This window comes from Canis aureus, chromosome 10, assembly GCF_053574225.1.
Source record: "Canis aureus isolate CA01 chromosome 10, VMU_Caureus_v.1.0, whole genome shotgun sequence".
In the NCBI taxonomy this organism is placed as follows: domain Eukaryota; kingdom Metazoa; phylum Chordata; class Mammalia; order Carnivora; family Canidae; genus Canis; species Canis aureus.
The window spans coordinates 60769165-60841253 of NC_135620.1; the positions used below are offsets into that span (position 1 = coordinate 60769165).

At 34.8% G+C, this 72089-nt stretch overlaps 1 long non-coding RNA gene and 1 other non-coding gene across 3 annotated transcripts; both read left to right on the forward strand.

Annotated features, from left to right (window-relative positions):
- Positions 1-12898: 12898 nt before the first annotated feature.
- LOC144321766 (uncharacterized) lies at positions 12899-47020 on the forward strand. Of its 2 annotated transcripts, none has more exons than XR_013387294.1 (3): positions 12899-13015; positions 13706-13805; positions 46697-47020. It is a non-coding gene; the product is annotated as an uncharacterized LOC144321766 (long non-coding RNA). The 2 variants fall into 2 exon arrangements; XR_013387293.1 differs by lacking the exon at positions 46697-47020 and adding an exon at positions 17364-17772.
- A 12767-nt stretch (positions 47021-59787) lies between these two features.
- Positions 59788-59971, forward strand: LOC144322862 (U2 spliceosomal RNA). The gene has a single exon (XR_013388473.1). It is a non-coding gene; the product is annotated as a U2 spliceosomal RNA (small nuclear RNA).
- Positions 59972-72089: the final 12118 nt, after the last annotated feature.

Below are 72089 nucleotides of genomic sequence, written 5' to 3' on the forward strand. Positions count from 1 at the left end.
CCGGGGGCTCGGGGGCGGCACCGCGGAGGGGGCTGCGGGGCGGGAGCAGCTCGGGGGGGTCGGGGGAGGCTCCGCGGAGGGGGCTGCGCCGCAGGGAGCGCGAATCCACCAGCGCAGGCCCCAGAGCACAGGGCGCCGGGACACAGCCCAGGATCCGGCCTCCCCCGGGACAGGCAGAGGCCGGGAGGGCCCAGGACCGCAAGGACGCTCCTGCCCAGAGCTGAGCAGATCAGCGGCCCCGCCCCGGAGCCTCCAGGCCCTGCAGACGGAGAGCTCCGGAGTTACTGCGGGGGCTGATCCAGGTTTCCAGAGCTGGCCCCGCCACTGGGGCTGTTCCTCCTGGGGCCTCACGGGGTAAACAACCCCCACCGAGCCCTGCACCAGGCAGGGGCACAGCAGCTCCCCCAACTGCTAACACCTGAAAATCAGCACAACAGGCCCCACCCCCAGAAGACCAGCGAGACGGACAAGTTCCAGGGGAAGTCAATGGACTTAAAGTACACAGAATCAGAAGATACTCCCCCGTGGTTCTTTTTGTTTTGTTTTGTTTTGTTTTGCTTTTTGATTTGTTTCCTTCCCCCACCCTTTTTTTCCCTTTCTTTCTCTTTTTCTTTTTTTCTTCCTTTTTTCTTTTTCTCTTTTCTTTCCTTCTTTCTCTCTCTTTTTCTCCTTTTCCCAATACAACGTGCTTTTGGCCACTCTGCACTGAGCAAAATGACTAGAAGGAAAACCTCACCTCAAAAGAAAGAATCAGAAACAGTCCTCTCTCCCACAGAGTTACAAAATCTGGATTACAATTCAACGTCAGAAAGCCAGTTCAGAAGCACTATTATACAGCTACTGGTGGCTCTAGAAAAAAGCATAAAGGACTCAAGAGACTTCATGACTGCAGAATTTAGATCCAATCAGGCAGAAATTAAAAATCAATTGAATGAGATGCAATCCAAACTAGAAGTCCTAACGACGAGGGTTAACGAGGTGGAAGAACGACTGAGTGACATAGAAGACAAGTTGATGGCAAAGAGGGAAACTGAGGAAAAAAGAGACAAACAATTAAAAGACCATGAAGACAGATTAAGGGAAATAAACGACAGCCTGAGGAAGAAAAACCTACGTTTAATTGGGGTTCCTGAGGGCGCCGAAAGGGCCAGAGGGCCAGAATATGTATTTGAACAAATCCTAGCTGAAAACTTTCCTAATCTGGGAAGGGAAACAGGCATTCAGATCCAGGAAATAGAGAGATCCCCCCCTAAATCAATAAAAACCGTTCAACACCTCGACATTTAATAGTGAAGCTTGCAAATTCCAAAGATAAAGAGAATATCCTTAAAGCAGCAAGAGACAAGAAATCCCTGATTTTATGGGGAGGGGTATTAGGGTAACAGCAGACCTCTCCACAGAGACCTGGCAGGCCAGAAAGGGCTGGCAGGATATATTCAGGGTCCTAAATGAGAAGAACATGCAACCAAGAATACTTTATCCAGCAAAGCTCTCATTCAAAATGGAAGGAGAGATAAAGAGCTTCCAAGACAGGCAGGAACTGAAAGAATATGTGACCTCCAAACCAGCTCTGCAAGAAATTTTAAGGGGGACTCTTAAAATTCCCCTTTAAGAAGAAGTTCGGTGGAACAATCCACAAAAACAAGGACTGAATAGATATCATGATTACACTAAACTCATATCTGTCAATAGTAACTCTGAACGTGAACGGGCTTAATGACCCCATCAAAAGGCGCAGGGTTTCAGACTGGATAAAAAAGCAGGACCCATCTATTTGCTGTCTACAAGAGACTCATTTTAGACAGAAGGACACCTACAACCTGAAAATAAAAGGTTGGAGAACAATTTACCATTCAAATGGTCCTCAAAAGAAAGCAGGGGTAACCATCTTTCTATCAGATAAACTAAAATTTACCCCGAAGACTGTAGTGAGAGATGAAGAGTATGAGATAATGTCATACTTAAAGGATCTATCCAACAAGAGGACTTAACAATCCTCAATATATATGCCCCGAATGTGGGAGCTGCCAAATATTTAAACTAATTAATAACCAAAGCGAAGAAATACTTAGATAATAATACACTTATACTTGGTGACTTCAATCTAGCTCTTTCTACCCTCGATATCTTCTAAGCACAATATCTCCAAATAAACGAGAGCTTTAAATGATACACTGGACCAGATGGATTTCACAGATATCTACAGAACTTTACATCCAAACTCAACTGAATACACATTCTTCTCAAGTGCACATGGAACTTCCTCCAGAATAGACCACATACTGGGTCACAAATCGGGTCTGAACTGATACCAAAAGATTGGGATTATCCCTTGCATATTCTCAGACCATAATGCCTTGAAATTAGAACTAAATCACAACAAGAAGTTTGGAAGGACCTCAAACACGTGGAGGTTAAGGGCCGTCATGCTAAAAGATGAAAGGGTCAACCAGGAAATTAAGGAAGAATTAAAAAGATTCATGGAAACTAATGAGAATGAAGATACAACCGTTCAAAATCTTTGGGATGCAGCAAAAGCAGTCCTAAGGGGGAAATACATCGCAATACGAGCATCCATTCAAAAACTGGAAAGAACTCAAATACAAAAGCTAACCTTACACACAAAGGAGCTAGAGAAAAAACAGCAGATAGATCCTACACCCAGCAGAAGAAAAGAGTTAATAAAATTCGAGCAGAACTCAACCAAATCGAGACCAGAAGAACTGTGGAACAGATCAACAGAACCAGGAGTTGGTTGTTTGAAAGAATTAATAAGATAGATAAACCATTAGCCAACCTTAATAAAAAGAAGAGAGAGAAGACTCAAATTAATAAAATCATGAATGAGAAAGGAGAGATCACTACCAACACCAAGGAAATACAAACGATTTTAAAAACATATTATGAACAACTATACGCCAATAAATTAGGCAATTTAGAAGAAATGGATGCATTCCTGGAAAACCACAAACTACCAAAACTGGAACAGGAAGAAATAGAAAACCTGATAACCAGGGAGGAAATTGAAGCAGTCATCAAAAACCTCCCAAGACACAAGAGTCCGGGGCCAGATGGCTTCCCAGGGGAATTCTATCAAACGTTTAAAGAAGAAACCATACCTATTCTCCTAAAGCTGTTTGGAAAGATAGAAAGAGATGGAGTACTTCCAAATTCGTTCTATGAGGCCAGCATCACCTTAATTCCAAAACCAGACAAAAACCCCACCAAAAAGGAGAATTACAGACCAATATCCCTGATGAACATGGATGCAAAAATTCTCAACAAGATACTGGCCAATAGGATCCAACAGTACATTAAGAAAACTATTCACCGTGACCAAGTAGGATTTATCCCCGGGACACAAGGCTGGTTCAATACTCGTAAAACAATCAATGTGATTCATCATATCAGCAAGAGAAAAACCAAGAACCATATGATCCTCTCATTAGATGCAGAGAAAGCATTTGACAAAATACAGCATCGATTCCTGATCAAAACTCTTCAGAGTGTAGCGATAGAGGCAACTTTCCTCGACATCTTAAAAGCCATCTACGAAAAGCCCACAGCAAATATCCTTCTCAATGGGGAAGCACTGGGAGCCATTCCCCTAAGATCAGGAACACGACAGGGATGTCCACTCTCACCACTACTATTCAACATAGTACTGGAAGTCCTAGCCTCAGCAATCAGACAACAAAAAGACATTAAAGGCATTCACATTGGCAAAGAAAAAGTCAAACTCTCCCTCTTTGCCAATGACATGATACTCTACATAGAAAACCCAAAAACCTCCACCCCAAGATTGCTAGAACTCATACAGCAATTTGGTAGCATGGCAGGATACAAAATCAATGCCCCAAAATCAATGGCATTTCTATACATGAACAATGAGACTGAAGAAAGAGAAATTAAGGAGTCAATCCCATTTACAATGGCACCCAAAAGCATAAGATACCTAGGAATAGACCTAACCAAAGATGTAAAGGATCTATACCCTCAAAACTATAGAACACTTCTGAAAGAAATGGAGGAAGACACAAAGAGATGGAAAAATATTCCATGCTCATGGATTGGCAGAATTAATATTGTGAAAATGTCAATGTTACCCAGGGCAATTTACACGTTTAATGCAATCCCTATCAAAATACCATGGACTTTCTTCAGAGAGTTAGAACAAAATTATTTTAAGATTTGTGTGGAATCAGAAAAGATCCCGAATAGCCTGGGAATTTTAAAAAAGAAAACCATATCTGGGGGCATCACAATGCCAGATTTCAGGTTGTACTACAAAGCTGTGGTCATCAAGACAGTGTGGTACTGGCACAAAAACCGACACATAGGTCAGTGGAACTGAACAGAGAACCCAGAAGTGGACCCTCAACTTTATGGTCAACTAATATTCGATAAAGGAGGAAAGACTATTCATTGGAAGAAAGACAGTCTCTTCAATAAATGGTGCTGGGAAAATTGGACATCCACATGCAGAAGAATGAAACTAGACCACTCTCTTTCACCATACACAAAGATAAACTCAAAATGGATGAAAGATCTAAATGTGAGACAAGATTCCATCAAAATCCTAGAGAAGAACACAGGCAACACCCTTTTTGAACTTGGCCACAGTAACTTCTTGCAAGATACATCCATGAAGGCAAAATAAACAAAAGCAAAAATGAACTATTAGAACTTCATCAAGATAAGAAGCTTTTTGCACAGCGAAGGATACAGTCAACAAAACTCAAAGACAACCTACAGAATGGGAGAAGATATTTGCAAATGACGTATCAGATAAAGGGATAGTTTCTAAGATCTATAAAGAACTTCTTAAACTCAACAGCAAAGAAACAAACAATCCGATCATGAAATGGGCCAAAGACATGAAGAGAAATATCACAGAGGAAGACATAGACATGGCCAACATGCACATGAGAAAATGCTCTGCATCACTTGCCATCAGGGAAATACAAATCAAAACCACAATGAGATACCACCTCACACCAGTGAGAATGGGGAAAATTAACAAGGCAGGAAACCACAAATGTTGGAGAGGATGCGGAGAAAAGGGAACCCTCTTACACTGTTGGTGGGAATGTGAACTGGTGCAGCCACTCTGGAAAACTGTGTGGAGGTTCCTCAAAGAATTAAAAATAGACCTGCCCTACGACCCAGCAATTGCACTGTTGGGGATTTACCCCAAAGATTCAGATGCAATGAAACGCCGGGACACCTGCACCCCGATGTTTATGGCAGCAATGGCCACAATAGCCCAACTGTGGAAGGAGCCTCGGTGTCCATAGAAAGATGAATGGATAAAGAAGATGTGGTTTATGTATACAATGGAATATTACTCAGCCATTAGAAATGACAAATACCGACCATTTGCTTCAACATGGATGGAACTGGAGGGTATTATGCTGAGTGAAGTAAGTCAATCGGAGAAGGACAAGCATTGTATGTTCTCATTCATTTGGGGAATATAATAACAGTGAAAGGGAATATAAGGGAAGGGCGAAGAAAAAGACTCCTAACTCGGGGAAACGAACTAGGGGTGGCGGAAGGGGAGGAGGGTGGGGGGGTGGGGGTGAATGGGTGACGGGCACTGAGGGGGGCACTTGATGGGATGAGCACTGGGTGTTATTCTGTATGTTGGTAAATTGAACACCAATAAAAATTAATTTATTTAAAAAAAAAGAATAAGAGTGGTCATTCTTTGGAAGCATATAAACCTTGAGTCTACTTGAGTGATGGATAGGAAATCTACACAGTTAGAGAAATCATTCAGGTAAGGGGTAAAAGAAATAGAGAGGAAAATCAAAAGGTGGTGCAGTCATTTTTTTTTTTTAAGATTTTATTTATTCATGATAGAGAGAGAGAGAGAGGCAGAGACACAGGCAGAGGGAGAAGCAGGCTCCATGCAGGGAGCCCGACGTGGGTCCCGGATCGACAGGATCACGCCCTGGGCCAAAGGCAGGTGCTAAACCGCTGAGCCACCCAGGGATCCCCAGGTGGTGCAGTCATTAATAAATGGTTTGCAGAGGGCTGGGAGAGTGACTGGGAGTTCACTAGAGCAGAGATGAAGCAGATGAATAGTTGTATAACTTAATAGCTTTGATGTAAAATAGTGAAAGTTAGATAAGATAACACAGGCTTGGAAGGAAACTGGAAGGCTCAGAATCCTAAAGTCCTTTTCTGTATCTGCAGGACATCGGATGCTCTGATACGTTGAAAATGACCTTTGCAGAAACAGAGGTCTAAGCAAGAGGATGCAAGATTTAGCTAGGTAAGAGTCAGTAATGTTCCATGGAAATTTTGAAGATGTAGTAGTTCTAGAAGGATCAATAAAAAGTTTTTATTTTATTTTTATTTTATTTTTTTTAATTTTTATTTATTTATGATAGTCACACAGAGAGAGAGAGAGAGGCAGAGACATAGGCAGAGGGAGAAGCAGGCTCCATGCACCGGGAGCCCGATGTGGGATTCGATCCCGGGTCTCCAGGATCGCGCCCTGGGCCAAAGGCAGGCGCTAAACCGCTGCGCCACCCAGGGATCCCAATAAAAAGTTTTTAAAGAAATGGTAAATTTTTGTAAAAGAAAAGTAAAGAGATTAGTGATAGGATATAAAACTTAGAAGAAGAAAGCCTATGTTTTTACATTTATAAAAGATGTCTAGGAAATCAGAGATTGTGGAATTACCTGATTTCAAATATTATATATCTTGAGAGTGATGTTTTGAATGTGATTCTATTCTAATTGTTTAGGCCAGAGGATTTATTTCTGTAGTTTATCTTTCCTTTTTTGGAAAATAACGATCCCACCTGTGGGAGAATGCAATCTCTTTTGATGGAAGAGGTGCATTATAGGATAAAAGGCCTTCATAGTAAATTCTTTCAAAGATATTATGAACAAAAAGAATGAAAAAAAAGTGACAACAATGGTAGGTGCTAGTCACTGGATATTATGTCTCAAGTAAGAGGCATTTAAAACATTATGTCATTCTTGAGATAATATGTGCATGGTAGGAATATTATCTATAATTTGTAGTTGAAGGTACTGAGACCAAGAACATTTGTGACATGCCAAAGGCCACACACCTAATAAACTCATAATTTTCACCAAATGTCCTCTCAAATCCCTTGAAGTGTCACAGTTTGGGCCACTGTCTTTACAGACATTTTCATGTCTGGATTTGAGTGGCTTATTTTTCAGGGCTTGTCTCAGTTTAGAATGTACCTCGCATGAACTTGATTGACAACTGAGTGTACCTGACTTGAATCATAGAAGATAGGGAAGGCCCCATTGGCAACATAAGCATGGTGTCTCGGATGGGCAAATCCTTAGATGCTGTCTTCTGCAAAGCAGACCTTACTATCATAATTTTAGTAGCGCTTATTATTCCCATTGTTTTCTCAATGGTGGTAATGAATTGGAGCCAGTCACACATATCATTTTCATAGCCTGTGAACACTCACAGGCTCATGGGATTGTGAGAATTATGTCGGGTTAAGGAAACTAAACAAAGCCAAAAAGGATGAACCAACATTATTTTAAGGAAATGGATTTATTTACTCAACAATTATGCTATCAAATTCTATTAATGGATTTATTTACTCAACAATTATGCTATCAAATTCTATTAAATATGATTTTATGGAAATAAGTTTGTGACCCCAATTATGGATAGATGAGGAAATTCTTTTATGGTTGATGTCTTATTGAAAGATACAAACTTTCTTCTCTTTACTTGTGCCAAGTATAACTGGGATTATTGTTTCTTTGCCTGTCCCAAAGGAGATGGAGATTTCACCTCTTTATTTCACTTTTTTTTTAAAGAAGATTTATTTATTTCAGAGAGAGAGCAAAGGAGCAGGAGTGGCAGGTGAGAAGGAGAGAGAATCTCAAGCAGACTATACGCTGAGCACAGAGTCCACACAAGGCTTGATCCCATGGTTATGAGATCACAACCCTGAAATCACAGCCTGAGCTGAAACCAAGAGTCGGATGCTTAACCCACTGTACCACCCAGATGCCCCTCACCTCCTTATTTTCTGTGTCAAGATCATCTCTGTTTACAAGATTGACAATGTTTCATAAATGGAAAAATGATGCATTTCTGATTTATTCACATCGTACTGTGTGTACATTAGTGTTAAATTTCCCAGCACTTTAATCAATAGTTTTGTTTTCTGTTTTAGAAACACAAGTCATTTGGGTGAGCTACAATCATTTTATGTGTTTGATACTTTTCTTTCCTCAAATGTTATTTGTTGTTGATCAATAGGACTACTTACTTTACACATGTTTGTCTAGTGACTCAAAAGGAAGTTCCTAATAAAAGCAAAGGACCCACAAATCGTATTGTAAACGAATGAAGAAGTAGAATTCTGATAAGTAAAATGGCATTGAAAATGGGGCATCCATATTCATTACTCCTAGGAGAAACTATTCTATAAATGACAGAATGGTAAGTAAAAATTGGCTAGAACAAAATGTCATAAAAGAGCTGCTTGGTATTGTCAGAAGCAGTTATTTTTATTGATGACCTGCCACCTGTCAGCAACTTCAATATGTTTGATTAAATTTACATTGATATAATGAATGGCTGCCCTTAAACCTTGGCCTTTCCGTCATAAGTTACAAGGTAGGGATTAGGACATGAGAAAATGGAAGTAATATTATAGCTGTGCATATGATGGCAGAATTAACAGATTGCCAGAAACATGTTAAGTTGCCTTAAAAAATTCACATGAAGTGAACTCATCAGCCTGACCTCACAATGGGACAATTTTAGGATAGGACTAGACTATTATACCATCAACTATATATGGTGAGGAATATGTTCTCAAATGTCTGACGCTTCTTAACACATTTTCTTCTTAAAAATGAAAGTTGGGAATACCGACTCAGGTGCAGTTTTACTGGAATTTTTATGGAGAATACTATATGCTGAAATGGAGTGCAAAGCAACAAAAACAAATCAGCTAAAAACACTTACAGGTCAAAAACTAACATAAAGACCACAAATACACAGCCGACGACCACTTAGCAAGTTAGCATTGATACATACCGGGAAAGAATTAATTTGATTTCTTTTATGTAAAATGGAGGAGGGAGCCATCAACATAATTATGATATATACTAACTGAATTTTATAAGAATTCAAGTTGTAATTAATGAGAAAGATTTCTGTAATTTGTTAAGTGTTATAAAAGCAATTAAGCATATAAAATGAGATTTTGAACAGGGTTGCAATCTCTCTTGAGAATCATGTCATTTTCTTCTCCCTATAAAAATGTGATATTCAATTGCTGAACAATATGGTATTTTTTATATGTTTCTGTTATTAATCATAGTGAAAAAATGTCTTAAAAAAGTAGGTAGTATCTTTATTTATTTTTAAAAAACCCTTTCTCCTTCCTTTCTTTCTTTCCTTCCTTTTTCTTTCTTTCTTTCTTTCTTTCTTTCTTTCTTTCTTTCTTTCTTTCTTTCTTTCTTTCTTTCTTCTTTCTTTCTTTCTTCTCTTTCTTTCTTTCTTTCTTTCTTCTTCTTTCTTTCTTTTCTTTCTTTCTTTTCTTTCTTTCTTTCTTTCTTATTTTCTTTCTTTCTTTCTTTCTTTCTTTCTTTCTTTCTTTCTTTCTTTCTTCTTTCTTTCTTTCTCTTTCTTTCTTTCTTTCCTTTCTTTCCTTTCTTTCTTTTTTCTTTTTAGCTCTACTCCCAGTGTGGGCCTTGAACTCACAACCCTGAGATCAAGGGTTGCATGCTCTACCAACTGAGGTAAGCAGTATTTTAAAAATTCCCTTGCGAAATATCTGACATCATATATAAGTGCTGTAAATTACATAAGATCGATTTTTCTAAAGAACAGTTATTTCCTACAAATCTTAATTTTTTTCTCTTTATCATGCAATCATTATGTGAGGTCATTAATTCACAAATGCTCTGATTTGCTAGATTGCTTGAAGCTAGACTAGAAAACTAAAGCCAGAAGCTGACCTGTTCACTTCCATGTTGGGACCGTTCGTCTTCAGTTTGACTGTAATCTCAGAGAAAGAATATTAGCCAAAGTAGATTCAATTGGTGAAAATTTAAATATTGATCAAAACAGTGATTGTCCTTATATAAACCATTTAACTTTCATCAAAGTGATACAGAGATAGGTCAAAATATTAGATAAACAGAACAATTTCAGAAAGTTCTGAAGATGCAAGTATTCATTCCTCATATATTTACCTGGCTAAATTCCCTCATTTTCTTTCATTCTCTGCTCAAATGCAATCTTGTCTTTGACATTGTTTACCCTTAAAATTGCTTTACTCATCATCATGTATTTGTTTGTTGATTCTCTCCAAATAAGAATGTATATTCCAAAAAGGCACAGACTTTGCCTATTGAGTTCACTGCTTTTCCCCATTACCTAGAATAGCACTAGGCAAATAGCAAGGCTCTACTAACATTTGTTCAATGAAAGAAGGAATGAATAAATGAATTTTAATAATATTTCCTGTTCTCAACTATCATACATAACTTCTTTTGCCAGCCTTTCCTTTTTATTTCCCTGATATTTTTGCACAGAACACATCCCATTTACTCACCAAATAGTGTTAAGTTTTTCCCAATGAACTATTATGTTTCATAGTCATATTTAGAACAGATAAAAGCCAGACTGTGTGGAATGAGTGAGATCACTTAATTGTTTTTACAATGACTTCAACCTCAAAGATAACTGTGAATGAAGGAAGACCTTGAAAACAACATTAGGGATTACAAGGGGTTCAGTATAATCTTCGAGGGGCAGCTGGGTGGCTCAGTCAGTTAAGTGTCTGCCTTCAGCGCAGGTCATGATCCCAGGATCCTGGGATCCAGTCCCGCTTTGGGCTCCCTGATCAGTGGAGCACCTGCTTCTCCCTCTCCTACTCCCCCTGCTTGTGCTCTTTCTCTTTCAAATAAATAAATAAATACAAAATCTTAAATTTATATATATTTAAGATATATAATATCTTACCATATTAAGATTAATATAATCTTGATATATAGATTATATATATTAATATATATTCTTCATTGTTTATCATTACTTCACTAGTTGCCTTCTTATAATGTGCAAAAATAACAAAAAATATATCTTGAAACACAGTGATGATAATCCTATAGATGATTAATATTATAGTATAACATTAAACTTTTTTTAATGTGGCAAGGACACTTAATGTGAGACCCATCCTCCTGAAAAAAAATTTTTTTTTTCCTCCTGAAAAATTTTAAGTGTATAATAAAGTATTATTGGGCAGCCCCGGTGGCTCAGCGGTTTAGCGCCACCTGCAGCTCAGGGCGTGATCCTGGAGACCCGGAATCCAGTCCCACGTCAGACTCCCTGCATGGAGCCTGCTTCTCCCTCTGCCTGTCTCTGCCTCTCTCTCTCTCTCCTCTCTGTGTATTCTCATGAATAAATAAATAAATAAATAATCTTTTAAAAAATTTAAATTATTATTAACTATAGACACAATATTGTAGGGCAGTTCACTAGCAATTATTAATCTTGAATGACTGAAACTTTATACCCATTTAACAGCAACTCCCCATTTCCTTCCTCATCTAAGCCCTAGCAATCACCATTCTACTTCTGATTCTAAGATACATGAACTGTTTTAGATATATCATATAAGTGGAATCATGCTATATTTGTCCTTCTGTGGGTTGTTCATTTCACTTAGCATAATTTCCTCTAGGTTCATTTATGTTGTCCCATATGGCAAGGATTTCCTGCCTTTTTAAAGCTGAATAATATTCCATTGTACGTATATACCATATTTTCTTTATCCATTCATCTGTCAGTGGAGATTTAGGTTGTTTCCTTATCCTGGCTATAATGAATAACATTGCAAGAGTGAAAATATCTCTTCAAGATCCTGACTTCAATTATTTTGTATATATATATTTCTGGGTTACATGCTAACTCTATTTTTAATTTTCTGAGAAATCTACATACGATTTTTTATAGTAGCTACACCATTTTTTTTACATTCCCACCAATAGTACAAAAGGGTTTCTTTTTTTTTTTTTTACATCCTCTCTAACACTTGTTATTTTATTTCTATAATTGCCTTAACAGGTTTGAGGTGGTATTTCACTGTATTTTTTAAAAAGTTTTATTTATTAATTTGACAGAGAGAGAGAGAGAGAGAAAGCACGAACAGGCAGAGTGGCGGGCAGAGGGAGAGAGAGAAGCTGAGCAGAGAGCCTGATGTGGGGCTCAATCCCTAGACCCTGGAATCATGAACTGAGCTGAAGGCAGATGCTTAACTGAATGAGACGCCCAAGCCCCCCTCACTGTGGTTTTGATTTGTACTTTCCTGATAATTAGTGATGTGAGCACCTTTCCATGTACCTGTTGACCATTTGGATATCTTCTTTGGAAGAGTATCTGTTCAAGTCCTTTGCCCATTTAACTTTTTTTTTTTTCTGCTGTTGAGTTATATGAGTTCATTTTATATTTTGGATATTAATTCCTTATCAGATATATGTGCTGCAAACATAGTTTATTGTTCATGTATAGAAATACAATTGATTTTTGTATGTTGATTTTGTGTCTTATAACTTTACTGAATTATTTTATTAGTCCTTTTTATGATTTTCTACATATAAGTTCATGCCATTTGCCAACAGAAATAATTTTACTTCTTCTTTTATGATTCGGATGCCTTTTATTTCTTTTTCTTGTCCAATTGCTCTGGCTAGAACCTTCAGTACTGTGTTAAACAGAAGTTACACATGTGATTATCTTTGCCTTGTTTTGATTTTAGAGAAAAATATTTCAGTTTTTCACTATTGATTATGATGTAAGTTCTGAGTTTTCCATATGTAGTCTTTATTATGTCAGTCCATCCTGTTCTGTTTTTTTTCACACCACCAGTTGGATGCCATTTGTCCATCCCACTAAGAGATTGCTATAGGTGTCAACAAGTTTTTGGAATGGAAGGTGCTGGTGCCACCCACTGCAGTTATAGTCTTCCTGGTATGGGTAAGAGGACTAAATCATATCATAGTCAAATTGTCTGATAGCTAAAAGCAGACCCAGCAGTCAGTTAAATTAATGGATTTGCAATAGTTTGGGAGAGCCACAATAGGGCGTTTTCATTCAAGAGGAAGGCTCCAGAAGCTCTTCTAAAGATAAAGATCATTATTTTTTTTCTCCCTTGTCTTCTAGAATCTGATGTGTTCTTTCTCCAAGTGACAGAGATATTGCTCTCCCTCCACTACCAAACTATTCCATTAATTATCTACCTTTTTTTCAATCACCCCTATTTGCCCCCAATCCTTTTATTCAGAGAGGTCAAGTAGGAATGGGATAAGGGCATTTTTATAAGATGCACAGAGAATCTACAGATCCCCATTTTGGCTCACAAGAACTACTGTAGGAGGATTTAGCAAGCAGCATTCCAAACCAAGAGGTCATTTTCTTTATGATGTAGGATCACATCTATGTAACAAGAGAATCCTGATGGTAAAACAAGTTGTAAGTTTGAATTCCTGAGCCTTCGTGGCTATCTGCCCCTTGGAGATTTCCCTAATTAGACCAGCCTAGGATTGCTTCTGGAAGTAGTGGGATTGGGGAGGAGAAGTATCATACCCAGAAACAGCCAGGGTAGAATTCTGAATTTTTAAAATGGTCTACATAAAACTTACCCTTTTTACATTAATCATTACCTAGGAAGTGGCCTCGAAGAGATGATGATCCTTTTCTGGAAGTAGTCACATTCAGTGACCAAATTACCTTACTAATATGAATGAACTAGAAGGAAGTGAATGAGGTAAAGTTGGAAATTTTTTGAAGAAATGTTTGAGGTAACCATTCTGATGTTAAATAGTATCAGAGGACTGTAGATGATAAGAAACTGGGAAGGTCCATTGAATTAATTATCAGTCCATTGTTGAGTAGCTTTTTCTCACCACTGTCAGACTAAAAATGTTTGGCAAGCCAAACAAAAGGTAGCTTGTTCCCAGGGTGTGGCTATAGTCAGTTGATCAAACTGGAGTATTCCCTGCATCTTAACTGAAAAAGTGTCAATAGTGCTACCAAAGGAAAAAAAAAAAAAAAAAAGCAAAAGACAAACAGGCAAGGAATACTTCATTCAAGTCTATTTTAATAGTAGGGAGAGGTCAGAACGTGGTTAACTTCAACTCAAGAAAAACAAATAGCAGGAGAATTTTTGAGAAATAGGCCATTTGTGTTAACTAACTGGCCTAACCCAAACAAAAAGTAAACTTTCTTTTATCTTCATGATAGTAGGTAATTTTACAACTTGGATCTAGGTGTTCACAGAAGTTAAGCTCCTACTTTCCCAAAGAGATTTGGAGATAGGGAGGTATGTTCCTTGATGGTTACATTTCAAAACGATGGTTCCTAAATCCTTGAAAAAGTCTTGTCTTTGCTGATAATACTGATGAGTCTTTTTTTTTTTAATTGCATCTCAAAGAGGCTGAGAAATAATGCACAAACTTGTTAGTTTTATTTTTTTTTAAGATTTTATTTATTTATTCATGAGAGACACAGAGAAAGAGAGAGAGGCAGAAACACAGGCAGAGGGAGGAGCAGGCTCCATTCAGGGAGCCTGACATGGGACTCCATTCCTGGTCTCCAGGATCACGCCCTGGGCCAAAGGCTGCGCTGAAGGCAGCGCTAAACCACTGAGCCACCCGGGCTGCCCACAAACTTGTTAGATTGATTGATTGATTGATTGATTTTAACTTGCTAGTTTTAAAGTAAAAACTGTAAGCAATGGAAAGGAGGGACTTCTGTGATTAGGCCATCTGGAATCAGTAAAGGCCTGGGTAAGAAGTTCAGGAAAGGCAGAATAAAACCTGCCTAAAATTTGGTAAAGCCATCTTAGTCAGTGTGAAGTACCACCAATAGCCCAAGAATAGGCTTGAGGTCTGATTTTGTCAGTCTTACTAGAAGAGACCAAGGACAACGGCTTATGCAATGTCCCTTTTCTCAAAGTGATATGGATCAAATTTGGGCTGGAGCCACAATTCTGGCAATGCAATTGTATCCTCTGTAGCAGAAACATAGTTCATATTTTGCGTCTAACCTATTACAGTGGATATAGCTCCATGTCTGGTATGAGGATGGATCCTGGCAGAAAAAGTGGCAATTTGAGTGGTGTGGGTTCAACGAGCAGCTTGATTTTGGTGTGTCTTGTCAGTAAATACCATTGGGCATGTACATTAGTATTCCAGACATTTCAATCAACAACCATGATTTTTTTCAATCATTCATGGCCCCAGAAGGATTGTTTTAGTCTACCAGTCCCTAGTATTCCAAGTGATGGACCAAATAGCTAAGCCATTGTCAACACTTCGAGTCAATAAAATATAAAAGGGTTCATTGATGTGACTATTGGATTGTGCTTTGAGAAAAGTCTTGAGTTATTCCCACTGAGCAAAACAAGCATGTCTATTTTCAGTTCTGAATAGCTTGCATTAGCTTGCTGAACTGCAGCAGCCTAGTAGACATCATTGGGTTTCAGCTCAGCTGAAATATCAAGGAAATAGTTCAGGCATTTAGAGGAACCTTTGTGAATTGAAAGCCCCAATGAGCCACTGTCTTTGCTTCAGTGGGTGGAGTGGGGAATAAAGTTTGCTCCAGAGGTAAAGCTGTTCCTTTTTTTTTTTTGACAAATATTTAAATCATTTATTGTTATTAGGTTATAACATTTCAATATACACACTGCATGAAAATAGAGATGCCTTTTCATCTTCATTTTAAATTGATAGGTATTGCCAAATAAATGTCCTAAGACTGCACCAATTTATACTCCTACTAACCACCTGTGAGTTAGTATGTGTTATTTTCTTTAAAACAAAGTTAAAGTACTGTTGGGTCAGGTGGGCTATATTCTTATTTACTATTTTGACTTGACAGTTGAGTCTTCTTAGTCATTTAGTCCCTGTTGACCCACTTCAAAAATGAAATATCAGGCCAGGAGTCACAGGTTTCCACGGATCAGATATATAGATTCAACTTGAAGCCAGTAGTAAACTAATAGCTGTTTTTGAAAAGAGGTTGACTTGATAGCTGTGTCTGGGAGGCAACAAATTAAAAATCCCAAGGGACACCTCTAAGTGGAAGCTGCCTCCCTTTGCCAGAGGCTCCAATCAGATATATATCATCACTCTCAGAGGCTCGTGGTTAAAGGGGGGCATTAGGATCGTTGGGTCTCAAAGGTAGACATCATATCATAGCCTACTAGACAGATTCTATTGCAGCCCACTCATTTGTGCTTCACTCAAAGGATGCTGCTTTGAGTGTTAGCTGAAACAAAGAACCAGAATAGATAGAATGCCCAAGTGAGGCATATGATGTCTCCAACACCAAGAATTCAATATAATGTTGGATTTACTTTTAAGTGGTTGTGGCTGAATAGCAGTGTTTACTGGACCATAAGAAGTACGAGTGTTGCGTATGTACTCAAATGACTCCAAGAAACTTTTTTTTGGCTAATTGCCTTTGTGTGTGTGTGTGTGTGTGTGTGTGCGTGTGTGTGTGCGTGTGTGTGGAGATTTATAGGCCATCCATTAGTAGATGTTTGGTAACACTGTTGTCACAGTTGTTGAGATTCATGCTTTTGACTTGTCAATCAAAAGGATATCATCAATGTAAGCTTTGAACTTCTAAATGTAGAGGAACTTCCACAAAATTTTTACCTATCCACTGGTGGCAAAGGCCAGGGAATTTGTTACAATAACATTTCTCTATTTTTAGCTTTTTCTCTTGGGGAGAATTCCTTCTGACACTTGCATAGGAAAGCACAAGCACAGAACACATTAGTCCCTTGGATACATTTAGGTGAGGAAGAATCAACCTAAATGGCTTCCTCTATCAGATTATTTTATTTTATTTTATTTTTTATGAGATTATTTTAATTTCTCTTTTCCACTGTAAACTTCTCTTGAAGCACATATTTGAAATTGGGCACTTCCTCCTGCCATCATTAAGATGGTGACTAGATGACACTATTTAACTAACAGATCCATAAAACTTTGAGTCTTTCCCGTCTCTGAAGTCACACAACATAGTTGAAAGAGTGCACTTGGCCATTGGCTATCCCTGGAGACAGGATGTCCACTGCCCTAATCCTATAAATTTTTTTCCTTAGAGCAGTTGAGGTCAGGGTAGAGTGTAAGGGAAACATAGTGGAAAATGGGGATCAAGGTACAAAAAAGAAGAGTGACTCAGCATATGAAATGCACTTTTACCTTTAATTCCAGAAACCACTCATCCAGAAATTAGACTTCTCAGGCTGCTAGTCTATACAAAGTTTTGTATTGAATGATAAGATCCTTATTGCTGGCTCCATTTATTTCAGATTACTGGACTCCTTGGCCCTGCAACCATAATTACATTGTCTTTGTCTTTACCCATGATGCTTGCAACCCCATGTCCTACTAACAGCCCTTCCTCTGCCTATGAAGAAGAGAGTGGGTGGCAATAAAAGACACAATTTTGGCAGCTTGTTTCTATCCTACCTTTCACTGTCCAGTTTCTAAAGTTCACAAACTGGTATAAGAGTAAGAAACTTTTATTCCCAATGCCCAAACCTTGCCCATCTCTTGGTTGACTATATACTAGATGACATAAAGTCTTCTCTTATCCCCTAACACAGTCATGGAATCCTTGTCTTCCCTCTTCCAAAAAGCCACATTTTTCAGTATCCTATCCTCACTCCCATAACTGTTAGGAATTGTAAAGCATCTGAGATTTTATGTTGCTCCCAAGCCAGCAAGTTCAACCTACTAGTTTCATGAGTTCTGAGAGAAGAAATAAAACTACTGAGTCAGATATGAAGGATGCACGGAGGTGGCGCAGATGAGCACAGACAGATGCCTGTACAAATTGTGGGTTGTATTATATAAGAGAAGCCCTGAACTTTGTGGACCTGAATCTATTGTATTGAATAATAAGCATGCCTTTCTTTACTCTGGAAGAACATGCTATTTATGTTTTTCAAGGCTGTTTACTGTACAAACATCCTAGGAAAGATAGTCTGGAACAGAGGGCAGTTAATACCTCTGCTAGCAAGATAAGCAAAACCGTGAGGGCCCATTGAGGATGGTTTCCTAACAATACTGTAGTGATTTTAACAAATATGAGATTTTGAAATGATCTTAAAGATGGGGAACTGTAAATTTCAATAATCTGCCTCCTTTCAGTCCTAATTTCCAGACTGTAAAGTGTATGATAAGTTTTCCATAATAAATATATAATTCCCCTTGGTTCACTCATTATAGCCATTATTTTTATATTCTTAGAAATCTGTTAAACAATGTCAAGATGTTTTATCATCTTTCATATTTAATTAAGTAGTGTTTTATTCGTATTGTACTGTTGGCTATTAGCATTTATCCTGGTACTACAGGTGTATTTTCTTTTATAAATTGGACAATGCTACATAACTCCCCACATGAGTTCCATAAATATTTATTCTTTTGTTAGGCTTGTTATTTTTTAATCTTCATTGCAGTGACCATTGTTCCTGTATGAGTCTTTAACCCTCTGATCTGATTTGTTTCCACCTTCATTAATTTATAGCTTGAGGTTAGTGCAATTGCAACATTTAAGGGAATGGTTATTTGTATTTGTGGCTACATTTTTAGCGTATTGTCTACACTGCCTATGATTACTTTATAAAAGCCTTAAGGATAGTAAAAATATTTGATAATGTCAATTATTGTGGCCTCCGATTATTTTTCAAAGATGGTGATATAAGTATTCCCTTAGGAAGGCAGTCACTTTGATAGTTTTTCCAGGCATAGAGATAGATTCTTAGTGACATCTCAGTTTGGTACAATGCCATGCTGTGGCAATCTGGATGGGTAGAGTAAGAACTTCAATAGGTAATTATGAAATAGATCATAGAAAAGAACAAATCTAAAAGATTCTCTTGAGGAGCAAATCAGAAAGCACTTTAGAATGGGAAAAAAAAAAAAAAACTTCTTCTGTCCCTTGTCAGTATTTTTCCAATGAGAAATTTATCATATTAAAAGTCTGGATCCTCGACCATCACAGCATTTTACTACAAATACCACAAAACACCTTGGAAGTTCCCTTTTATAGAAGGCAGATGGTTCTTTTTCTCTCTCATTGACAAAAAGTCTATACCCTTGTGTCAAATATAGCAGTAAAGGTAAGAAAATAAGCTCTCATCATCCCACTGCTCTGCATTAAAATCTCTATATTTTGGTTCTTGGAAATTCTTTAGACTCACTCATATTATTTAATAATATTCCTGCTTTCTTGATGTTGATGTGCTATTTATTTATTTATCTATTTATTTATTAACATTTCAATGAGAAGTTGGAGAAGCTAATCAGGGGTTGTTAATTTTCCAAAATACTAATTCTCAACCATAATCCTGTATTTTAAAGTAAATTAAAATGAATTTTGTTTTATCATTTTAAAAGTTTCTTAGTAGCCTTTGAGAATGCCTTTTCCTGATACAACAAAAAAGAGGGTTAGATATCATTGCACTGGGATATGATATCATAAACATCTGCCATCGGCAAGCACATTTAAGTTTCCAAATGAATGCAGGTTTCCATGGAAACAGCCTTAAAGTATATAGACTAGATATATCCAACGTACATCAAACCTAGCCCCTAATTTCAATGTTGATTTCTGCTGGGGCAGAGGCATACCCAGCACGGGGATTTGTTCAAGGTCACTCTTCCTTAAGAATGGGAAATGGGATTTTAAATTTTAGTCCCTTGTCCTCCCGCCTGCTGTTCTGCCTGCAGAGTCACACTGTCTTCCAGCTGTTCTTCTGTTAGCGTGTCCCTCAAGAACAGTTAGTAGGTCCCCAAGGTTCTTTGTTGTATATACAGAACAATTAAAGAAGAATCTCTCCATCTATGGAAGAAAATGAACTCTGACTCCCTAGAGAAAACCATGTTGATGCCAGATTCTCAGTCATACATTTACACTGAAGAATGCCTCAACCACAGACTGCTCTGGTGGCATTTGCTACTGAATGGAATTTGTACATACTGTGTACCATTCATCGCCAGATTCAGACCACAAGGCCTGGTTTGAATTACAATCTGCCACTCAAATCTGTGTGCCTCTAAACAAATCTCTTATTTCTGGAGACTCAGTTTCATTCTTCTGTAAAATGTAGTGAGAATAACCTGGCATTATTCACCTGCGTTATAAAATATGCTTCGAGTCTCTGGTGCTTCTGTTCTGAAAAAGATGAGGTCATTGGTTATGGATTATTTTTTTATGATTACTATTCCTTTTTTTCCAAGAGATATTCCTGATAGCTTTTGAAGCAATTAGTTTGCTTTCAGAGACAAGGAATTAAAAAATTAAAAAAAAAAAAAAACAAATCAAAGTGCCTTAAAATTCTTTAAATTTATGTCACAAAACAAGAGTTCCAAGAGAGCAGCCATAAAAAAGGTTAATTTCGTACCTGAATGAAGTTGTCAAAATCCCAGTTTGTTTATACTTTTGCCCTCTTCCATCCTTTTCATTTCTATAAACACAGGCTGGCTTCAGCAGTTCCAGTGTCATATCTACACCTAGAAATATCCTGTTTGTTTGTTTTGGGATTGAGAAAACCTTTCCCAAATGCCTCCTACTGATTGGCCCTTATGTAACATTTACAGGATTGAAAGGACCTTGTACTTGTATTTTAGGACCTTGTACCTAAAATAATAATTGACAAAGGAAAGAACTACAAAATATTATATGGTATATATCTGGCATATATCTGCTGGCCTCATCTATACCTCTTCCTTCCCTCTATGCTGCCATATGACCAGCTGTTGGTAGAGCACATACATAAAGAAGAAGGTAAATACCTAAACAAATAAGAGTTCTATTAGGAAGAAGAATGAGGGAGTCAAATAGTGGCATATAATCAAGAATGTCTGCTGTAGCTAAAATAAGAAAATCATCCTTCAGATGCAGTTAACTAAAATAGGAGGTAAGCTTGGAGGTGAGGTTTCCATAAAGAAGCTTAGCATTTTTTTATCAATATAAAAATAAAGTCAGAGTTGATGACTTTTCCCTATTCCTCCTATGAAGTACAATAAAAATTTTGTATTATATACAAACCAACGTAAGGAGACCCCTAAAGCTGGGGAGAAAAAAAAAACAAACAGATCAGCTCGTAAACATACTGCTTGAGAAATGACATGGAGGTAAGGTGTGTGTGTGTGTGTGTGTGTGTGTGTGTGTGTGTGTGTTTAACTTCATATTCTACAAACATAGACCTGAAGAAGCCTGGGAACCCAGAAATGCCAATGGGTCAAACTGAAGACGAGTGGGGGAAAGCCTGCTCTCTTTAGCTAAAGGAACAGAAAAAGAGGCAGGCTAGCAGGACAGAACGGTTTCGGATAATAACCACTTTCTATTAGCCAAATGCCACAAATAAAGCTGTGGTCTCGTCCCCACTCACAGCAGTATAATGGCGGACTGGGGAGATCAACATTCTACCCTTGTGAAGTCTGTAATAAGGTACTTCTGTATCTCCTAGGGTGGTATCAGAAAGTACCAAGTTGGGAGCTGGGGCTTCTATACCTCCTGGCGGGTAAGGAGATCATTCCCACCCTGGGTGTCAGTGGAGACCCAGGACTTCCACCCTTATTGGACAGTATCAAAGTACCTCTCCCCATTTCTACTGTGGTATTGTCAGGTGGAGACTCAGGAATTTTACGATTGCCAGGAAATAACAAGGCAAACCCACCATGCCATTAATGGATATCACACTGGGAGCTAGAATTCCCATCTTCACCTAGAATAAATGAGGAGGACAAATGGGGAAGCTAGACCTTTACCTGCACTTGACAGTAATGAGGCAGGAAGGTGTCAGAAAAAGCCAAGTAAAAAGAAGTTTAAATAAGATCCACACCAAAAAAATGAACCTAGAACTAAATGTTATATCTTCTACAAAAATTAACACAAAAAGGATCACAGACTTAAGTTTAAAACATAAAACTGTAATACTTTTAGAAAAACAAATTAAGAAAAGAAACAGTTTTTTTTTATTCTAGGACTAGGTAAAGTGCTCTTAGACCTGACATCCAAAGTATGATCATTAAAAGGGAAAACTTGATTAATAGAACTCTATTAAAAACTTTTGCTCTATGAAATACCCTGTAAAAGATGAAAAGTGATAAACAATTCTCAAGAATCATAAATTTGACAATGAACTAGTATCTGAAGTATATAAAGAACTCTCAAACTCAACACTAAAACCCCCAAACAATCCAAAACAATCCATTTAGGACATGGTCAAAAGACATGAAATATTTCAATGAGGAAGATACACAGGTGGAAAATCAGCATATAAAAAATATGTGTCACCATTAGCCACCAGGGAAATGCAAATTAAAACCATAATGATATATCACCACATATCTAGAAGAATGGTTAAAGTTAAAAAAAAAATGGTGACAACACTAAATGCTGGCTAGGATGTGAAGACAATAGATCACTCATACAAAAAAATGTCCGATCAAAACCAGTGCATAAATGTTTGTAGCAGCTTTCTTGCTTGCTTGCCTTCCTTCCTTCCTTCCTTCCTTCCTTCCTTCCTTGTTTTCAGAATAGCCCCAAATTAAAAGCAACGTAGATGCTCTTAAACAGGTAAATGGTTAATCAAGCTATGGTACATCAACACCATGGAATACTACTCTCCAATAAAAAGGAATGCACTGTTGGTACATGTTACAACTGAGATGAATCTCCAGATAACTATGACAATTTTAGACAGCCAACCCAAAAAGATTACATAATGTAAGATTTTATTTATATAGCCATCTTGAAGTGACAAAATTATAGAGTTGGAGTATAATTTAGTGATTGTTAGAGGTGAAGGATGGTGTAAGGCTGGAGGGAAGTGGATGTAACTACAAAAGAAACATAAGGTGTACTTGTAACATGCAAATGTTGTGTTCTTGATTGTATTAATGCCAGTTTCCTGGTTCTGATATTGTACTATAGTGCAAAATGTTATAATTGGGAGAAACCAGGTAAGGGAGATATGAGATCTCTTTAAATTATTCCTTATAATAGTATATGAATTTATAATATTCTCAAATTAAAAAAAAGATTAAGAGCTATTTAGTATATTTTAACTCTCATTGAAAAAATTAATTAGTTGTATGGTAACAAGTTTCTTTAAATGGCTGATTTTTCTAAGAAGTTAGAGGATTAAGAATGAAAGATATAAACACTGGATTCAAAAATTAGTACTTACATAGTTATGGAGACTAGATGATGTGATCAGAATGATGGATAAAGGAACTTATTTTAGAAGCATCTCAAACTACTGAAGTGCATTAAAAGGTCTTGTTGAAGTAGCTAATGAAATGGAATTAGTAGAACTATAGTGCATTAGGGTCTAAAATTGGGATCAGTAATCTGTGAGATTAAAAGAAGACAAAATCAATTTAAGAAATATTATAAGGCAAGGTATTATATATTCAGCAATGGATTCTAGCTAACAACATAATGCAGTCTCTTTCTAATTCTGTTTAGATTGTGTGAAATGCAAAACTAGGATAAAAGTTAAGACTAACTACAAATGCATATTAATGTATCTAGATCAAATCTCTTAATGATAAAGGGTAAATTAAGTTGAATTTGTAAAACCTAATTAATGAACCACACAACTACCACTCATTAAGAACTCAAACACTATAGGAGTCAACTTCTCAAATATAGCCTGATGAGGAAAAAAAAACTTATCAAGCCATTGAGCTATTGATCTATAGTCCTATTAATATATTGCCTATAATCTGTTTATGTAAAGGTATTCATGTCTAAGAGACTTAAGGTTTATCTCAATAAGATCTGTCTATCTATCCAACCTTCTAAGTTGTGGATGCTTATGAGTGATGTATTTATCTCCCCACCTTTTCTGGGTAAGTATCTTCTTGGATAACATGCAGAAATCTTCACTAATGGAGAGGAGTTTGTATGTGTGTGTATGTATATGTGTGTGTGTCTGTATGTACACTAAATGGGGGAAGCTGGCAGTGACACACAAAAAAGAACAAAATATTGGGAGTAGACAAAAAAGGAGCCATGTTAATAACATCTTTTTCTTGGCTATAACTGGTGCTTCATTTAAGAATGAGTGAGAAACTTTTTCCTTTTTTATATCAGAGCTGCACTAAATAAATGTAGAACTAGACATGATTAAACATGTTTCGTTACCTTTGACTTGAAAACAAAGAGGGGTATCCATTATTATATCTGGTGAAAAGTGAATTGAACTAGGAGAAGCCTATAAACCTCCACTGTCAAACATGGAGTCTGGTTAGAAATGTCCTCATTTAATATAGCAGCAAGCAAAATGAGTTAGAGCCTAAGTCAGGATGGTCAGGAGAACTACAGAATAACAGGAAGGGATATCACATTGAAGACTCAACATAAAGGAAGAAATATCTCAAAAAATAAGGTCCTACAAGTTCTAGAATTTTTTAAAAAAGGAATTGGTGCTTTAAATAAGTGAGGAAATCTATGGGGACTCTCTAGGGTAAAAGCAGGGATTTACAGGAATGCAATAGATTCCTGACTGAATCTATTGAATAGACTGAATAGACAACAGAATATTGTGTAAAGTGAGATGAATACAACAAAAATGAAATAAAACTAAATTAGCAAAGTACAAGCATGGAATTAAATTCATATGAGATATAATAAATAGTAGAATAAGTACTGCAGAACACTGAATCAGTGACCTAGAGTACAAGCTAGAAAAGTCCCCTTAGAGGAAAAGACAAAATGATATGAATTCTAAGATAGAAGATAACAATTAGAAGAGAAATCTGAAAGATGGATTTATGTAATTGATGTATATGAAGAACTATAGAAATAATTTTAATAGAAATAACAAACATAAAAACTCTAGGAAATAAAAAAATAGGAAATTTGTATCAGGTATACAAATTTAAATGGCTAATAGATTCAAGAGCAATATGTGTGGGAAAAAAAGTTGTTAAATAATATATTTTAAAATATGTTCAGTAAAAATGTACAAATTAAATTTAAGTCAAGGACCAGGAGGAAGGATGAAAGGATGGATTGTTATGTAATAATAATGGAGGTAAATTTAAAATAAATGAGAATTAAAAAAAATAAGAAAAATAAATGAGAATTAAAAGATAACTTTCAAAAAAATGAGCAGAATATTTCCTTCAGGAAAGAGTGGACATAGTTAAGGAAAACAGGAAAGATGGTAGCTTATAATGGCAGCTCTGTAGCAGGCCTAAAGAATAACCAGTTTGGATTGCAGCAAAGGATGAAAGGTTATTTCAGAGAAGTCATTGAGAATGAACTAACTTCACACAGAAACTGCTAAAAATGAGAGACAGGAATAAAACATGAGCTTTTACAAAAACATTTAATTTTTTATTCGACTAGAGGCAATGATAGAAAAGAAATTAGGAAATAGAGAAAGATGTGTGAAAAGTGATGGTACAAATTGAGGCAAATTATATAGTAGCATGGTTTTAAGCTATTAAAATCATAACTTTGATATTAAAATGCTTCTGCTTCTAGAATATCCAGAGAGAAGAAAATATCATCCTAGGACAATGCTTGGCTGGATAGTATGGTTGTTATACCTACATAGGTATAGTAATATAGCCATTGCTTGTTGGTTTCATGGAGGCATGAAAGATATTACTGTGATTGTAAAGTACAAGATACGAGAAAATATGTGTAGGTCAACATCCTTGGTACATTTGTAAAAGTAAGATTGTAGCTCTCAGAAGATAATAGATAAGAAGGAAGTGAGGAATGAAAGAAAGCTTGAGACTGCTAAGCTTTGATAGAAAAATAGAGGTAGAAAGCCTATGATTTTTATGAACAAAAGTCACCAATCAATGGAGGAAGCAAAAAAAATGAAATAATAATCAATCCTTAAGATGAGAAAGGAGGAAAAAAGGGAAAATACAAATGACCTAAAATGTCACCCAGCAAAGGGGGGCAAGAGTAGTTATGAATGAATTTGATGAATAAAACGCAGAGAAACGATGAGTTTATGTAGAGTTAGAATGGCAACAATCAAGATTCAAAAGGCATAAAAAGTTGACTGGTGATTCCTCGGGGCGCGCAGATTATGTAGAGAAATGGAGCAGTTTTAAGTCATTAGCTTTGTAGAATTACATAATTTGTTACCACTTTTATGGATTACTTTAATAAAAGATTATTTTAAAAGGTCTGAATCAAAAACGCCAAAAATAGAAATGACATGGAAGCAATAAATTGGAAAATAAGTTTTAATGAGAAAAAGAAGGTATTGGGGAAAAAAAAGTCTTTTTATTCTTAACGTGAAAAAAATTATTCTTACTAACCAGTATGAAAACCAGTAAGAGTATGGCCAAGTAATTTTGAATATTATAGGAATTACATATAAATGCGGATTTGCTCAACCTCACAAATAATCACATAGAAATTGTGATAAATAAAATTCTTTTTATTCTAACATATTAACACAGATGAAAATTAACAGTTAAAAACCAGTTTTTTCAGACAGTGGGAAAGGAAAACCTTCAAATGGGAATTTAAGTTGGTAAAAAAACTTCTAGAGGTCAATATAGAATACACACTAAAGACCTCAACCTGTGCACACCCACAGATATGGTATTGAACTTCTCTCAGTTGGTCCTTATGATATAATTATGCACACAAAAAGATGTTTTTTTATATACAAGATTTATTCTGGTTTTATAGATCCTATCATAAATTTAGCAACTATATAAATATATTCCAATTTAGTAAATAAATTATAGTTCACTCATAAAATGGAAAGTAGTCATTAAGAAGTGCAGGGTTGGAATTATTTACATATATAAAACATGTTCATAATTTTTTGTTAAGTGCAAAAGCAGGCCATAAAATGATGTGCTCCTTATATTCCTTAAATTTATTTTTGCTTGCATTTTTGGGGGAGGGGGTATATAGATAGAATAAATTATAAAGTAAATACGTCAAAATGGCTATATTTGGAAGTTGGAAATATGCTACTTTTTCCTTTCAAATTTTCTAAAGTGAACAAAAAACAAATACACACTAGACAAAACTGAGAAACATCAAATGAAATTTTCTGATGAAATCCACTGAAGAACTTATTTTTATATCGAGAAGAGCAAAAACAACCTCAGATAAGGAAATCTTGGTGTTGCTGATAGTTGCCTTGGTAACAAAATGAAAACACATTTACCTTTCTCAGAGAGTAGAGAAATTAATATGCTCATACCTAGGGGGAATATATATCAATCATGAACCAAACTATGGTCCTCTCTGTCAATAAATTACTTGGGAAGATGTGAGACTTAATGACAAGTACTTCCATTCTTTTTCTATAAAAAATATCACTGTTAAGCATTTGATTCAAATGTATAGAGATGGGTTCATAAATGTCGTGGATCTTATTTCCATCCCCAGAAGGCCTGTATATGCTCAGTAACTTTTTTCAAAATCCATTTGCTACCCATAGATTAGAAATATCATTCCTTCCATCTGCAAAGACTACTTATACTGAAATGGAAGCCATAGTCACCTTCTGAGTAGTAAAAGACATACTCTTTTGTGTTTGACATAAAACTTTTCATTCTACTTTAAAAGGGTGAACAGATTATATACAGATTTGTGAGAAAAGAAAAGTAACCAGGTACACAAGGAAAACTTGGTAATTCCTGGAGCAAGATGTGTAAGATAGCAATGTATTATATTTCGTTGAAATAGCCTAGGTAAAACTCAACTCTATATAATCCCCAAATCTCAGTGACTTAATTCAATATTATTGTTTTTTAATGCAGTCAACATATCTGGGGATGAGGGTGAGGGGGGATACAGTTGTCAGATAAAATAAAAAATATATATTATATATACACAACTTGTGTGTGTCTGTGTATTATATATATATATATATATATATATATATATATATATAGAGAGAGAGAGAGAGAGAGAGAGAGAGAGAAATGTATTATGAAGAAGTGGAATTGGCTCACACAGTTATGGAGGCTGAAAAGTCCTAAAAATATTCTAGAGCTGATAGAATAGTTCAAATTTATTTTCAAAGACCTGAGAACTAAGAAAACCTGTAGTGTAAGTTCTGTTCTGAGTCGTCTGAAGACAGGAAAAGACTAATGTTTCAGCTGCAAGTTGTAAAACTATCTTCTGTCACGAAGATATGAGAAAGTTTAATTTTCCTTTGAGTAAAACCAGTTAGCAGACACAGATGGCCTAAGATCCTCCAACTCCAGCCCCTAGAAATTCTGAGCTCCTTTGTTTCGGTAGAATTGAGTTGACGCTGAGCTCTGACCCTTCTCTTCTCTTGCACGAGCCTTTGATAAAGTCCTCCTGTCTTATTTAACTTGTCCAGTGCAATTTTTATTTTGACAGACTCCTTTAGATTAGTGGGGCCTTGTGACTTGCTTGGCCAATTCAAAGTAAGCAGAATTGATGTGTGCCTCTTCTGGGTGAAAATTTTAGGAGATTTTTCACTCTCTACCTCTGGGACAGGGAGATTGTTCTTGTTGATGACTACTCCATCAGCCTGGGTCACAACAATGAGGATGATGTACAACAGAATTCTGAGGTGGCCTGAATGGACATGTGATTTAAGTGAGACAAATTTTATGTTAAGCCACTGAGATTTTGGAGTTATGATACCATAGTATGTATCCTAGCATATCTGAATTGATACAGGTTTGGATAACCCTGAAATGGGGAGTGTGAAATTCCAAACTTGAGCCATATGGATTCCATATGGATTCCATCAGAGTAATTGACCAGTAACTGCTTTAAATGTGCCACACCTGATTTGTTTGAATCATCTATTCAATGCTGAACAGTTGTTTTCATAAAAGAAACATCCCTTATGACATTCTTTTATAGGCAAGTTTCCTTGAGGAGTTTGAGCAGAAAGCAAAAAAAGAACCAAACCCACCATCGGGACCCATATTCAAAGCTATTTAACACCACCAAAGGAATCAGCAGTTTAAAGGGGGTAGCCTTTAGTGAAGAGGAAATAACCTCTGTTCAGCAGTTTTAAGTCACTCTCCAGTGTAATGCTCTTCTACTTTCTCTGAACTTTCAGTAAGGTCTTGTTAAATGTGTCAAGTACATTCAGATCTGTGGAAGGAAATTGAGAGAAAATTCTGCATTTGTGACAAGTGGTATCATAATGGTAGAAGTAACCTGGAAGAGTTATTGATAGTTTTAGGACTGTGGGGAAAACTGGGAATAGTCTAAGCAGTGATCTCTGGACCAAGCAGGGTGGCACACTGAGTCAGGTGACACTAGGTTATAAATCACCGTACAGGTTTACATGTCAATTTATGCGAAACAACAAATTCTCTCCCTTCTCTGTAATTCCCTTGAAATACTATGTAGGGATGGGGATTTCAAAATGAGAGCTAAATTCTGTTATCTTTCTGGAGAAATTATTAATACCAGAGACTTGAAGTTTGAATAATAATGAGAATTCACTTGTATCCAATAGCTCACACATTCTAGCTATATTTGTGTTAATGCATTACAGTTAATGATTTGAGTTATTAATAGCAGTTGATATTTGAGTGACTCTTTAATTGATTTCCTATAATCTTGGTGCTATTTCTACCCCAATCATCCAGATTAGCTTTTCCATTTCCACAAATATACAAGTTCTTTCTTTTTATGTCTATGTGGATGAGGCTTCACTATGTTGAATTTTATTCAAGTCCTCTCCTTCAGGAAAAGAGTGATGATTAGGATATCTCTCCACCTTTTTGTGTTCTAGAAAAGGGCTAACTGCAAAAACTTCCATCCTTCCCCAGTGACTTAAATAAGACTACCTTCACTCTTCCTCAGATTCCATTATACACCTGCCTTTACAAGCTCCGGCTCCTTCCTTTTCTTTGAGATGTTCTCCTCAATGAACATTCTCCATATTGGAATGGTATGAATAAAAACATCTTAATTGGCAAGTGCATCTTGTCATTAATAGTGCTTTACTCGCAGAATTCATACAAAGAAATTCTTAAAAAATACTTGACTTCCCCAAATGATATTCTCAACCGTATCGAATATTCATTCTGGTAGATGAGAAAACATGGGCACTTTCTCACCTGGAGTCAGACTATTTATAGAAAATTTGAACTCCACATATTTTACTTTATTTATTTTTTAAAATTTAATTTAATTTTTTAAAGATTTTATTTATTTATTTATTCTTTCATTCATTCATTCATTCATTCATTCATTCATGATAGAGAGAGAGAGGCAGAGAGAAAAGCAGGCTCCATGCCGGGAGCCCAACGCGGGACTTGATCTGGAGACCCCAGAATCACGCCCTGGGCCAAAGGCAGGTGCTAAACTGCTGAACCACCCAGGGATCCCAAATTCCACATATTTTAAAATAATATCCAATCACATGGAAAAACATTAATGACATATTTATAAAGTTTAGTGGCAGGTAACAGAATATGCTCTGTGTGATAAAGATGCACATGAATTTATATAGATAGATGCATACATGTGTATATGTATATGCCTGTGTCTTTCAATGTAATATATATATGTACATGTACACATACGTATAAATACGAAAAAACCCACCCTACAACGATGCATGCTTAATGTAACAGTGATGGGTTTTAAAGGTATATGGCTAATTTTTCTTATCTTACACAAGTGAGAAAAAAATGATGTGGAAACACTTTTGAAGCTGAGTTTTATGTATACTATTATATCTACTATGGGTCAGTATAAATTATTCTATTTTCTTTTTTTACATGGACATTATATATTATTTCTATGCCTAACATATGCCTAATTATTTAGTCATGATTAGTAATTTAAAAAAAAACATTGTAATGTAACATTTTGGACAGTGAGTACACTAGGAAGCTACTTTTAATAGAATTGTGTAGTAAAAAGTTATGTTTTTAAGAAGCCGGGTTATTATAAAGATGTGGAGTAATGCACTATTTAAATCACTACAGAGTCTCAACACTAAACCATCATCTACATTACTATCTATTTAATATTCACGAGAATTCTAGTTTTATTTATTTTTTTTTACAAATAACCATACTGAAGTTTTGAGCAACACTAGAGAAAATGTTTGCCAAAAAGCTAATATTTGATTTTGGAGTTCTCAGAACTATTTGCTTCATGAATCTGTGTTCTATTACATCATGCTCCTCACATTACCCACCGTGGAGCTAATCAAAATAATTATGTTAATAAAAACCACCAAATTATCTATAGTTCTATATTTAAAATGGATAAAAGATGAATTTTCATTTCTCCCTTTATTGCTTACTTCATGATTTACATCTGAATATCACAAAAAATATTTCTGACTATATGAAGCATTGTATCCTAGATGTTTCTCCAAAAGTTCTTTGTTTTAATTGGTCTCAAATAGATTAAGTGGTTTAATAACATGAACTAGACTGAGAAGATTTACTTTCAGTAATATATAGTGAATAAATAACAAACGTTTTAACTAGATGTCACACCATTATACAGCAATTAGTGTGGAGTATATATTGTAAGGTAAAGCATCGATTTGGTGTGAACTTTACATTTTAAAAGAAACCTTAACAACAGAAAAAAAAGTCAATTTCATTATGTTGTCCACTATTTCATTCCTCTAGGGAAAAGTGTAGTTTTGGGCAAATGTGAAGTCAATATCTGTTTTTAGTCATAGTAGTTTAGTGTTCTTACTAAATTTAGAAAATGTATGTATGAAATCTCTATTCCATATATATAAACTATTTTATATTTATAGAATATTTAGCTACAAGTCTGATTAAATCAATATCAGTAAGCATTTTGGTAATTAATTTTTCAAATTAGAATCTGACTGAAATGAATTTTGAAAACCCAATATGATAATCTTAAGAAATGCCTATAAAAATGAAAACTGTATCTAACATATCTCAGAAAGGAAGTGTGCTCTTTCAGGTTGGTTATGTTCAGGATCATCCTTTTAGATTTAATCAGTCAAGTGTTAATACCATGTATAATGTACAAATGGAATTAATGAGGTGTGGACTAGCAGAAGGCAGAAGGCAGCCAAAGCAGTAATGTATGCCCGATGCAACATACATTAGGCTATCATTTCCTTTGACTAACTGTCTCTTCTTCAACTCCTAAAATGCAATCTAATAACCTCTCATATTTAAGAGAATAGTGTCAGCACTTGAGAAGTGGGCAGAAGAAAATTCTGTTATTTGTCTGTGACTGAATGAATTAGCCTTACTGAGAATCATTTCTGAGTGTTAACTAGTTTATGGCTCATCTTCATTTGTCATTCTCTGACTATGTTGTGACCTATTCAAAGACATCATGTAAACGTTATTTACTGCTTTGCTATAGATCACTCATGGGCTTAAAGGCTATATCAGAGGTTGTAAAACATGTCTGCGTCAGTGCCATCTGCTAATGGCATCATTTAACCCAAGCTTAACATTTGCACACTCCATCAGTTGAGGGGAATGATTAAATAAATCCCTTTTGATTCAAAGAGATTACAAGCTCCTGGGCCAAACATACCTCATTAATAAACAACCTTACCACTCCCCGCAGATTTTGTGAAGGAAACGTGAAGGCCAGGGACAGATGTCAAAATTGAAGGACATTTTTTGAATCATGTAACTGGGCCTATTACTTGTTTGCAGATCTATTAACCAGGATAGGTGTGGAAGGTCAAAAGTAAGGTTAGAGCCATGTACCAAGAAGCAGGGAAATGTCCTCACACTGCTGACTCTTAGCCAGGAACTATTAATTCTTTTACTGTAAGAAAGGGTCTCTTGATGACTACCTCTCTCTTTGAGAGCTTTCGAAGAGAAGCATTACTAGAGTATCAAAGAGAAGCAAGTCTGGCAACTTTGCTTTTTCCTAACCATTCCACCCAGGACTTTTAACTGGATGGAAAGTTGGGCTAGAGCGCCATCTAACGTCCATTCCACAGGTGATTAAAGTGTTGCTCAACTTTCAAACTCAAAAGAAAGGAAAAATTTCTGGTTTCTGAATTGGAAAAGATTTCCAACAAAGTGATAAAGACTAAAGTAAGCCTATCATTTATTTATTTATTTTTCCTTACTAAAGGGGAAATTTTTGTAATTTCTGAGTAGGTTATGGAAGCAGCGTATATTGGATAAGAGTAACACAGAGAATAGACACAGAGGATTGCATTGTTGTCTTTAATCCATAAGTAATATACTTGTGAGGAGACATATGTATGTAGCATTTGCGATGTGGTAAGTGAAATATCTCCTGCTAAATAATGAGAAACTGAGCCAAACTTGCAGATTTCATTTTGATATTTTTCTATGTCAAAAAGCTTTGTCAGAAGCTTTTCCAGAAGTCAGTGACTAGATTTCTAATCAAAGATGAAGATCCATGGAAATTCCAAGTAGAAAATTTCACACTTCAGCTCTTTTTCTTTTCCTCCTGAGTTCTTTAATTTATTTAAATTTAATTTCTCTTTATTGTTTAGGTCTAAGTGCTTCTCTCTGATTACCATTTCAATATCACGCCACTGTAGCTTTATGTATTCAGAATGTCCCAGGAGTTAGGAACAAAAAACATTTGAGGCTCACATTTAGGGATGGTATTTGTTATGTCTCATATAGAAACATCTAAATTCTTAAGGCATCAACTAATGAACAAGAGAAAAAATCACATGCATCGCGAGAACACCCAGAACCTTCACTAGGCATTTTGTTTTTCTAGATAATTGGTCTTATGAGGGATAGAATGAGTAGCAGACAGTATCTCAATCTTGCAGAGTGTTAAGCTCCAGTAACTCAACTACTGTACATTTAATGTTCTTTTTCAGGGGAAAGAAAGCTAATTCTCTAAACTAAGAAATGGTGGAAAGGTAGAAGGGAGGCTCTTTAAATGCATGAAAAAAAAAAAAAAGGTAGTCCAAAAAGTCAAAGTCAGTAAATGTATAGGATGCATGAATAATTCAGTTCAATTCAGTTCAATTTGACTTAACAGAGTTCTATAATTTTACTGGGAGATCATATCGGAAGATTATTAGCTGAGAATAACTTAGTTTATCATTCGAATAAAAACCACATATGTATAATTCTTAGAAATGTATATGGAGACTGACTTTTTGTGCTTATGATGTTTCCTATTTTGTAATTTTCATAAAAAAGTCAGTATGGTCATGTGTACTCTAATAAATATTTGGTTTCCTAAGTGTTTCTGATCCTGGATTACATTCCATGATAACCTAGGCATATTTTTCAGAAATTGCACTTTAAACCAAAATAAGACTTATGACCATATGTTGTAATTTCTGGACATAAGCAATAATACCATTCCAAATTGCAGAGACAAATAAATAGTGTTAATGAGGCCAACATGGAATTCAGATAAAATTAATGGATTTGAGGGTATAGAAAGGAAAGTGAAGGAATGCAAATTCTGGGAACTATAAAGAAAGATCTGATTAATCTTATTGTAGGGTTAAATGTAAAGGATTGTGTGAAGGGATACTACCAAAAATGTTTTTGCCATTTTCTTTCCCCCCTATATACATAACATAAGAAAGCAGGTTTTGGGAGAAGATATTTACAAACAACATATCTGATAAAGGGTTAGTTTCAAAAATATATAAAAAAGCTTATACAATTCAACACCAAAATCCACAAATAATTCACTATTAATGGGTAGAAGACATGAAAAGACTTCTGGAAAACTTTAACCATTGGTAAGTATTTTTAAACTATAGTTATTTGCAGAATTTTAAAAAAATGTTGATTGTTGTGTATGTAGATATATGAAATGCATACCAACTATTCATATGTGTGCATCTTTAAATATTTTAAGTATATAGATGATATGACTTAATAAGTACATTATGCAATTAAATATTATTCTTTTTGTGGTTTCCTCATTGTTCTTCCATTCACTCAATTACACTTCTACAAAACTCTATACAAGAACCAAGCTAAGAACATGTTTCTCACTGCAAATATATTTTTTAAAGATTTCATTTATTTATTTATTTTAGAGAGAGAGAGAGCCACAGAAAGAGAAAGAGCACCAGCAGGGGGAGGGGCAGAGGGAGAGGGACAGAGGGAGAGGGACAAGCAGACTCCCCTCTGAGAGCCTAGCTCAATCCCATGACCTTGAGATCATGACCTGAGCTGGAACTGACTGAGCCACCCAGGTGCCGCCTAACTGCAATGTTTTAAAACAAAGTATTATACATGTATATGCTGATGCATGCATTTTGCAGCTTAATCCCTTACTTAAATCATTTCAGTTGCTTGAGATGTAAGATTTGACAACTCTGGAATTCTTGCACAGATATAAAAACTTGGTTCATGGCAAAGAATAAAGAACATAAGTTTCAGAATCAAATAGAGAAAATATCTGAATTCCAACTTGTCAGAATTATATGAAATATAGTGTGTGAAGCCCACTGTACACTATAGATATCAAATAAGTGATAGGTTTTATTGCTTTTTGGATTTCTTTGGAGATGGACATTTTCACATAATGTGATTCCACATTGGAAATCAGCAGATTGAATAAATGTGCGTGTATGCATGCACACATTTGAATTTCCCCACTCCCACGGTCAGTCAAAACACAACAAAGTAGTTTATTAACATGAATGAACTATCTCACATCATTTCATATAGTATCAGTTGATTATACATCAGGAAAAGAAAACTTATCAACAATTTCACCCCTTGAAATACCTGTTCTTGTCATTCACGTCCTTGTATATATTGGAAGAATTTCAATCATTAAGTCCTTCTGAGGTTTCTGCTATATGTTCTACTAATAGCCTATGCTCTAGCTCTTTGATAAATGAGAGGCCATTAGTCATGACATATTCTATTTCAGAATCAACCCTTAGCAGGAATCTGAGCTCTTCCTTTTATTTAGAAGTCAGCATAACATCTTTACTCTCTGCACCTTTTTCTGCAAAACTGACATATTATTTTTATTTTACTTTTCCCTCCCTCTAGCCAAAAACAAGTCATACCAGAGAACATTAGCACTTCTAGTTCTCTTCCTTCCAACAAAAAACCAAATGTAAAAGAAAATGTTGTTTCATACTAGAAGCTGAAAACAAGCTCTGTTTGCTGAGTTCTTAATGAAAAAAAAACTCATATTATTCACACTAGTTGTGAATTTATATGAATGATATAATGGAGCAGAAGTTATTTCTAATTCTTCCTCACATTAGGATCATTTTATTTTTCCTGCTGTCATAGATCTAAAGAATGACTCACTGATCTAATTTTCCTAAGCTCAGGCAAAACAAAACAAAACAAAACAAAACAAAACAAAACAAACAAAACCCCCACAAAAAAATGTATGTTTGTCATTTCAAGTCACCATTCTGATGACTTCTCACATCATTTTCTCCTTAATTCACACTTATTTTCTTTGTCATTAGTTTGATTTCTCAGAGCTTTAAAATTTTGATACATTTAATAACTGTCTCATATCCACTGATATGATATTTCCATGGGCAAAATTCATCCTTCTGCAACCTTGAGTACTACTTTCATTTGTTATCCATTCAATATTAATTGCATCTATTGTAATCAGAATCATGTTTTAACTTCTAGCAGCAGATTCAATGTGTTTGGTAAATTAGATCCTTGGAGGAATGTACAATATTTTGAAAAATAAAACAGATTAATCTGACCTTCTTGGAATCTCCTAGGCCAGTGATTTTTAGCCTTATGAGACACAGCTTCCTATTTTACAAAAATTTTACTACTGGAAGTTAAATCCATAGAAAACATGGCATTCTTGCCTCATAAAAAATCAATACAATGCCTTAACTGTAATGCAGAAGAGAAATGGAAGTAAAGTTTTAACAATAATGAATAATTTGTATTTTGATACACAAATACAGCATCCATTTCTATAAAACACAGTGAGGCGGTCATGTACTCACATATAAGCAGACTCATTTGGAATCCAACAATTAGAAATGCAAAATGATACTGGTGTGTGTATTAAATTGGCAGTTCTAATTGCACGTAACTCATTCACAGTTATGCTAATACACAGGTGACATTGCAAACAATGATATGATCTTCAACAGTGGTGGATAATTCTTTAAAAAGCGCTGAACAACATTAAGAAAAATAGTGCAGCAGACCTATTATTCAGTAGTTATTTTCCTGGAAAGCTCCCTGTATATTAAACCTGTGCTACTTCTGTTGAAGATGACTGTCAGAGCCTAGGAGAATGGTAACTTAACTGAAATTCTCCTGATCAACAATCCCTGAATCTCTAAAAACACGTGTCCTTCACAATCTTGCTAAAATTCTGTTGGTTCTGAAAGTTGTTCTAAAATAAAACCTAATCCATTTCTTCTAACCTGCATAATATTTAATTGAATTTATATTTCCTTTTTTAAAAAAGATTTTATTTATTTATTCATGAGAGACACACACAGAGAGAGACAGAGACATGGGCAGAGGGAGAAACAGGCTCCATGCAGGGAGCCTGACATGGGACTCAATCCGAGGTCTCCAGGATCACACCTTGGGCCGAAGTTGGTGCTAAACCTCTGAGCCACCTGGACTGCCCTATATTTCGTTTTTGAATACAGAAAGAGAATGTTAAAAAAAGTTTATGAGTGGTTGGTTAACATAAATATTTGCCACAATCAAAACATAAATCTAATAATTTAAATTATATGCTAATATAATATGCATTTTTTGAGTGTCTACTCCACTTCAGATGCATTTAACGTACTCTTAGGTAAGGAATAAGTCATGCAACTATACATTTGGCCAATACTTGGTCACATAGAATCAGAAATTGGTGATTTCTCAAGAAGACAGTGCACATTTATTTATTTTTCTGTTAGAAATGCAATCCATTAAACGCCAGAAAGTATAGTAATATCCTCAATTATTTTCTTTTAGTATTCCAAGTTAATTTCACTTTTCTAATGACCTGTATGTAAAAGTTTAAAAATGCATTTATAGGCACACAGCATCACAAAACCAAAGCATTTAGTAAATGCTTTAATAATGGAATGTGTACTAAAAGACTTCTGTTGAATTTTGTTCTCTATTCTTTTAATAGATTCAATGCTGTTTTATGCCAAGGAATCTCCTGTAATATAATTTAAACAAAACAAAGCAAAGCATTTTTGAAAATTTACTTTTTAGGGAATAATTAGGTTACTAAATTGTATCAGTTCTTTGTGTTATAAATAGATATTGCTTGCAATTCACATCTGACAAACATTTTCAATATTATTCATTATGAAACTGATAGTTTTTGGTGAACTGAAGGTCAGCAGCTTTGCTGATACATGAAAATATACATGAAATATAAAGTAAATATAAAGTTACTTTAAAGTATATAAAGTTATATAAAGTATACTTTATACATGAAAGTTTGCAGTTGAACTCAAAAAATGTAACTATACCAATGAGGACTGCATAATTCATTACAGACTTATAATTAATAAGATTGCTAATGGATATTAAAATAACATTTCTTCTGCCATAAATGTGGGTGCACTGCAATCTTGCACTTTGAAAGAGTCACTCCTTTAATAATTTAATAATTACTCAGATTTAATTCCTATTAGGCTCACTGTGTAGACTGATCTTCACTCCTTTATAGCCTCTTATCAAACTTCCAGCATTGTGAGGTCACTCTGTTCACTAGCATTCATGCTTCTGCTGTGGTACCATAGGGTGTGATTTCCAGCATGCATCTCTACTGGCCCTTATCCAAGACGCTTTTTAATTCTGTAAGTGGCAAAATGTCCTCTTCTCAGTCACATAGCCCCAAACATGTACATGGGGACAGAAGCAATAGCAAGATATTCTGAACAAGAACTTTCTCAAATGAGTTCATTCCTGGAACCCTCATGATCAAGACCCTGAGAAAAGCAAATAGGATGTTTGAATTCTGCTGCTTGCATCTTTCAAGACCAACAGCTTTTCAGAGAATTGTAAGGCCACTTAACTTCTGTCCTCATCCTTTTTACTATAGTAAGGCTACACTGTGTTTACAAAAATGAAGCAAACAAACAAAAACATCTAGTTACTTGATTAGCTCAGAATAATACTGAATAGTTAGTCTATAAATTCAAAACCTCCATTTAAAAGTAGAAACTATTCGGCAAATACAGTGCTTAATAGGTGTTTTCTGTTCTGGGTACTGAGAGAGTTAATATACATCTTAGACCATGGAAAATCAGAAAACAATTTCTATATCTGGGGTTACTTTTTAACTTTAGATTAGAAGAACTGAAGACCATGATAAATAAATTCCATATATTTTACTAGCACATTAATTCAGCCATGCTATAAAGAGATCACAGATAAATAGGGATGTATTATTTTACAGGATAGAGCAGAAACTATGATGGATGTTTTTCTATTCTCAAGATATTTCCATTCTAGACAAAAAGAGATATCGACACATGTTTTCAGCACAAGTAATTACAGAAGTTCTGAAGAGGGAGAGAATATTGGTGTCAGGAGTGTTACAAAGAAGTGCCATCTTATGGAAGAATGATTTCAGAATGTGAGATGAAGAATAGGTCACAACAGGCAGAAATAAAAGCAACTGCAAAGAGATAAACCAGTGTCATACTAATAATTAGATAATATAATCTGGAAAATGTAAGTGTGGTTATAGCCAAAATTGAGCTATATAATAAAATTGGAAATTTGAAAGAAAATAGAAGATGTGTAGTTACTATACACTTGAAGACAGGAGAAGAGTACAATCTGCTTAATAAGATTTAAAAACATTGACTAGAAGGGGTAATTGGAGTCTTTTCTGAAGTCCCACCAGAAATTGAAACTTATCTCATAGATAACCTTCAATGAATGTCACTAAAGATTTTGAGGAGAATGATAAATATGAACAATAACTGTGAGGAGAGCAGGTAGTATGAGGATAAGCTATAGACAGTTGTGATAGATCCAACTATAATTAATTCATTGACAATGGAAGAATGAAAATTTTGAGTCATGGAACTAAAAGGTAACAGAAAAAATTAGGTAAAATCAATAAGGAAATTAGCAGACATAATTGGCAACAATTTGTTATAATATGTTGCATTATACTATACAACTTTATCAACACGCGCTATACCTCACAACACTTGACTAATCTCAACAGTGCCAACAGGCTTCTTTGCTCCAAAGTATTAAAACCTTCCTAGTTTGCTTGTTTTTTGTTTTGTTTTTGTCTGATCACTTTAAAATAGCAAACATGTATTAGTAACTAGGTAGAGGTGAAAATGTAATCCTACGTCAATCCATCATCTTTATTTGGAATTGAGAGACCTATCACTAGTTGTGTAAGAAAGTAAAAAAATATTTTATTGACATGAAGCTGACCTCACAAATAAAATGAAATTTTCAAGATTGTTTTTTATGCTTCATATTCCAATTAAGAAAGTTATAGGATAGAATTGAATGGCCTCAAGGGGAACTTCTTGTCCTTAATTTCTATATATCAAAATGTTTTGAGATTAAGGGAGATTCTTAATTGTTTTTTTATATGTGTGCTTGTATGTTTTCTGTCAACACAAAATGGAGCAATTCAAAAAGCAAAGTTTACCTTAGCATTATAAATAAACACTGACTACAATGATTTGTTCATTTTGACTTCTGCCAAATTTGGAGGGGGGTGTCGATACATATGTAATCTGGCAAGGGAAGTGCTAAAGATTAAAAAGAAATAATCAGGATCGTTACCCAGCAGAGTAGGTGAGAATAGAGGACTTATACACATGAATAAACACGCCTAGTTGGGTGAAATTTTTCAGAGGGTCTCCAGCAGTGTGTGTTTAGACTAACTTCTGAAGTCACTTTTAAACCTGAGAGTCTATAATTCCATTCTGTCAAGAGCAATATTTGTCTCTTAAATACACTAAGTGTTGAATTTTCTCCATTCTAAGTGGCTTGCAGTTAAGGCTGGGGTGAATGAAGTCGGAAGTACACATTTGTTTCAATATTGCATCACGGACTGGGCCTAATCAGGCTCTTAATCTAGTGATAAGTGAGAAACCTTTATTCAATGGACAATAATTGGACTCAAATTAGTTTTGGTTACTATTTGGTGAGGTAGCTCCTTCATAAACTCAATTGATGATGCTGATGGTGTAGCCGATTTAAGTACTATATTGATTTTTACACTAATGTGGCTTCCAAAAAGGGAAACTTATGTGTGTTCAATAATGGATAAGGAAGCAAACTCTTACTCATCCATCATTTCCTGATGAACAAGGTGACTCAGGTATTCTCAGTGAAAAGAGAGTAAAGAAACATAACAAATATACAGTTCAGGTTACTAAAAATAATTAAAGACAAAACTCTGATTTTCTCACTAAGAATTATACTGTCATTACAATTGCATTCTCAGGGAGGGGGGGAATGGAATAAAACATTAAAAAGTAATACTTGCAAATAAATTCTTTGACTTTTCTTATAGAAAATGACCAAAATTTTAACTACTGAGAACAGTTTGTCAAATGATATGAGTTTTTAGTTTCTTAACTAAAATTAATAGGTAAAGCATTAAATGAGTATATTCTCACTTAATTGTATTTATGTTGCTTTTGTACAAAAGACAAGTAAATCACTTAGATTGTTTTTAGAAAGTTATATGTAGTTGCTTTACTATTACCTCTCTGAATCTGTTTGACCTCTCTTCTCACACCCTCCCCTTTCAAAGAATAACATAAAGAAGTCCTAGCCATTTACTTAAGAGCAATTAAGGGATGATAATAAGAGATAATAAAGGATAATAAAAGAAGGAGATTGAAGGCTGAAGGTTTAGTGAGAAGTTAGTGTTGTCATGATCTGGATTCAAATTTAAAGACCATTAGTAATTACCGTATGATACCGGGCAATTTCCTCATTCACAGAGTGAACATTCTGAACTAGATGTCTTCAAAATTGCTTTGTAGTTTTAACAGTATGTGAAATATTTTTTGTCTATAAAATTGCGGAAGAGCGGTAACATTTAGTTTGCATAATTTCGTACTTCTCTTTCCCTCACCTTTTATACCTTAATGTTGACCTACTTCTTATTCCACTTAGTAAATACCTTGCATACTTATACCTTCTTCTCTGTCTCCTGCTTACTTCATCACCTTAGATTCTAGTTCACGTGTCTCCATTTATACTGGCATATCTTTAGTTCAAGCCCCTGTAAATGGTAAGAACTGCTGTGTCTCTAAAGCAATGTCTAAAAATGGAGAATTTTTTTTTATAAGTGTCAGCAAATTTGTGTTTGAGCCACAATCTATCTATAGGAAGAAACTTGGCTCACTTTATTTCACTCTGACCCAAAATGTTTTTGAGGTCAAATCAGATATTGCTCAATTCAAAGCAATCTTTGAGCCTAAGTAGTACTTATAGCCAACTGCAGTCCTCTAGTAGCTAACAACTGTATGGTCTGACTCTCCCTCTTGTCTATTTCTCTTCCTTGCTTTTTCTATATATTGCATGTTGTACTATTGCTATACCTTGTGAAGGAGAGTGGGAGCAGTTTTCTTATAGGAATGGTGCCATGTTTACTAGTCCAGGGTTACCTATTCACACCTCATGGAGGAATACTCATGAGCCCTCTGATGCAGACTGTGCGCTAATTGAGTGCTCCATTCCCTAATGAGATTGTAAAAGAAAGAAAGAAAGAAAAAATACATATAATCAAGAACTGTAAGGAGTCTGTGATTTTACCCTACTTCTAAAGCTAATAAGTAAATCTAGATACTGGCTCAAGATACAAGACTTCTGGTTTAGAGACAAAAGACTTTATTCTACTACAGTAAACAGCAAAGCTTCATGTTTGCATCAGTTCTTCTTGCCTGAGGGAATGATGTGGAGCTGCCCAGGTGGCTACTAGGCACACAGTGAGTTTGAGTAACAGCTAAGTTTAGGAAACCACTGTCTTTTAAAGGAGTTTCTAACCAACCTTTCAGACCTTTGTCATGAAAGGTAGGTACATCATCTTTATTATCCTGAACAGTGAAAAAATATGCCTCTATCTTGGATGGAGATACTCTCTATCTTCTATGGCTATTTGATTAAAAAAAAAATCCTTGAAAAGGTAGTCTGGAATAAAAAGCTGTCACAAGATAAACAGAAATGTGAGAACAATGGAGAATTATCTCCCAACAATGACAGAAATCCTAGTGGCTAAGCTTATGTGAACTATCCTATCTCCCAGTCACATAAGTCAATCTTCATTCCTAAGGACAAAAAGAGGAAAGGTCAGAAAGAGGCCCAGAATTAATACTTTTTGGACTTTCTTCACAGAAATAACATATGGAATATGAGGAGAAAGTATTCTTTACCAAAAGCAGGAATTGTTTAAGAAAGCTTGAAATGTTTAACCCGAAGAAGTAAATATTTTTAGGAGTGAGTATACTGGTGGTTACCTTTTAACTGTTTGGACGAATTTAGAGTGGGGGTCACTTTATATGATCTCACTGTGGGACAAATTATTGTTTAGTACTGGGTGGTAGATCAAAAGTTATTGAGTACTGAATGCACAGCAGATCATAGCTCTTGTTGTTTATGTATGTATCTCATTTAATACTCATCACAATCCCATAATTTAGGCATTATCTTATTTTTTACTTACTGTACTATATCTTGGAAGAAAAAAGGTCTCTCCAAAAATTAATATTCTCAAGAGTAAGGCACAAATCCTCAGAGCTTTGTAAACTCTGAAAATTTGAAGGTTTTTAAACTGTGGTCATGAACCAATGTCCTTAATGAATAAGTCAAGGAAGAAACAGAGCTGAACTCCTTGATTCTTTATTTGACATTAGTATTTCATTCATCATCATTCAGAAGACCCATAATTACCCATAAAATGATACCAGACATTTTTCACTATAAAATATTTCCTAAGCTAATCCAAATGCATGCCTTTGAATGCTTTAAAAGGTGAAGATAAAAATTTTAATAACTACACTATTACAACTATTAACATAAAATTAGCTGCCCAGATGTCCTACCAAGGGAACTGGTTCTGAGGAACTACTACACTACTACTGCACTACTAAAATAGTAGTGTATCAGGACAACATATTTGATAGAATCAAAAAATACTTAGAAATTCTGAGATCTCCTATTATATAGGATGAGGGATCTTGAATATTGCCATATACCTTATAAAAATAAATACAACAGAAGTGACCAAAAAGTGGTTATTGAAATGTATATCCAACAAATAACTATTTGAATAAAGCAATATAATTGGGCAGGGATTTATAAGTAACAGCCAGTAATTCCAGGGGAACCTATATGCAGATATTGAAACACATTACTCTATGGTTCCCTCCTCTCCTGTATGTTCCATCTAAATTTCCAATTTCTTTGTAAACCCCTCAACATTGTCCTCTGACACATCACCATAATACAACTGAGACTTCCTAATTGACTATAGCCTCCAGATGCCACTGGAAAATGCCCTAAGGGGAAAAGTTCTATCAAATTGGATGTCAGTGAATGAAGTTCTCTTTTTTCACGGGTTGAAATCCCTCCAGTTTCTGAATTTTTTTTATTGCTTTCCATGTTTTCAAATAGTTGCTTTTTATATTTTGTCCAGAGTGTGTATTTTATCTGTCAGAAGGGTGACTAATCTAAGACAATATAGACTGCCATTATGTGAGCAGAAATGCTCTCACATATATTATTTAACAACAGTTGTCCTTGTAATCATAGCAAATATACAATTTGTACTCATTTTTTTCATTTAATTACCAAGTTAATAAGCTATTTCATCCACTATTGTAATGTAGCTATTTATTTAATAGTGAGCTTGTCTTTAGTTTTTGTTTTGCTTCTCTTAATGGTATAGAATAAAAGATTAAAAATTGCACACTATTTCCCACCTTATTTTTCATTCCTCATCATCATTTTCTCCTTTTCTGCCAATGTACTCTCCATAACTTCTCCAACAAATAGTTTAATTCACATTAACTCAAGTGCATGATTCATGCCATTTCTCTTATATGGAAACTCCTCTCATTTTCTCAATACTCATGCCAGACTACCTCTTCAGTCAGATTTTTTTAAAAAAGATATTTATTTATTCATGAGAGACACAGAGAGAGAGAAAGAGAGAGACAGAGACAGAGACAGAGACACAGGAAGAGGAAGAAGCAGGCTCCATGCAGGGAGCCCAATGTGGGACTTGATCCCGGGACTCCAGGATCACACCCTGGGCCAAAGGCAGGCGCCAAACCTCTGAGCCACCCAGGGATTCCCTCTTCACTCAGATTTATTTTCAATACTCTATATTGTTAATTAGCTTTCCCTATCACTATCTTAATTGTTTCATTCACTACAATTTATTCATCATTTTATGCATCTGTTTTTTTAAAAAAGTGATTATTTGGTTTCTACTATTACCAGGACTGTTTTAGATATCAGGAAGATTCAAAGACTAATCAAGCAATAATACTATTGTCAAGGGTAAGACATCAGTATCTGCATGTTTGAGACTGTAGGTAACAGATAATCATGACTTAAAGCAGTTTAAACAAAAATGAAATATATTATATCACATAACTTAAAGTCTAGAGGTAGGATCATTTGCAAATATCCAAATAGTTCTGTTTTTTCAGTTATTGATAATTTAAAAATAATTCCAGTGAGTTCTTTCTTTCTAAGAGTTTTTTTTAAATTTTCAGTTAAATTTAAAATTTTAAATTTACAACTTATTTGTATAGTAGTTGAAGAGCTAACAAAAAATCCATTTGTGATGTAAATGAAGATTGCTATTTTCTCTATCCTCATTTCTTATCCTGTCTATTTTTTTTAATTCTTAGGATTTTGTTTATAAAAACAGTTTATTTTGTGCAGATGTACTTAAGATCCCTACTAAACTATTCAGAAGTACTATCTGCAGAAAAAAGTATACCATAGAGTCAAATATATTTGATGAAATGTATCTTGAAATCACCTCTTAAGGACAGCAGTAAATCCCAGAATGAGGAATTCTTTTATTCAATCGATATTATTTAACTCTACTGTAGGCACATAGTGCTCTATGCACTGGACTTCTAATTATGAAGAAGGAGACAAAATACTTGTCATGTACAGTAGATGCTATCACAAATAATATTGCAAAAGGGATGGCAAAATACTTTGACATTTTTATAATGTTGTAGATAAGTAAATAGTATGGGGTACTAATTGATTTAAAAGTCAGAAAAACTAATATCTAATCCAATTCTAGAATTAACCAACTGTTTCTTGGTAAGTACTTATACTTCTATGAACCTATTCCTATCTCATTAAAAAAAGAGACTCAGGTTGTGCCCTTAAGTACTTTCCATGGTTTTATTATAATAAATGAAACAATATTTTATGTAGTTCTCTTAAGAAAAATATAGTATAAAATGAAATCATTTATTTTAATTATTTTTTTGTCGTAATCTAGTATTTATTTTCATAATGCCTATGGAACTTTGAATAACTTTTACTTGCACATTACTTTGCATTTTCTCTCATTTTAAGTGAAGACCATTTCTTATTTCTTATAACATAGACCCAGACCTCACATCAATCTCTATACTCATACAAAACTTTAAAACTAAAGCAACCACAACGAGTAAAAGTAAGAAAGAAACTTTATTTATGGTGTTCTATCCATTGCAGACATTTATTTCAATTGTATTTATAGCTCAACTTGCTGAAGAAAATCTTGCCAGTGAAAAATAAGTCAACAGAGTCTAGCATGTTTTCAACCACGAGCTGGGGAAAGAACAATGGTTTCTGATGAAAGAGAGAGAGAAGCAGATATAGAGACGGAGAGACAGAGACAAAATGAATCCATCATATTCAGCTGACAAAATCTATTCAGAGAACTGCCCACCTTAGATTCTTCAGGACATGGACATTCCACATACAACACTTTCAATGTTACACGATTTATGAGTCAATGTGAAAACTAATGAAAACTTATTTTACATCAATTAATAAAATTGCACCAAGAAATCCTCATTGATATCAGGTAAGACAGAATAGGATCCGGCCACGTTTGTTGACCTTTCTTTATGACTTAAGTATGCTTTATGCATATATAGATACTTTAAAAAAGGATTTATTTATTTATTTATTTTAGAAAGGGAGAGAGAGAGAGAGAGTACAAGTGGGAGGCGCAGAGAAAGAGGGAGAGAGAATCTCAAGCAGACTCTGTGATCAGCTCAGAGCTCGACTTGGGGCTTCATCTCAGAACCCCAAGATCATGACCTGAGCCAGAACCAAGAGTGGGAGACTTAACTGACTCGATTACTCAAGCACCCCCGTACTTTTCTTTGGTAGGTGTGTCATTTCCTATTTCCCATGAAATGTAATTGCAGATCTTCCTTGAATCCTTCTTGGGTGTACATTTTTGCTTTCAATATTGAGTCTTCTTTCTAATACACACAGGAAGAAGACACGCTTTTAACAGAAACTGTGTAAGTGTGCCTGGCAGCTGGGACTTATGAAAATACAAGGAATTAATACCAAAAACACCCTTATAACACCTTTTGTTGTCTTTTATTGTTACTTGGCAAATGCCAAGCTTCTTTGCCCTTGTTCATGGTTTTGTACTTTTGAGATTACTTCTCTCTCCTTTAGGGGCTATGGTGAGTTTTAAAAATTGGCGTGATTATAATTGAAAATATCAAGAAAACTTCCATGCTACAGAAAGTGCTTTAGCTTCAAAATATTTGAGAAAACTTTAATGATGGGGATTTGAATTGTAATGAAATCAAAGCACTGAGTACGTCCTGAAAACTACAAATCCTTGTAGAGAGTCAACAAAAGCATGGTTTCTCTTTTAGAGGAGAAATTCAAGTGAAGTATATTGCACAGTGGGATTTTCCCTCTAGTCATCATTCTTTCAGTGATTCAATGATCATTTATGGGATACATGCCGTGAAAAACTCTCTGCTAAGTGGTGGAAATAGATCATTAAAAAGCTATAGTTCTTGCCCTCAAAGAACTCATAGTCTAGTAGAACACTCAAGCTAATTGCTGTACAGTGTAGTGATGGCTATTTTAATGTTTTCCTTCACACATGAATTGCATATAAAACAAATTTGCAAAAGTTACCTAATAAATCAGAAGCTCTGAGACTGGATTCCACCTTAATTATTTCTTGCAGTAATTATGGGTACATTGAAAATATAAGTAATTACAAATATAAAATTTCCACTCAAAGTGAGTTGGACTCAAATTAGATACAAGGAGGATTAGAGATATCAAATCATATATTTAAAGTTTTGGTTGATTATGGACTCTGTATTTTGCTTTAAAAATGCTTAATGTGAAAAAAAAATGCTTAATGTGATGTTTTTCTTGTTTCTATTACATCTAAAATATTATGTATTCCAACTAGCTTCTCCAGGGATGGACATTAGAAAATGACATTGTTCTATAAGGTGTGGTAAAACAAATGTACTTATTTCTACAAGAAGATAAGTTGATTTGTATTATTTTTTAATTAAACAAGTATATCTACTGACAAAATAAATTTTCTTTTATAAAAATAAAACTAATGGTGGTGGCTGCTTCATATATATGAACAAAAGTATTATTCTTTGGAAATTAACTGAAACATATTATTAGAAGTGTTTTATTGGGTTATCTCCTGTACTCTTTTCTGAAGTTTTAGAAGTTGATTTTTTTCATAATAAAATCAGTAATATTTAGTTTAATAAATGCAAATAAAGAAAGTGATGTGATATTATTAGAAAGCCAGGAAAAAAAAAAAAGAAAGCCAGGAAAACAATTTTTTCAGGATCATTTTATTCTTTGATTATGATTCATGTACACTGTATATAAATATAAGAAATTTAAAAATAGAATTAAGAAAGTAATAATCCAACAACATAGCCAATCACTAAAAAATAATGATGAACTTATTTTAAATTTTTTTCCAGTACAGTTTTTCATAAAATTAAAAGTCATATAAAATGATGTTATGAATAAATTTTTAAACTAGAAAATTTGTCAGCAAATATTGGGGAGATTTTTAATAAACACATGATTATTAACTACTGATGGCATTGTAATTATGAATAACATATTTGGAAAGCCATATGGAAATGTTACAAGCTACACAAATATTTATACCTACTGACTCAACTAAACCTTACTAAGAATTTAACATAAGAAAATAATTAAACCTAAGACAAAAACTACTTGTAGATATTTAGAAATTCATTTTGAATTTAATGTAACATAACTTGGAAAATTCTAATGTTAATGAATAAAATATTAAGAATCATATAGTTTGTGTCAAAACGTTTTTTAAGTTTTAGGAATAAAATTTAAGATTCAGAGAATTAAAAAGAACACCCTTATAATTGCAACTCTAAAATAAATCTATGTATATGTAGGCACATTGAATATGATGTTTCTGAATTAGAGTTTTTACATAAAATGTATAATAGAATTATTTTTTTCCTTGATAGTATTAGCTATAGTAGGGTTAGTAAACATCAATAACATGTTAGTAGTAGTGTCAATTATTAAAGTTTTTCTCTGTTGGATGTTTTCAATATAAGGAAACATCTACTAGTGGGAAAACTCAGATGGGAATATTTAATATCATAAGGTACTTTTTTATCATTCACATAGAGTATTGAAAAAATATCTGTTGCCCTGTATTATTCATGTAGGTACATCTCCTGGCCTCTTTATATGTTCCTTCTAACCCCTGAAACAAGCCCACTGTCAAAGGTATCAGAGTCTGATCAAAGGACATTGTCTTTTATTGCTTACAAAGATATTGGTCCCTTCTTTTCTGGAGATTACATTTTGAATCCTTACTATTACATACACATATGTGTGATGTGAGTGTGTATGTGTTTGTAGGTTTAATTGCCTCCCCTAACCCTGTACACAATCATGTGGGGTGTTAGCTTAAACTATCTGAATGACATACAATTTTACTCAAAGGATCACATCTCCTCTGGCTACCACTGTATTTAACACAAACTTTATTACCTGGGAAAAGGTCTTGGACAAGCCATCTCATACTTTCTCTAGCCATGTTAGAATTATTTTTGCAAGCTCAATCTAATCGGGGCATCTGCCTATTGTGCAATATTTCTGGCATTTAAAACTTGTGCTTGCTGTGTGGTCAGCTAAGGACAGAGTTCAAATGTGACTAAATAACAGTTATTTGAAGTTACAAAGAATGATTTTACTATCTCTAAAAACTTATTTTTCTAGATGGCGTAATATGGCTTGTCTGTTTCCTTCTCTCATCTTCCTTTTTCCCATATGTTTTGATAATGAAAATAATTTTCCAAAATTCAGTAATCTTTTTATTGGAAATGCTCTTGTTAGGGGGAATATTATGGACTGTTTTATTATTTAGATGTCTCAGAAACAACAAACAATGGAAGTTGGTACTTTTAAAATTCTAGCTGTGGTATTTATTATCTTAGTAACCTTCCTTAAGCTCTTAGGTTTCTTTGAATCTCCATTTCCTTACAGATCATAATACCTGAGCTAGTATCTCACTATCTTTAGGAAAGACTCAAAACTGGCATGTTTTCAGTGTTTTGAATATTGTAATGTGTATTTCAAACTTTTATTTTAATGCTGTCAATGAAAAAAAGTTTCTGCTGTAAGAAATTTACAATATTAAAATAATTATGTATAAAACACTGCAAAAATGGTGTATAAATCAAGTGAATTTTGATAAGGAGTGTCATATTCTTTTCTACATATCTCAGCAGTGAAAGAGTCAAGTGACAAGGAAGAAGGGAGAATAGTTGTATTACAGCTCAGTAAACCGAGGAGGACAAAAATGGGGGAAAAACTGGGATGATAAACTCATATTTGTTCTCTGGTCTACAGAAAAGTAATTGAGTAATAATAATTTATACGGCGTTGCCAAGGAGGCACAATTTGCATGGTTTATGGCCAAATACAATGCTAAGACCTTAAAGCATGGGATACTGGAAAAAATTTGCCAACTTTACAAGTTTGTCTTGTATCAGTACTGTATTATTTTATGATGGGAACAAGAAAAAGAATTTAGATATATACATGCAGATTTTTTTCAGCCAAGAGGTAAAGTCCTTAAGTTCAAAATCATATCCACTAGCATCATCTTCATATTGATACTTACTCAGGGAGACATTCATGCATTTATTTTTTAAATCTCTATATTGTATTATTATCTATTGAAGAAAAAAATGATATACACACAAAGCTGCTGCATTAAATTATCTGTAATCGTATAGTTTGAAGCATTTGAGCCAATGCAGCTTAATAAAAATGTAGAACATTATTTTTAACTGCAAAATCATGTGTAAAATCGATACGTCTTCATTTACACCCCTATCATTTAGTTCCTTCAAGGTCTTTTACAGTCTATACAACATATGTGTTCCTAAATATTATTGTTATGTATAAAACTCAATAAAAGCCACATGTAAGAATTTAGTAAAGATAACAATACTATTATAAACATTTTAAATAGTTGAATGATACATAAAGACTACAATAAATGTGGCAGTTTACTTTGAAAAAAGCTGAAGTGGGTGTTAGAAGTATTGCAGCTTTCAGTAATTATGAAGTGGTGGGAAAAAGGGTATCTGAAATGAGATGGATAAATTGTAGCCCAAGATGTGAATAAGTGTGTCTCATAATTCATGTAGCAAACTGAGGTACCTAGTAGAGTTCTGAGGTCTGTGTGCCTGTGCCTGCCTTACCTGTATCCATATCAGCTCAGTGCAATTGAGTGCATTTTTATGCTTTCATGTCCTGTTTATTATGATGAAATGGTGCATAAGAAAACACAAGATTCACATTATGTTCAAATTATTTCCTAATATATTAATCGCACTGGAAAAAATTGTGTTTTCAAAATAAACACTATAATGGAACTGACTGTGTGTGTGTGTGTGTGTGTGTGTGTGTGTGTTAAGTCTATTGGAAATGTTCCTGATAACAGATGAGTAACTAAGATACTACTAGACCAACAGTTCTACTGAAATAGCTAAATATCTATACAGAAGAGTTCTATGTAAAGGTACTGAAAAGCAAAGTGAAGCAGGCAGACTTTGGTAATGAATCTACTCTCAAAGGAGGGAATTTTTATAGTTAATTTCCAATTTTTGCTGCTTCTGAGTTAACAGAAGCTGTCATGATGCATAAAATGGCAGCAGAAAACCTGCAATTTTTCTTGTCTAGGGAAAGAGGACAAAGTTGTAGATATAGAAGATGCTGAAATCTTTCAAGGAAAGAACAATAGAAAAAATCTTCAGATTCTCTTTGGTCCACATATTTGGCTGACCCCTGTTCAGTCTTAAAGCAATTCAGTTAAAGACAAAAGTTTTCTACTGAGGCTAAAGTCACCAGACAAGTGTTTTCAGTCTATGTTCACCTGAAGCAATTTCCTTCTTTAAAAAATGATACATAAATCATAAAATAAATCATAGAATCCAGAGTTTTACAGCTTAATATCACATAATCTCTACATTATAATAAAAATTACCTGACATCAAACAACCAGGAATATAAAATTCATTCTCAAGCAAAAAGACAATTTAGAACAACCATAAGATGTCCCCATATATGGGAATTAACAGACAGATCTATACGTGCTATTAATTTAATATTTCTCAACTATTTAACATAAAAGTTGATCTTAATGAATGTGAAAATTGAAGACTTCAACAGAAAATAGAAATGTGATTTTAAAAAGAGCAAGATAGCAATTTATAACTAAAAATGCAATATGTGAAAAAAAAACTGGGTGCAATTAATAACAGGATAGAGAGATAACAGGGGCTTAAGCATAGATCAATAAAAATTAACCAAGTTGAAAAATAGAAAAAAAATTTAAAAGATATATATATTTGATATAAATATATTTAATGCTTAGAATTAGAATCCTAGAAAAAAAATAAGGATGAAAATAGTACAGAAGAAAACCACTGATGAAATAATAGCCCCAAGTCCAGTTTAAATGGGATGAAAGATATAGATTAATGGAATAAAGAAACTTAATGAAACTTATGCTTAATGAATACAATAACAACCACACTTAGGCATAGAATAAGCAAACCTTTGAAAGCCAAGAGAATAAATGGTGAATATGGAAAGAGAAACATGATACACTGCAGAGGAACAATAAAACAATTTAAAGCTTCTCACCAGAGATTATGGAAATAAGACAGTGGAATAATATCTTTAAAGTGATGAAAGAAAAATAAGCAAAATAAGACAGTGGAATAATGTCTTTAAAGTGATGAAAGAAAAATAAGCAAACAATAACTATCAACCAAGAACTTGAAGACCAGCAAAATTATTCTTTACAAATGGCGTTAGACAATTTTAGATTAAAGGGTAATATGCTAATTTATTGCAATCAAATCTATACTTTAGGAAATGCTAACTGCTAGAAAAAGGTTTTGAAGGAAAGTGATATCCAAAGGAAATACAGATTATCAGAATCTTATCAGGAATACAGAGATATATTACATAGTGACAAGGTGGATAATTCTCCAAGAAGACAAAACCATCTTTAATGTGTATTCTCCTAAAAGTAGAGCATCAAATTACTTGACACAACAGTTGATAGAACTGCATGGAGGAAAAAGCAATACACAATTATAACTGCAGACATCAACACCCTTCTATCAGTAATTGAAATATCCAGTTAGTACAAAATCAGTGAGCATATGATAGCAGTTAATCTGATCTAATTGGTATTTATAGGGTACTTCATCCAACAACAGCAGAAAAAATATTTTTCTTAGTTCATAGGAAAAATTCACCAAAATATCCCATATTCTGGGATATAAAACATACCTAAACAGATCTAAAAGAGATAATCATACGAAGTATGCTCTCAGACTGCAATGGTTTGAGATTGTCTTATTGTAAATCAATAACAAAAAGGTATCTGGAAAATTCCAAAATACATGGAGATTGAAACAACACAATGCTAAATAACACTTGTACCAAGAAGTCTCAATAGAAATTAAAAATATTTCAAACCAAATGAAAATAAAAATACAACCTATTAAATATTGTGGGAGGCAGCAAAAGCAGGGGTTAGAAGGAAATTTATAGCATTAAGTGTGCATATTCAAAAAGAATAAAGGTATAAAATTAGCAATAGATTCTACGTTAGAAAACCCAGAAAAAAAAAAGAAGAGTGAATTAAATCCAAAGTAAGCAGAAGAAAGGAAATAATAGGAATCAGAATAGTAATCAATGGACTTGAAAACAGAAAGAACAATAGAGAAATCAATGTAACCCAAAGCTGGTTCTTCGAAAATATCATTAAATTTGATAAAACTCTAGCCAGATTAACCAAGAAATAGAGATAAGACACAGAACACTAATAGAAATGACAGAGAGGTCATTGCTACTGATCCTATGGACAGTAAAGCAACGTTCTGAGAAACTCTAAGCCCACAGATTTATGATTTAGATGAAACAGCACAATTCTTTGAAGGACACATCTATCAAAAGTCAAACAACAAGAAATAATCAGTACAGATGTCTAAAAGTAAACGAATCAACAAGTAATTATATTCCAAAATAGAAAAGATTAGGTTAAGGTGTTTCATTGGTGAATTCTGCCAAACATTTGAGGAAGAAATAATATTGATTTTTCTAAAATCTCTTCTAGAAAGTAGACTTCCTCACTCATTTAATAAAGCTAGAATTACCCTAATAGTAAGGCCAGCAAAGACAAATATAAAAAGGAAATTACTGACCAGTATCTCTTATAAACAAAAATGAATATTCCCCAACAAAATATTAGCAAATTAAATCCAACAATGCATAAAAAGATTTATACAGCATAACCAATTAGGATTTCTTCTAGACATGCAAGTCTAGTTCCACATTCAGAGATCAATTACTCTACTCCATTGCATTGGCCGGGCTAAAGGAAAAAAATCCTATGATCATATTAATGCATACAATAAACATTAAAGATAATCCAACATCCATTTATGATATAAACTTTCAAAAAGTAGAAATAGAAGAGTAGTTTTATTTTTGACTTTTTGAGGAACCTCGGTACTGCTATGAGGAACCTCCATACTGTTTTCCACAGTGGCTGCACCAGTTTGCATTCCCACCAACAGTATAAGAGAGTTCCTCTTTCTCCCGTGCCCTTGCCAAAAATCTGTTGTTTCCTGTGTTAATTTTAGCCATTCTGACTGGTATGATGTATCATTGTGTTTTTTCTTTCTATTTCCCTGATGGTGAGTGGTTGAGCATCTTTCCGTGTGTCTGTAGGTCATCTAGATATCTTCTCTGGAAAACAATGATCTATTCATGTCTTCTGCTCAGTTCTTAATTGGATTATTTGTTTTTTTGAGTGTTGAGTTTGGCAAGTTCTTTTTAGATTTTGGATGCTAACCCTTTATCAGATATATCATTTGCAAACATTTTCTCCCATCCCGTAGGCTGCCTTTTAGTTTTGTTGATTGTTTCCTTTGCTATGCAGATGCTTTTTATCTTGATGAAATCCTAATAGTTCATTTTTGGTTTTTATTTCCCTTGCCTCCAGAGACATGTACAGTAAGAGGTTGCTATGGCCCAGGTCAAAGAGGTTGCTGCCTGTGTTCTCCTCTAGGATTTTGATGGTTTCCTGTCTCACTTTTTAGGTCTTTAATTCATTTTGAATTTATCTTTGTGTATGGGGTAAGAAAATGGCCCATTTTCATTTTTCTGCATGTTGCTGTCCAGTATTTCCCACAAAATTTGTTGAAGAGACTGTCTTTTTTTTTCTCCATTGGATACTCTTTTCTGCTTTGTCCAAGATTAGTTGACCATATAGTTATGGGTCCATTTCTGGGTTTTCTATTTTGTCCCATTGATCTATGTGTCTATTTTGTCTTTTTTTTTAATTTTCTTTTTTTAATAATAAATTTATTTTTTATTGGTGTTCAATTTGCCAACATACAGAATAACACCCAATGCTGTGTCTATTTTGTGCCAGTACCATACGCTCTTGATGACTAAAGCTTTTTAATACAGTTTGAAGTCTGGAATTATGATGTTTCCAGTTCTATTTTTCTTTTCCAGGATTACTTTGGCTATTTGGAGTTTTTGCATTTCCATACAAATCTTAGGATTGTTTGTTTTAGCTCTGTGAAAAATGCTGATGGTTTTTTGATAGGGATTGCATTAAGTGTAGATTGCTTTGGGTAGTACAGACATTTTAACAGTATTTGTTATTTCAATGGGATGTTTTTCAATTTCTTTGTGTCCTCTTCAATTTCTTTCATAAATGTTCTATAATTTTCAGAGTATAGGTCTTTTACTTCTTGGTTAGGTTTATTCCTTGGTATCTTATGTTTTTTTTGGTGCCACTGTAAAAGGGTTCGAGTGCTTGATTTCTTTCTGCTGCTTCATTATTAGTGTACAGAAATGCAACAGATTTCTGTAGGTTGATTTGGTATCCTGTGACTTTGCTGAGTTCATTTATCAGTTCTAGCAATGTTTTGGCAGAGTCTTTTGTGTTTTCTACATTACAGTATCCTGTCATCTACAAATAGTAAAAGTTTTACCTCTTTGTTGCCCATTGGGATGTCTTTTTCTTCTTTGTGTTGTCTGATTGCTGAGGCTAGGACTTCCAGTACTATCCCTATCTTGTCCTTGACTATAAAGGAAAAGTCTTCAGTTTTTCCCCATTGAGGATGATATTAGCTGTGAGTTTTCATTAATGATGAGGTATGTTCCCTCTATCCCTACTTTGTTGAGGGTTTTTATCAAGAATGGAAGCTGTATTTTGTTAAATTATTTTTGCTTGTATTGGCAGGGTCATGTGAGTTTTATCCATTTTCTTATAAATGTGGTATATCATGTTGATTGATTTGTGAACACTCAACCACTCTTAGAACCCAGGAATAAATCCCACTTGATTATGGTGAATAATTCTTTTAAAATACTGTTGGATTCAATCTGCTAGCATTTTGTTGAGAATTTTTGCATCCATGTTTATCAGTAATATTGGTCTGTAATTCTCCTTTTTAGTGGGGTCTTTGTCTCCTTTTGGAATCAAGGTAATGCTGGCTTCATAGAATGGGTTTGGAAGTTTTCCTTCCTTTCTATTTTTTGGAACAGTTTGAGAAGAAGAGGTGTTAATTCTTCTTTAAATATCCCATAGGATTCCCCTGGAGAGCCATCTGGCCCAGGCCTGTTGTTCGTTAGGGGGTTTTTAATTACTGACTCAATATTTTTGCTGGTTTTGGGTCTGTTCAAGTTATCTATTTCTTCCAGTTTCAACATTTTGTATGTTTTTAGGAATTTATTCATTTCTTCCAGATTGCCCAGTTTGCTGGCATATATTTTCATAATATTCTCTTATAATTGTATTTCTGTGGTATTGGTTGCGATCTCTTCTCTTTCATTCATGGTTTTATTTATTTGAGTCCTTTGTCTTTTTGATAAGGCTGGCCAGGGGTTTATTCAATTGTATTAATTATTTCAAAGAACCAGCTTTTACTTTCATTTCAATCTGCTCTACTGTTTTTTCTCATTTCTATGTCATTTATTTCTGTTCTAATCTTTATTATTTCCCTTCTTCTGCTGAACTCAGGCTTTATTTGCTATTCCTTTTCTAGCTCCTCTGGATGCAAAATTAGGTTGTGTATTTGAGACTTTTCTTGCTTCTTGAAGTAGGCCTGTGTTGCTATATACTTCCCTCTTAGGACCGCCTTTGCTGCATCCCAAAGGTACTGGGCTGTCTTGTTTTCATTTGCTTCTGTGTATTTGCAAATTTCTTCTTTAATTTTCCAATTAACTGACTCATTCTTTGGTAGGATATTCTTTGACCTCCATGTATTTGTAGTCTTTCCAAATTTTTTTCTTGTGGTTGACTTCAAGTTTCATAGCATTGTGGCTTGAAAATATGCATGGCATGATCTCAGTCTTTTTGTATTTGTTGAATCCCGATTTGTGAACCATTGAATGATTTAGTCTGGACAATGTTCCATATGCACTCAAAAAGAATGTATATTCTACTGTGTTAGGATGAAATGTTCTGAATATATCTGTTAAGTCCATCTTGCCCTGTTCAAAGCCATTGCTTTTTTCATGATTTTCTGCTTAGATGATCTGTCTATTACTCTAAGTGGGGTGTTAATATCCTCTACTATTATTGTATTACTATCCATGAGATTTTTTATGTTTATTATTAAATGAGTTATATATTGGAGTGTTCCCAAGTTGGGAGCATAAATATTTACAATTGTTAGTTGTAATAACTTGTTGGATAGTTGGATATAACCCCCCCCCTTTTTTTTTTTACAATATAGTGCCCTTCTTCATCTCTTGTTACAGTCTTTGGTTTAAAATCTTGTTTGTCTGATGTAAGTATAGCTACTCTGGTTTTCTCTTTACATCCACAAGCGTGATAGATGGTTCTCCATCCTCTCATCTTTGATCTCGAGGTGTCTTTGGGTCTAAAATGAGTCTTTTGTGTGCAGCATATAGATGGGTCTTGTTTTTTTAGTCCATTCTGATATTCTTTGTCTTTTGATTGGAGCATTTAGTTCACTTACATTCAGAGTAATTATTGATAGATATGAATTTAGTGCCATTGCATTACCTATAAAGTCATTGTTTCTGGAGTTTTTCTCTGTTCCCTTCTTATCTTTGCTGCTTTTGGTCTTTCTTTCCTACTCAAAAAGTCTCCTTTAATATCTCTTGCAGGGCTGGTTTAGTGGTTATAATCTCCTTTTAGTTTTTGTTTGTCTGAGAAACTCTTTATCTCTCTTTCTATTTGGAAAGACTCGCTGGATAAAGTATTCTTGGCTGCATATTTTTTCCCATTTATTATGTCAAATATATCAGGACATTTTCTTCTGGCCTGTGGAGATTCCTGTGGAGAGATCTGCTGCTAACCTGATTTGTCTTCCTTTGTAGGTCAGGGATTTCCTTTACTGTTTTTGGGTAAACTCCTTATGTTTGTATTTTTTAAATTTTACTCTGATATGTTTTGGTACTGGCCAAAACATGTTGATTTTGGTGGGAGATCTATGTGCCTCCTAGATTTGGGTGCCTGTTTCTTTCCCCAAGTTTTTGGTGATAATTTGCTCAAATAAACCTTCTGCCTCCTTTCCCCTCTTTTTTTTTTTCTTGCAGGACTCCTATGATATGAATGTTATTATGCTTTATGGAGTCACTGAGTTCCTTTAAGTCTTTATTTGTGATTTTTTTTTTTATTTGTGATTTAATATTTTTTCCTTTCCTCTTTTTTCAAGCTTCATTATTTTCCAGAATTTTAACTTCATATCACTTATTCATTTCCTGCTTCTTTCATCTTTATAGTCATTGCATCCAGTTGGTTTTGCATCTCAGTTATAGCATCTTTTATTTTGGCAGGACTAATTTTTAACTCTTTTTCTCTGTGGTAGGGGTCTTTCTGGTTTCTTCTATGTTCTTCTCAATCCCAGCTAGTATCCTTATGATTGTTGTTTTAAATTCTGGTTCAGAAAAAAACAAAAATTCTATTCAGGCATAGTACTTATATCTATTTTGATTAGCTCCCTGGTTATGATCTCTTCTTGTTTTCTCTTTGGGGATGAATTCCTCCATCTTGGCATCTTGTCTAGGTTTCTGTCATTTGTGCACTAGAAAAGCCTGTGCCTGGTTCTATTTCCACTAGAGCTGAAGCTTTGTAGCAGTCTATGATGAGTGCATGGGTGAGAGATTGTGCTGGTCTTCTGGGGGAGAGGCCTGCCGCTATTCTGGCTCTCAATCACACTTGCCCTATTTAAAAAGGCCTGTGATATCGCTTCTCGGCCTTTTGGCTAAGATCAAGGGTAGTATATGTTCTTATCAGTTTAAAAAGGCCTGTGGAGTGTAGAGGGAGAGGCTTGGTGTAAGTGGCTCAAGGCCTCCACTGTGCACTGTGTGCTCACTGACGTCCGTCTGTGCTGCTGGAAGGGGTGAAAATGACCCCGACCCACTCTCTTCCCTTGAGGGGGGACTTTGTGCTCATTGTTCTTCAGGAAGTCTTCACAGAAGGGTGAACAATCCCAGGCTTCTGTCGTTCTTTCCTTCACCCTGTCTGTGTCTGTGTTGCCTACCTACCAGATGGTGGCGCAGTGCTCCTATTTTATCTCCGGTGCATGGCTGGGTTTCAAAACTCCAAATTTTGGGGACCTAGCATGGTGTGAAGCCACGCTGATCTTCTGGGAGAGGGTCTCACTGCACTGTGGCTGGTACAAGATTGTCCCAGAAAAGCAGCTGCACAACCACATAGGGGCTCAGAGTTTATGGTAAAGTGTAGCAAAAAGCTGGTATCTAGATTAGCTGCCCTCAGCAGGCATCTCAGCTCTTATGCTAATGAATGGGGCAATTCAATGGCATGCTTCCGGCTCTTTTGTCCTTTGAGAGGCATTGACACCTCACCCAAATGCACTCCAAGAAGTGGAACTGTCTCTTCTAGTGTGACCCTGGGGATCCTCAGACCATGCTGTCTGCTCTCAAGCCTCTGCTTTCCTTCCCCATATGAGCACTGCTACACTCTGGTGATGGTACAGACTTTTAAAGCTTCAGACTTTCAGCTCTGCTGCTTATAAAAACTTGCAATAATCAACTTCTCTAGTTTTCCTAGTCAATGGTTGTGGGGAAATGTTTTGTCTTTCTTTTCCCTGTATACTGTTTCATCTCCTTCTCTCCTCTCTCAGTGATCAGGGTTCCCTATGCTCTGCAGCACTTGAGATTTTCTCCCTCAAATCACATCACTGCATCTCCTACCTTCCACAATGTGGCTTCTTTTCTCCTTCTAGTTTGTTCTCTCTGTCCTCAGAATGATTTCCTGGGTGTTGAGAATGATTTAATAATTATCTATCTGTGTTCATGGAACAAGGCAAGCAGAAGGTCCTCCTCCACTACTCCTCCATTATAACTCCTCCCCTCCAGGCTTCCAGTCTTAAAATGTGGTAGTTATCATGCCACTGTGGTATTAGTGATAGAAGAGACAAATAATTCTATAGATAGGAATAGAGAGCTCCAAAACAGTTTCATGCAAATACAGTCAACTTACCTCTGACAAAAGAGCAAAGACAACCTAATGGGAAAAGGATAGTTCTCTCAGCAAATGGTGCTGAGAAAACTGCGTGCACATGAAAAAAATGCATCTAAATATTGACCTTACACCTTTCATAAAAATTAATACAAAATGGATCATAGCCTTATATGTAAAATGCAAGTTATGAAACTTCTAGAAGATAATATAGGAAAAAAATCTAGGTGACTTTGGATTTGGCAACGAGTTTTTAGATACAATGCAAAAGTATGACCTATGGAAAAAAATGGTACATTAGACTTCATTAAAATTAAAAAACAAACGAACAAACAAAAACTTCATTGTGAAAGATGCTGTTAAAAGAACAGTCAAGACACAGACTAGGAAAAATATCTATTTTTATCTGTTATCTTTATCTAAAATATCTATCATATATCTAATAAATGACTCAGATCCAGACTTATAGATAACTTAAAATTCAACATTAAGGGGCACCCCGGTGGTTCAGTTGGTCAAGTGTCTGCCTTTGCCAGAGTCCTGGGATCTAGCTCCCCTGCTCAGCGGGGAGCCTGTTTCTCCTTCTCCCTCTGCCTGCCACTCCCCCAGCTTGTGCTGTTTCAGATAAATAAAATCTTTTAAAAATCAACATTAAGATAAAGAACAACAGGGGAAGGGGTCGGGGATGGGGTAACTGTGTGATGTATTAAGGCGGGCATATGATATGATGAGCACTGGGTATTATATGTTGGCAAACTGAATTTAAATGTAAAAATAAAATAAAAATTCTTAAAAAGATTTAGGAACACAAAAAACAGACAAGGATCTGAATTGATGAATCACTAAAGAAGATAAATACCTGGTAAGTAAGCATACGAAAATATGCCAATACCATCGTTATTAGAGAAGTACACATTAAAATAACAATGAGATTCCATTACATACCTATTACAATGGCTAAAATTCAAAACACTGACACCAAATTCTGACAAGTTTGTGGAACTACAGGAATTCTAATTTATTGCTAGATGAATCCAAATTTACACAGGCACTTTAGAAGAGAGTTTGGCAGTTCTTTAGTCTTACTAAATAATCAAGTAATCGTATTCCTAGGTATTTACTTGAGTAAATTGAAAACTTATACTACATAAAATTTCAAACATGAATGTTTACTGTAACTTTATTCATTATTGCCCAAATTTGGAAGCAACCCAGATGTTCTTCAACAGGTGAATGAATAAATGAAATGATATATCCATGCAAATGAATATTACTCAATGATTAAAAGAAATAGCTATCAAGCTATGAAATGACATGGAGGCACCTTCAATACAAATTTGTAAGTGGAAGAAGCCCATTTGAAGAGGCTATGACATACTGTATGATTTCAAGTACATGACAATTTGGGAAAATCAAGATTATAGACACTGTAAAAGGATGAATGGTTGTTACGCTTTTGGGCAAGGGAGGGATGACTATGTGGAATTCAAAATTTTAGGGTACTGTAACTATTCTGTATAATACTGTAATTGTGGATAACATTAAATCATGCATTCAGCAAACAAACAAACAAAAAAAACCCTATCCGACACAAAGAATGAACTCTAATGTAAACTATGGACTTCACTTAATATATTAATATTGGTTCATCAATTGTATCAAATATAACACATCAGAGCCTTGGGGGTGAGAAGAAGTATATGGGAACTTCAGTACTTTCTGCTCAAATTTTCTATGAACTTTAAATCAAGTCCATTAATTTTTGAAAGGTGAGGATGGGGGTAAGGGTGGATATTGTGAGGGCTACTAGGAATGTCTGCCAAATCTGGGACTCTTGTTAAATTCCCTTTCTAATCTCACAGAGGAAGAACTAGAACTAGTTTATTTGCTCTCATTGAGGCAGTAATACCAAACCTAGCATAAATAAAACATTTTGGAATTTACAGAGTGCTGCATTTATGCTAATGATGATATATATCCTTCCCAGAAACCCAATGAGAAATATAGAGTAGGCTTTCTGATTATTCCCATTGTAGAAAAACCTGATGTTCTGACAGGCTAATTAACTTGTCCAAAATACATAGTTAACAAGAAGCAGAGCTGTTTTCTGATTTGTATTCCATATACTTTCCTCCATACCTCATTGTGAGATCACACTTTCCTTTTAAATTTTTCTGAAGTGAGCACAGACTGGGTGTCCTGATCACAAAATCTTATAGTTGGAGAGGATAGTATATGAAATGGACAAGTCGTAGGTCGCTGGCACAGTATTGGCTATGTCCAGGTGTTCCAATCCAATGGTACAGAAAGAAATAGAGGGCAGCCCCAGTGGCCCAAAGGTTTAGTGTCACCTTCAACCCAGGGTGTGATCCTGGAGACCCGGGATCCAGTCCCACATCAGGCTCCCTGCATGGAGCCTACTTCTCCTTCTGCCTGTGTCTCTGCCTCTCTCTCTCTCTCTCTGTGTCTGTCATAAATAAGTAAATAAAATATTAAAAAAAAAAAGAAATAGAATACAGAAATATTCCTTTGATGATGCAGGAAATTGCCTTATATGGAGGCAGTTGTATCTGAGGAATGATACAGTATCTCTCATAGTCCAATGTGGTAAGAGGCAGCAAGACCACATCTCTAAACATCTGTGCCAACATTGTGAGGGCTGCACTGACCATCGGATTTGTGCCTTGCTTCCTTGACAACAAATAACTTGTTCACTCCCTTGTAACCATATCTTGCATATATCCTTGACACTAATTTGTTTGCTCATTTGATAGTACGCCAACCGAAAGTAGCTTTAAAACTACACCAAATTCTCCTATTTACCAATCTTTGAAAATGCTTGGTCACTTGATGTTCAGTTTTATTTAAAGTCAGAAATCACTGGTCTTTACAATTCTATCAGCAGAGTATCAGAATAAATAGTTGTTCAGGGAAGACTTATTAGAAACTACAATTATACTTCTTATATGTTTGGTGTGTTGAATGGTACGGGCAAAGGGTGAACTGAAAATACCTTTTTCACTATGTTCATGAAGGAGGGAAACTGAAAAAATTCTGTTTTTCTCAAATTTCAGTTTGAGGATATTGGACAGTGAATATTTGTTGACAATGCATATTGAGCTGTTTGCTTAGATTCAGGATAAACATAGGTCTGAAGTCCGAAGTACAAAGTATTAATATTGTTTTAACCTTTCTGAATAAAATCACAGGCAGAAAAACAAGCTGTCTGAATTCTGAAAACAGCAATGTAATCAGTGCATGATGTGATCTCTTTTATGTCTAAGTGGCATAAACTAAGCATTATTTTCTGTCTGTGTCTCTTGCAGAAGCTTAGAATGTTCCTGCCCTGAATACTGATTTCTAACAAGTTGGAAATCTTGGGCCTGCCAGTGCCTGATGCTCACACAGTTTGAATGTGTGCTCAGACATATATTCTGTTAATAATCTTAATCGAATTCACAAAAACGAGAGAATAGATAAAACTCATGACCGTTTTCTTGACTAGAAAATACAGAAGCATCTCCAAATGATTGTCACTATTGGAAAAATACAAGTGTATGTAAGAAATATTGAGGTTTTATGTTAAACAATAATTAATTTGCTTGCTATTGCTAAAAAGGCACGTTGCATACAAATTCTGACAAATATTTCACCATTTGTTTGTCCAAAGGAAGGTAGTGATGCTGCGTGGTTGGCGTGAACACTCTGGAATAAGAATATTTTATCACACTAGATTCAAGTGGCAGATTTGGAAATAAGGTAAGTTATCCCAGGAGCAGGAGAGATGTACTTGTGGCATTCTTTCTGTTACTACACTGTCACCCTCTTCCCAACTCTCAAGCTAGTCTCAGTTCATGACACTTAATCACATCCTTTGACATATGGTTTGATTTTCTTATTGCTGTTCTTGTTTATGATAATTATCATTCAAAACAATTAAAACAGAATTAACTGTATGTATGAATTATAAACAGGCACTTATTCATTCAATAGTTCATTAGGCTTACAATGTACCAGGATCAAGCTTGGTAAGAGAACGCTGCATTGAGAAAAACAGGCTCATGCTTTACCTCATTTGTGCATGAATGATACCAATGATTTTTTTTTTAATTTTGTTTTTTGATAGTGTTTTTCTTTCTTTTCTTTTAGTAGCTATGGGAATAAAGGAAATTGATTTATTCATTCCTTCTGGAAAGGCAATAAATGGCATGGTTCTAATCCTGGCTTTGTCATTAACAGGTTATGTAAAACTCGGGTATATTATATAAATCACTCCTGGTCTAGTTTAGTCATCTGCAAAACTGTCATAACAGTCATAATATCTAGGTTTGCTGTAGAATTAAAGAAGTCAATTTGTGAAAACTGCTTAGATTTGTGTGTGACATTTGGTATTAACATTTTAGCTATTATTATTCATTTGTCAGAATATTCATTATAGGTCTCCAAAACTATGCTGAAAAAGGATAATAGTGATTATTTTAATCTATTAATTAATTACATGGTACTGGGTAGTTTGCTTAGACCTTAATATACATTATTTTACTTCATCCACAACATAGTGGAAAGTGCTATTATCTTCATTTAGAATCGAACTGAGACTCAGAGGAGCTAATCACTGAACAAATAACAGGACCATGGTTGTGTGGTTCCAAAGTCCAGGTTAAGATAGAATATGCTCCCCTGAATCTTAGTCAATAATTTGTAAAGGAAAAATCCTACAGTACTGACTCCTGCTGAGGAAAACAGAAAGAAAATGAATACTTATGCAGTATGATAAGGACTATACTCAGAGTATATGTGCTCTGGTATTTTGGGAACACAGAACACAGAGGGATTAAATTTTCCTTCAGTGGAGATTGGATGACCTCTTGGGTTCTAGGATTATGGTTGAAAAGAGGTCACCAAATAATATCGAATACAACATTAGACTCAATACTTTTCTTAGCCTAGACACTAAAGAATACATAGCTCAGTGTCTCTGTATCATTATGTAGTCAGAAGTAATAGTTTTTATAACACAAAGAGAAAAACAACATATTCTAATTAAAGAGCAATTGAGTAAATTCCATTTGAAAAAAGAAGCTGAAGGAAGAAATGAATAATTTTTTAAAAAATGGTACAGCTTCATATTCTAATGTCATCCACCCTCACTCCAACAACTTTTTATTCATGCATGTCTCTTTTGGCCAGCACTTCTCATGCATCATTGTTATCTCATACCTAGATTATTTTACAAAATTTCAAAATTGGTCTTCCTGTTGCAAACATCACCCCTTTCAATTCACTGCATTTGAGGCAATATTTCTAAATGCATATCTGACCATATTAGCTTACTACTAAAATACAATAATAAAATTTCCCCTTGTCTATAAAATCAAATCTCAATACAATGCTGGGATTTTCAAAATTCATGATGACCTTTCCATTTTCTACCTGTTCAAACCCACCTCCTTTCACTATGTATGCCTTATGCTCTACCCATTGCAAATAGCATTCCGTTAATGAAATATTTATTTAATTAATGTCATTACCTAGTTCAGTGTATGGCATACAGCATCAACTCAATAATGTTGACTGAAGGGATGGGAGCATTTAGAAAAAAGGAATGAGTCTCTGTAGTGAGTCATTTGTAATCCACTTCAGAGCCAGAGTGGAACTTTGCCTCCTCGACCATTTTACCTCCAAAACACAAAGATTGGAAATGTCAGGTCATGTCCAGCAAATAATTATCAAATTTGGCTGGAACACAGAGAGAAACAGGGATGTTGCAAAGAGCAGAGCTTTATCATATAGTGCATAAAAGCAAGTACTTTAGAATTAGGTATGGATCAAAATTGAATTTCTAGTCCTAACTAGTTTTATGATCCTGAGTCATCCATTTGTTTTCTCTGTCCTATTTCCTTAAGTAAAATGTGAAAAATATTACTTATTTCATTTTTAAAGTGCTTAACACAGTGGTTAGCCCATAATTTATGATTAAAGCAGAATTCTTTCTTCTTCTCCTGCTATATAGCTATATATTTGTTCTTCTTTGTTAAAAAGTTAGATTTCATATAGAAATATACTGATGACACAGACATATCTACATTCACTGGATATCTCTAGATGCTCTTAAATATCGCTCTCCACATTTCTACTCCCTGCACTATAGGGAGGCTGAAATGTATGAGTTACATTAGGGATTCCCCATTCCTAGGTTTTTGATGGGTCTGGCCAAAGAAGGTCCTGGCAGGAGATAGGAGAGAGAGATGAGAGTTGACTTAGGACACTGATTACTCCAACTCCTTCCCTGTAGGCCTGCTTTAGCCCAGCAGCATCCCTCTTGAAGAAAGGTTTATTTAGTTCCTGTCACATGATCCTTACCTGGCAACCATTTGTGTCTTTTGACAATGTAACAATCTGTTTTGTCTTAACATGTCAAGTGACTAATATTTTTAGCTTCATCTCTTCAGGACCAGAGATCTAATGAAATCCTAGTATTACTAACTTTTAGGAACAATACTATCTAAGGTGGTGTCTGTCTGTTCACACCTTTTAAAATCTTCTTTGAATTATTCTTGAGTGTGGCTTTTGGGTCTTCTGGGATCCTAAGTACTATACATGTATTCCCAGAAAAATGGAATAGCATGTGTGCTAAAAAGAAAATGGGAATAAGAGCCATATGAAAGAAGGGTATAATAAAAAATAAATAAATAAACAAAAACAACAAAAAACAAGACATGTTTGTAGATTTCTTTTCAACTTCCTGGAACTCCTCACATATTTCACATATTGCTTGTATATTATATATAGATTGGCATGAAGAATTCATACTACATTTTATATATAATGCAGTGCTTTTGTTTTTGTTTTTGTTTTTTGCTTTTGTTTTTTTTTTTTGTTTTTTTTTTTTTTTTTTTTTAATTTTTATTTATTTATGATAGTCACAGAGAGAGAGAGAGAGGCAGAGACACAGGCAGAGGGAGAAGCAGGCTCCATGCACCGGGAGCCCGACGTGGGACTCGATCCCGGGTCTCCAGGATCGCGCCCTGGGCCAAAGGCAGGCGCTAAACCACTGCGCCACCCAGGGATCCCCTGCTTTTGTTTTTTGAGTCAAATATTTCTTAAGTTTTTTTGAATCTATTCCAGAAGTTTATTATGTCTAGTGGTCTGTTCTAAAGCATTTAGGGAATTTATTTTCACTAGCACATGGTTTTAAATTTCTTGAGTTGGGAATATTACAGAAAATTGAATGTGATTTTCAAATGTACTCATCAACTGAGCAGCACTCCAGTGGACACTGCTCTCTGTTAAGACATGAGATTATAATCTATGAGTTTCTAGAACAACTAAAACTAAAGGAACATGATCAGAAATGAATTATGCTTTTTATGGCTAATATTTTTTTCTGGTTATAGGATTCAAGTTTTCTCTTTAAGTATCTCTTAATAACAACAAAATACTATGTGTTTAAAAGTAGACTAAATGGTAATTTTTATGAATAATAGTCCAGGAAAATAAAGCTAGTTATCGAAATAAAGTGTTTTCTTCCCGCTTTCCAGTGGTTCTCCTTATCATTCATACATTCTCAAGAGGTATAGCATAAGGAGCACACAATTTTTGAATAGCACTTCTTTACCATCTCCTCTCCTGCCTGCCTTAATAAATGAGGTTCTGAAAGCTACTATGTCAAAAAAAGCCCCAAATTTCACTTAATAAAGAGAGAGTCTTTGCCAATTTCATTCTCATGTTTACAATCCTTCACTTCTCATCATCAAAAAAAGTCCCTTGCTTCATTTCTGTGAAGGATGGGAGAGGAGTGACCACACTTATTAACCATACACCCATCCTAAGAATCTATCTTCCTACACTTTTAGTGGTGCTGTGGATTTTTCTCATGACTTCTTATCCCTCTTTTTTTTTTTTGTCCTTGTCAACTGCTTTTCCAAACACAGAGGTAGGTTAGAGTCATATTTGTGCATGGGGAAAAGGGTTAGATTTCAATATGGAAAGGGATTCCAAGTCTGAAAAAAAACATCATTTCTAATTTCTCATATACCTCAAATACATCAAATCTGTGTTTATCAGCTCCTTAAGATCTGCCAAGTAGGAGATACTATTTCTATTCTTCTATGAGTAGCAGAAATTGTACAGATAAAACAAAGACCTAGAGAAAAATAAATAGTCCATTTAATACTAGATAAAAAAAAATTGGGGATGCATTTCTCAATGATTGTGGAATGATACTTTATAAACAGAAGTCTTCCTATTAAGAGAATAATTTATTGTCCTGGACTATTAATAGTTTCAAGAGAAAATGGATATGGATAAACTGTAAATGAAATAGGATCTAAATGAAACTACATTAGGAAAAAACAGATTAGTGTTATTATTTAAGATATCTTGCTTTTTCCTAATTTAGGTCCAAGGATAATAAGTCTTCCTAACTTAAGACTTCACATTTACAATGTTTTATATTTGAAAGCATGAAACTTTCTTTTTTTCCCCTTTTCTTTATCTTTCTGTTTTTCTTTTTCTTTCTCTTCCTTCAGTGGTGTATATAAATATGTAAATATTAATAATCATCATCATATATGCATGTTTTTATTTTAAAAAATTTGATTTTTCTAGAGTGATTTAAGAAATAATAAAGGAGATAAAATGATAAAGACAAAATAGAGCTCCAAATATTGATTCACTTTCATCAAATGATCAAATTTCAAGACTCAAATTAGAGGTTCAAAGGGAATACTTAATCTTGAAAGCTAAATTTTGAAGCACATTTTGGAAGGTGGTCCAAAGAAAGTGTGAGCACCAGCATTAAACTCACCAATTTGTTGAGACGCCTGGGTGGCTCAGCGGTTGGGCCTCTGCCTTTGGCTCAGAACTCTCAGGATCTCAGGACTCTCAGGACTCTCAGGATCCCACATCGGGCTCTCTGCATGGAGCCTGCTTCTCCCTCAGCCTATGTCTCTGTCTCTCTCTCTCATGAATAAATAAATAAAATAAAATAAAATAAAACTCACTAGTTTACAAGTATAATAGAGTATGACCAAAATCTATAAACTTAGGGATTGGAAAGAATATGGAAGGTATAACAAGTTACAAATATATATTTTTTGTATATAGATACCATATATGGACCAAGAAAACTTGAATTACCAAGTCATCTGGGGTCAAGGCAAAGGCTGATGACCTCACTGGCTAACTTATAATTAACACTGGGCTGGCATTCAGAGTAGCTAAAATCAATACAAGATGGGATTGATTGAGAAAACAAGGTCGAAACAGACATGTTGTCATACATTATACTCTAAATATCTGCTTAAGGTTTTCGATCTTTATTAATATGAATCACTTAAGAAATGGCCCATGCTTATAAATGAGTCCTTAATCAAATCACAAATGCTCTGTTAATAATTTATTGTGCAAATTACAGATGCCTTTATTCTTTGACTTATACTTGTCCTACTTGTAGTAATGCCATTGCTTAAATAATTTATCTAATGGCATATATCCATCAATCAACAAAAAATGAAAAACTGCAAAAATAATTTACTTTGTCAGAGGCTATGCTACTGACACTGTTCCATAAAGATATAAATAGTATCTTATTTCTAATAGGGAAATGATTCAAGGTTTTACATTTCTGAGATCATGACATTCCTAAACTTTCCTCAATTATTGTCTTGTTATTATTCTATAGATATATAAATGTTTCAAATAATTTGGCAAAATGCTAAAAAATATATTTTATCATGACATATTAGAGAAATAAAGCATAGTCAAATGTGAACAAGTATAATTTTTGCTTAAAATAATAAAATTTCATAAATCATATTTAAAAGAAACTATGAAAAGAGATGAGCAGAACTATAGCCTCAAAGTGTAGAGTCTGGGCCTACTCCCATTGATTGTCTGCTTTTAGAAATTGATTTTAAAAAATTTGTTATGAGTAAATATAACGTGTCTTTTGGTTTAATGATGCATACTGAAATAAACCAGTTTTTAAATGAACTTTATTTATTACAGAAATAATATGGATATTAGAACAAGCTCCAAAATTTATTGGAAGACATAATACAAGTTCCTCTTTCAAATTCACCTGTGAAAGTATACAGTTATTTTAATTCAAAATAAAATTCAAGGTGTGTTTTACAAAAAAGTATACAACAACCACCACAACAACAAAACTCTTACTGACTGTTATATTGGTTAATGGAGAAAGCTTTGGTTTAGTACTGCACAATGGTGATTGTCATGGGGGTTATTTTTCATATTAAATGAGGTAGTACAGCACAGCCATGTTTGGGAGTTCAAACTTTGTTAGTTGTATTTGGTTTAGAATATAAATAATAACAATAAAAGAAATAGCATTCATGTCTGCTGTTCTTTTTTCTTTTTTTTTTTTTTCTTAAATATTCCACCAACTGCAATCGAGTATGTTACAATTTTCTTACTAATGTTGAATTTGTCCATACTTCCTTGGAATAAACTGTTTGGTTTTCTTTCTTCTTTATAGATTTTGAAGTTTATTAGGTAGATAAGTTGTTGTTTTCAGGAAGAAAGCTAATACATACTTTCCCAGAATCTCTAGACAGTAGACCCTGGAAAAGATTCCTCCAGTGAAATAAACTACCATGAGTTTTGAAGATAGAAATGTTAGAGAATCGGCAGCCGTAGGCAAGCTCTGGGCACCAGGCACAGGAGCTGTGTTACCAGCAGGGATGGGTCCACCTAAGAATCTCTCACACATCAGCTTCGTAGGCAACTAAGATAATTTGGAAGAAGTTCCCCTACAATTAACACAACTTCCAGAATTCTAGAAACTGTGCTGCAAAGCTTACGACTGTAAGCTCTAAATCTATTCGTCCAATCATTTCCTTTTGGAAATATATAAATGCCTTCTGTTTGCCTGAATGAATATTACCCTAATTGGTTAAAACTTTCATTTTTATAAAATGGCCTTTTAGAGACGCCTGGGTGGCTCAGCGGTTGGGTGCCTGCCTTCAGCCCAGGGCGTGATCCTGGGGACCCGGGATCGAGTCCTGCATCAGGTTCTCTGCATGGAGCCTGCTTCTCC